The following is a 72089-nucleotide window of genomic DNA, read 5'->3' on the forward strand; positions in this document are numbered from 1 at the left end:
ACCCTCATGAAAGGAGGCAGATTCAAAGAATATGACCCTCATAACTGAAAGTGCTGGATATGAACTCAAGACAGAATCAAGTCATCAGAGCCAAGTCACAGAAGAAAGCTAAACATAAAAGGATTGTGTGAGGACTATACAAGAAAGGAGTTACCCTTTACCACATACATATCTTAAAATGTATCTCACTATCATAGTACTCTAAATTTAAACCCTCCTATATATTTGTCAGTACTAATCGAACATTGTGCCCTAAGGTGTTGGTTTTTGAGAGAGGGGAGGAAAAAATGTTTTGTACCAATTGTTCTTACTATATCCCATCTTAGCTTTTTTTCCCCCTAAAAGCTAATCATCTACTGGCTAATTCTTAATAGGAGGCACACCTGTGGGGGCTTGTGAGTTACACTGACAGTCATAGCCACCTACACAGTTAGTTATCTCTATATCTAGAATCCAAGAACAGCAACCACCCCCTTAGGTATCTCACATATAAGTATCACTTCAGATTTGGGAAAGTAGCCCAGAGAGAGTGCTTGTGTATTTATATATCAGAGGCAGCACTTAAATCCTTATCAGTTTTCTTAGTCAGCTTTAAATCTTTCTATAAAATGCAGTCTCTAATCTCTTTAGGTCATACAAAGAATTTTCTTTGAACTATAACAAATTTCAAAAAGGCATAGAAAATTATTTCCAATTATGTAGTTACTATTTATAATCACATCATTAGCAGGAGTCCTCAAATTGATAGGGGTTAAGGGAGGAGGGAAACAGATCCATCAGAGGATAAAAGCATATATCTTCAAATATTGGGTTTAGCTATGCCATGTTTGTAATGTAGTAGTGTTGTATATTTAACACATGCTGCTAACACTCTGTAGTATGACTACAAAATAGTAAAAACATTTTATTTAAAAAATATCCCAAGACAGCTAGAAGGCACAATGGATACAGCATCAGCTCTGGAGTCAGGAGAACTTGAGTTCAAATTTGGCCTCAGACTCTTAACACTTCCTAGCTATATGACTCTGAGAGAGAAAGAAAAAGGAAGGAAGGAAGGAAGGAAGGAAGGAAGGAAGGAAGGAAGGAAGGAAGGAAGGAAGGAAGGAAGGAAGGAAGGAAGGAAGGAAGGAAGGAAGGAAGGAAGGAAGGAAGGAAGGAAGGAAGGAAGGAAGAGAGGGAGGGAGGGAGGAAGGAAGGAAGGAAGAGAGGGAGAGAGGGAGGGAGGGAGGAAGGAAGGAAGGAAGAGAGGGAGGGAGGGAGGGAGGAAGGAAGGAAGGGAGGGAGGGAGGGAGGGAGGGAAAGAAGAAAACCCCAGAACTTTTCCATAGATAGGAATTACTAATGGCTTAGCCATGGCCTAACTCCAAGGCCATAGGTCTCTCTACTACCATACTCTGCCTCCTCTTGTAATCATAGGCATCAGTGTGTTTATTCACATGTATAATTACTACATATAGATTATTTATAGGACTCTTTTTATAGGACTTTTAATTTCTGGTTGCTCAGTGTTCCATTTAGGATAATAGGAAATGAGGCTATGGTGGATTATTGAGCAAAGTTGGGGCAATTTCTGATTTTTAAAGATAGAAACATACTATAGTAGAAAAAAATAAAATAAAACCAGAAATTATTCAAACCTTGAAAGACAGACTTTGGTCCTAATGCCTGCTCTGTTATCATTTATGAAACCTTGAATAAATCACCCCTCTAAACCTTGTCTATGAAATGATATTGGATCAGATATACTCAATATAAAGCAAAAATGAGATGTGACACCTTAACAAAGTCCATAGAGTCTCAAGCTTAATTAATAGAAGAAGCATAATGTTCCAAATGACAATGCAGATAGCGAGGTTGTTCTCTGCTTTGACCTGAATATACCTAGTCTTGAGTTTAATTCTAGTCATCTTCTATTAATAAAGATAATAAGCTACAGCAGAGGTGTCAAACATGGGGCCAGGGCCACGGGTAGCCCACAACACTCCCTGAATAGAACCCAAACCAGATTGAAATGAGATAGATAGATAGATAGATAGATAGATAGATAGATAGAATAAATAAAAATACAATAAACATAGATGACACTGCGTTTTAAAAATCAGTTCACATATAGTCATCAGAGATCTTTAGGGATAGAAGAGTGGCTCTTTTCTGAGTTGAACCATTGAGCTATACTCTATTGAGGATGAGAATTAGAACCTACTATATGGAGAAAGCTAGAAGAAAGGAGGGATCTGTATCCTGGAGAAGGAAGAAGCCTCATGTGGGAGACGAAAGCTCTCTGTAAGTTCTGGAAGGACTTTCATGTGAAAGATAAATTAGCTTTGCTTTGCTTGGCTCATAGCAGAACTCAGTGTAGGAGAAGGGAAAACTGAATAAACACTTGCCAAGGATGGTGTAGTAAGAATGCCTCTTCAGGAACATCTGTGTTCGAACTCCCTTCCACATCTGATATTTAAGCATTCTATCATTTTATCTTTTTTAATGTTTTTGACTTAGAGTGGTTAAATGTCTGTTTTTATAACATGCTCCTTGGTCACAATTTTTTTTTGATGTCCATTCTTTAGTCAGGAATTGTTGTTCAGTCATGTTTGATTCTTCATGACCCATTTGTGGTTGTCTTGGCAAAGATATTAGTTTGTAGTTTCCTTCTCCAGCTCATTTTACAGATATGGAAACTGAGGCAAACAGGACTAAATGACTTGCCCAGGGTCACAAAGCTAGTACGTATCTCAGGCAAGATTTGAAATCAAGAGGAGGGGTCTTTTCTGATTTCAGATTCAGCATTTTTATCTGCTTGGCCAACTAGCCATTTCAGCTCAGAAATGCTCCTAATTAAACCATTGTTCCTATGGGGAAATGTAATCTTTTTTACATTTATGGACTTTACAATATATTTTCCAAAAAATGAATTATATTTAAAGATGAGGACTCCCTACATTTAAGTATATTTGAATAGGCAATAGAGCAAAGTAAAAAGATGACATAATTCTTATAAAGCAATAATTCTATTCACTTCCTTCTGAGACTAGGGCTTAATTCCATTCATTCATTTGTTCAACAGCAGGGGGAGATGGAAATATAAACAAGAAACAGTTGTGCCCAGGAGGAACTTTGGAATAGCTTCTGAAAATACAAACATGCTAAGCATTGTGATTTTAAGCCCAGGTTTACATAGCAGAAGGATGTTTGATCTACTTTTGCTCACCAATTGCCCAGACCTAGCTGACAATTAAGGACATTCACATCAGAAGAGAAAAGATTATTTCTGAAATAAATGGTATCCAATATACTGAAGGTAAAACTATTTCTACATGGTTCTCTGTTGCCTCTAAGATATAATATAAACTCTTTGTCTTGGCATTCAAAGCTCTTTTTCTATGGTTCCAGATTTTTTCAAATTTATTGGACACAGTTCCCCTTCATGTAATTATTCCAGCCAAATTTTGTCTGATGTTATTTCTTGATAAAAAAAAATAAGAATCCTAAGTTATGATTTTAAGTTATGATTTCTTCCTGGAAATATATATATATATATATATATATATATATATATATATATATATATATATATATATATATATATATACACAATGTCTATATACACAAAGGTATATGTGTGTATATACATATACATAGATGTATTTACATATAGATATAATCCTACCTTTAAAGTTGAGGAGCTGAGGTTCTTAATCTGGGGTCAATGAACTTTTTTTTTTCAATTCTTAATAATTATATTTCAATGTAAGTGGTTCCCTTTGTAGTCTTCTGCATTTCAATTCATGAATTATAAAACATTATTCTTAGAAGATACCATAGGCTTAACCAGACTGCTACAAGAGTCCAATGCACACAAAAGATTAAGACCTCCATGGTGAAATTAAAACATTTAAAATGAATAGCTATTGAAATTTAACACATACATATACATTATATATATATATATATATATATATATATATATATATATAAAGGTAGTAATATGCATTGCACAGGATTGTCACAGAGAGTGAAGCCTGGAAGTTTTGTCACTTACTTTCCACCTTTCTTTTATTTTCATGAGGGATCAGAAGATCTTAGATTTAAGAAAATCTCCAGAATTGGAAACTTACATGACTCTTGTAGAATTTCCTTGGGAGAGCCCCATCTCCAAATGGATATGAGGAGGATAAGATCTACATAGGATCCCAAATTTAAAACTGGAAAGGACCTTAAAGTATATTAAGCCCAACTCATCCATTTTACAGATGAGAAAACTAAGGAACCCAGCAGTTAAATGACTTATCCAGGAGAACACAGGTAGTAAGGAGTTTTTAATATCTGCCATTGATTTAAACCTCCATGATTTCCAATTTTAGGAGGAATCCAAGCACCCCAATTCCATTTAACCATTTAACAATCACACTAGGTTTTCCAAAGGAATATTTTCCCTCTACCCCTATATTTCCTTAGTCCCTGAGGAGAAAAGAGTATGAGGTTCACAGCTTAACTGAGAGGGGAAAAAATCGAGGAAAGGAGAGGAGAAGAGAGGAGAGGAGAGAAGAGGAGAGGAGGAGGAGAGGAGAAGGAGATAGAGAGAGAGACAGAGAGACAGAAAAAGAGAGAGAGGGAGGGAAGAAAGGAATGAGGGAGGAAGGGATGGAAAGAGAGACAAGAGAGACAGAGACAGACAGAGACATAGAGAGAGGGAAAGGAGGAGAAAAGAAGAGAGAGAGAGAGAGAGAGAGAGAGAGATAGAGAGAGAGAGAGAGAGAGAGAGAGAGAGAGAGAGAGAAAGAAGAGAAGAGAGAGAAGAGAAGAGAAGAGAAGAGAAGAGAAGAGAAGAGAAGAGAAGAGAAGAGAAGAGAAGAGAAGAGAAGAGAGAGGAGAGGAGAGGAGAGGAGAGGAGAGGAGAGGAGAGGAGAGGAGAAGAAGAGAGGAGAGGAGAGGAGAGGAGAGGAGAGGAGAGGAGAGGAGAGGAGAGGAGAGGAGAGGAGAGGAGAAGGAGAAGAGAAGAGAGAGAAGAGAGAGAAGAGAAGAGAAGAGAAAGAAGAGAAGAGAAGAGAAGAGAAGAGAAGAGAAGAGAAGAGAAGAGAAGAGAAGAGAAGAGAGAGAAGAGAAGAGAAGAGAAGAGAAGAGAAGAGAAGAGAAGAGAAGAGAGAGAAGAGGAGAGGAGAGGAGAGGAGAGAGGAGAGGAGAGGAGGAGGAGAGAGGGAGAGGGAGAGGATAGAGGGAGAGAGAGAAAGTAAAAAAGGAGGGATGGAGGGAAGGAAGGAGGGAGGGAGCAATGGAGGGAAGGAGGGAAGGAGGGAGAAAGAGATTTTACTTCTGATTTTCCTTCACAGAAGAATGAAGAGTGAGAAGTAAAAAGAGGTTGGATGATATGTATGTATTTAAACAAACAAGTAAAAAGATTTGGGATCAGAATGCATAGTGCTGTGTAAGAAATTCTTAAGTTAGGAGACCTGGGTAATAGTTCTCTCAACTCTATAAAGATTCTGAGATTTTGGTTTAACTCTTTTTCCTGGCCAAGGAAAAAAACTAAGGTTTTTGGAAACCACAAAGTTTGAGAGAATCAATAAAGAGAATAGACAGCAAAGGCTACCTCTACTCTCCTCAGAGGGTAGCAGCTAAGCCTGGAGAGAAGCAATTGAGACCAAAATAGCATCAACACAGCCTTTCCCTACTCAGGTCCTTGGGGAAAAGAAAGGATAGTGGTTGTTATCAGAAGTATAAAGAGATTATTCTATTCCTGTCAGCTCATGTGTGTGGCTGATGTACTGCTGAGGTTTCAGGTGGCTTGTCAGGGAATATGGAGGAACTATCTTCCCTCCTTGCTCCACAAGTTTATTCAACAATGGGTGCCTTTTGTGATTTGTTTCCATGTTACGAGCTAAGATATTTCCTTTACACTGATTTTTTGCTTTTGCTCTATTAAAACTTGCGTCAACCCAGATGTGTGTTTGTGTATATCCCTGTTGCTGGGATATGTGTGGGGCAGATGTGTTTGGCTAAAAATCTCATAGTATAGAAGACGGGAATTTAAACGGGGGATATGGGAGAGAAAGTTAAAAATGATGCTACGTTCCCTGTGCTTATCAAGCTATTGTTTAGTTTTATGAATGATCTATAAGTCTCCCTTACAAGAAGAACCTTAGACCAGAAATGGCCTTCCATTTTCTTTTTCTTTTGTCCAGTGAGCTTGATGAAAGCAACCTTCCCTTGACCAATGAACTTCATAAAACTTGACTTCCATTTCCCTCCTTTGCCTAACTTCCAGACCTTTGCTAATATAGTGATACAGTGCCACCTAGTGATTACAATAACTCCTTGAGTTTCAATTTTTTCATCTATAAAATGATAGGGTTGGACTGACTAGGTTCTGAGATTTCAGTTCTAGTTCTGTGATTCTTTGATCCCGTATCTGTCATCATTATTTATTTGTAAGAATAGATAGCATTTATATAGTGCCCACTATGTGTCAGGTATTGTGCTAAGCCTTTTACAAATATTAGCTCATTTGTTCCTCACAATAACACTGGGAGGTGGATACTATTATTACCTCCATTTTACAGTTGAAGAAACAAGTTAAGTGACTCACCCAAAGTCATAGAACTAGTGAGTGTATGAAACTGAATTTAAATTCAGGTCTTCTTTAATCCAGGTCCAGAATGCAATTCACTGTACCATCTATGTTCCTCTAGGTGTCCCAGGTATCTCCAGGAGGACAGAAAACTCCAACTGAAGTACCACTCCCAGAGAGCTAGGAGAAACAATTCCATATTACTGAATACATGGCCTATGATGAAACTTTGATAAGCGATGGAAACATCATGATACATGTTATAAAGGATATTAAAAGTGACCTGTCATCACCAACCCTCAACATACATTTTCATCAGGTAGACAAGCCACATGAGCTCATTATAAACAATTATAAAGACAATATAATCAACTGTTAACATATATGGCAAGACAAGAAGTGATATGGGAGGTCCAAAAAGGGAGAGATAAACATGTAAGAATAGTTGAGGAAGACACCATGGGTAATAAAGACAGCTCCAAAGTCCTCCTTTGTCTTGTTTCTAATGTGAACTCAAGTGATCATTTCTAGCACTAATGAAAGGAAAAAGAGATTAGAGCTTATGATTTCATTGATGTAGGGAATTCCCAGGTGAGGAAATTCTCTCTGCCAATGCAGGTCAGCACTATTTATGCAACTTATAAGTTTTAGATAGTTTTATACTGTTTTATATAGACATAAATTTAAATAATTTGAAGATCACAAAGCCAATATGTCAGAGACAGGGCTTGATGCTATATCCTCCTGGCTCCTAGGAAGAAATACACTGATAAATGTTTAACAACTAGCTCTCGGGGAAGGGAGGCAGGGACAGGAGGGACATAGTCACAACATATTTTTTGTTTAATCAACATATTAATATTTTCTCCATCACATTCTTAAATCTAAATGATTAACAAAACAGTCATTCAATCCCTGATCTGTAGTTTGCTTATTTCCAAGGTATAAATGCTCACATTGAAAATTTAACAATTTCAATGTATCAATGAGTTGTGATTTATTTTTTCTCTTTAAAAATTATTAGTTATATGAGATGGCTCTCTGGGACAGGGAAAGGAAGAGATACTGGGGATACGTGGGCAACTAGGTAGTGAAGTGGAAGTGACCTGGAGTCAAAAAGATCTGAATTCAAATCCAGTCTCAGAGAATTATGTGATCCAAGACAAGTCAATTAATCCTATTTGCCTCAATTCCTCACTTGTAAAATGGGAACTTGTAAAATGAAGAAATAAATGGCAAACTACTTTAATGTCTGTGCGAAGAAAACTCCATGGACAAGTCCCTGGGATCACAAAAAATCAGACATGATTGAATAAAAACAACCATTAAGATAAGGGATTAAACATTTTCTCTGATTTCACAACCTCTTAAACCCCACCAGAACAGAAATGATAAATAAAACAATTTCATCTGTTTTCCACATCTGGGACAGTGTCTTGAGAGAGAATAGAGGAACAGAGAGAATATGACAGGATATTATGTACAGAATGAGTATTCCACTAAAAGTAGCATTCCACTAACCTGAAGAGCTAAGCATCTGGGTGGGGCCAGTTCTGTCCACCCACAAAGTCACTTGGGACAGAGACCTAGGCTGGTGAACCATAAATTGCTCAACATGGAAAGAAACTGAGACATTCTGAGATCTGGCCCCCACAAAAACCACCATAAGAGAGGAAGAAGTCAGGAAGTAAGCAAAAGGGAAAAATAAAAGGGGTGGGAGAAAGAGAACTAAAATTTACCAAAGCTCTCAGGAAGAAGAAAACTCAGACTTTGAACACATGCAAGGATGATACTAATAATAAAAAGAAGTATGGTCTCCAGATCTAAAAGGTCCAGGTATCTACGAATGAATACTGAAAAAACAAAGTAAAATGATCCAACATTAGACAGAGGATCTTGTGAAAATTGAAGAAAATGTGGAACCACAACATACTGTTCCTGGGTGATTTGTAAGAGAAATGAGAATTATGAGAACAGAATGTATATCTTCACAGCAAAAATAACGGGCAGAATAAAAAAATCTGAATTTGATGGCAATTTTACCAAAGAAACAAAAGAAAGAAAAATGGGATTGCAAATACTCAGAAATGAATGACAATCTAGAAAAAGGGAAATAAGAAAGATAACATTTAATGAAATTACATTCACTGTCCAAGTAAAACATCTTGATCTTGAAGACAGGATACACAGAAACAACCTAAGGATCATAGATCTCCCAGATAAACATAACAAAACAAAAAGCCTTAACACTATAATGCTATAACTATACTATAATACTATACTTTATAACACTATAAACACTATAATTTAAAAAAAAAAGAACTTGCCCAAAACTCCTGAAAAAAAAAGTAAATTAAACACCAATTGAAAGAATGCAAAGATTGCCTCTAGAGAGAAAAAAAATCCAGTTCTATAAACAAGATGATACATAGCATTTAAATTTAACAATTAAAACCAGAAAAATAAAAGTTCTTTAAACAGGAGGAAGACATTCAATTATAAAAAAAAACATTTTAAAAAATTAAATTAAAATTTTTAAAAGTATTTGAATAATTTGAGATTATTCTGCATCCTCCAGAAAAAAAAAGGAGAATGAAATTATGGCTCATTGATGTCCCACTCTTCATGACCCCATGAACCACAGCATCCCAAGCTATTTTATCTTCCTAAAATCTGTACAAGCTCATATTTATTGCTTTCAACACATTATCTTTTCATTTCATCCTCTGCCATCTCCTTTTCCTTTTTCTTTCAGTCTTTCCCAACATCAAATTGAGTCCCAATATTGAATCCTGTCTTCTCATTATGTGGCCAAAGTTTCTAAGTTTCAGCTTCAGTATTTGACCTTCCAGTGAATCATCTGACCTAATTTCATTAAGTATTGATTGATCCCTTTGATCCAGCAGTGCTACTACTGGTCTTATATCCCAAAGAAATACTAAGGAATGGAAAGGGATCTGTGTGTGCCAAAATGTTTGTGGCAGCCCTTTTTGTAGTGGCTAGAAACTGGAAAGTGAATGGATGCCCATCAATTGGAGAATGGTTGGGTAAATTATGGTATATGGGTGGTATGGAATAGTATTGCTCTGTAAGAAATGACCAGCAGGAGGAATACAGAGAGGCTTGGAGAGATTTACATGAACTGATGCTGAGTGAAATGAGCAGAATCAGGAGATCATTATACACTTCAAAACAATACTGTATGAGGATGTATTCTGATGGAAGTGGCTATCTTTGAAAAAGAGAAGATCTAATTCAGTTTCAATTGATCAATGATGGACAGAATCAGCTACACCCAGAGAAGGAACACTGGGAAATGAGTGTAAACTGTTTGCATTTTAGTTTTTCTTCCCAGGTTATTTTTACATTCTGAATCCAATTCTCCCTGTGCAACAAGAGAACTGTTCAGTTCTGCACACATATATATATTGCATCTAGGATATAATATGTTTAGCATGTATAAGACTGCCTGCCACCTAGGGGAGGGAGTGGAGGGAGAGAAGGGAAAAGTTGGAACAGAAGTGAGTGAAAGGGATCATGTTGTAAAAAAAATTACCCAGGCATATGTTCTGTCAATAAAAAGTCATTTAAAAATGTATTGATTGATCTAACCTCCTTGTTGTCCTAAGGACTCTCAAAAGTGTTGACTGATCTGACCTCCTTGTTGTCCCAGGGACTTTCAAAAGTTTTCTCTAGCACCACAATTTGGAAAGCATTGATTCTGCAGTGTTCAGCTTTCTTTATAATCCAACTCTCATAGCAATGCATTGCTACTGGAAAAATCATAGCTTTAACTACATGAATCTTTGCCACAAGGTGATGTGTCTGCTTTTTAGTATGCTGGAGAGATTTGCCATAGCTTTTCTTCCAAGAAGCATCTTTTAATTTCAGTGATCTTTGATCCCAAGAATATAAAATCTGACACTAACATTTCTTCTCCCTCTATTTGCCAGAAAGTAATGTGACTAGTTGCCAAAATCTTAGGTTTTTTTGTTTTGTTGTTGTTGTTGTTGTTTGTTAAGTTTTTTAATGTAAAACTTCAAGCCAGCTTTTACATTCTCCTCTTTCACCTTCATCAAGGGACTTGACCCTTCTTCACTGAATTTCTGCCATCAGACGACGGATATCATTTACCTGAGATTATTGATATTTCTCCTGACAATATTAATTCCAGCTTTTGAATGAGATAATGTGTTCCAAAGAGAAATGGAGCTCAAAATGCAGCCCAACGTGACCACTCTGCAAATCTGGGCTTAACTATAAATTTTTAAAAGATGAACAATTTTAAAAAACCTGAAGAGATCATTTGCTTCTGAAACACCCCAGACAACAGATGTGCAAGAGGGGTGAACAAATACAAGAGCCTAGGATAGCAACAGAGTGACAACAGAAAGAATAATAAGAGACTAAGTGTACACAATGAGACTTCAGAAATTACAATGGGTAAAAATCCAACAATATAGAGGGCAGGTGTAGAGTATTATGGACAGAATTTGGCAACACTTGCCTATAGATTACGTTATTTATTTATTTATTTTTTGTGGAACCATATTACAAAATGGGAGAGTGCATGAAAAGGGGGGAGGGGAATAAGAGGGTTCCATGTAATATGCATGGGTCAAATCAAGGGCTAGCAATGAGGGGAAGGTGACCCCTTGTAGTCTCAGGAAGAGAAGAGCTTGTAGGGAAGTGGATTAGAAAGGTAATAAAGATAGGTCAAGCATGATTTGAATGAAAAAATATGAGAGGACACTCCCAACTCATCTCTTCACAGAAGTGGAAGATCCACAAAGGTTATACACATGCTTTCAGAATATTTCAATGTATCAGTAAGTTGTGATTTATTTTTTCTCTTTAAAAAAATTATTAGTTATATTGGATATAATATATATAGGTGTGTGTATATATATATATATATATATATATATATATATGTGTGTGTGTGTGTATATATATATATGTGTGTGTGTGTGTATATATATATGTATATATATATATAAAATTATATTTTTAAAAGACATAGATAAAATAAAATAAAAAGTTTAACAATTGGTTCTCCCAAGCCAGTCTGGGCTGGCTCTAGCACATCCCTCTTCCAAGGCCATCTATACCATATCATAACTACCATTCAGTGCTAATGATAAAATAAGAAAGAAAAAATAAAGGAAACATTTGTTTTAAAACAAAAATAGTTTTTGTTTTAATATAAATACATGATCCGATGCCAGAAAGAGACTGTCTTAAAATTGCAGTTTTATGAAAGTAAACAGATGTTTTCAAGAGAGAGATGAAGCACATATAAATCGCTTTCAGTCCTTACACATTTCAAATAATCTCCATAAAAACAAATGGTGACAGCTGAGCAGTTTTTCTTTTTTAGCAACTAGATATATGTCAAAGTTAGCAAAATGATCAATCCTCCTGTTTGATGAATAAAATAAAAACTGAAATGTGTATCCTGCTGTGCTATTTAAGGCTTATTCCAAGGTACCAAGAAATCCCTGGAGGACACAACTACTTTCTACATTTGTCACATATATTCTAGACATGGAAACCTTCAGAAGGAATAATTTTGCATGAAAATTACTTTTCAAATCAAACTTCCCAAGTATTCAGTAGGGGTCAAATGTCTTGTTGCTCTCTCTGGCTCAGAAAATACAGGAGGTAGAATAAGGAAAAGCAAACAGTAGATATAAGTAGTACTTGATTTTTTTCACCTGTCTAGATTACAACAGCAGCTAAAAAAAAAGCCTATTGGGAATCCTCAAACTTATTATTTACAAGTTTGGGGAACTGAGTTATAAGCTCCTAATAAATATTTTAAAATCTTATTCAACAATTTTCAGGGGGGAAAAAAAGACTTGACCAGAAAAAACTTTCTTTGTGGACACAAATTCAGGTGAGTGTTATAATATGGATATTTTATGTCCTAGAGTACTCTTCAAATAATAACCAATATGCAATCAAATATCCAAATTAAATATAAATGATATATTAAGAAAGATGCTCTCTGCATCCAGAGAAAGATATAACAGATATATAGGATAATTTTACATATAGTTTTATGTGTGTGCACGCGCACATGCACCTTTTTGTTTCAAATGGTATACATCTCTAAGTGCAGAGATGGGAAGAGAGAGAGGGAAAAGGGGGGAAAAATTTACATGATAATTTTATTGTATATTTGAAAGGAATAGCAAATTGCATATAGTAAATTTGCAGTTGCATGTGCAATCTTTTGTATTGTACTGTTATAGAAATGCTTATTTTATCCCATAAATTTAATTTTTTTAAAAAAAGAAAATTAATGCCTAGCTATTAGCTACATATGTAGCAAACAATTCAGACCCTAATGTTGACAATGGAAATAGGAAATCTTCCTTTTGGGCAAGGAATAGCTTAGAGACAAAATGCAAGGAATTTCATACTAGGTTTCAGAACACAGACATGGACTGCTGTTACAGCAGTTCTAGGGTACTTCTCTGTATAGTTAATCATCCACATTCCACTGAAATGTACCTGGAATTAAAATCAACTGCCAAGAACACCTGGTGCTCCTGGCATATGGATAATCTTAGTTGGCACACAGGAAACTCCCTTAGGCTCATTTCTGAGGAGATGCTGGATGTAATGGAAAGAAAGAATCATTTTCCAATCCCATCTGTTAATGTCTCCATTTGCCTTCTATCTATACTATATATATCTTATATGTATCTAGTTATTTATACATCATCTCTCCATTGGAATGCAAGCTCTTTGAGGATAAGAAGGGGATTTTGCCCCTTTTATTGTATCCCTAGAGCTTAATAATAGTGCCTGGTCATTGATTAACCAAGTGAATGACTAGTATTAGCCTGTTATAGAGATCCAGCTCTGCCATTTATTATATCCGTTCCTTTGGGTGAATAATTTCACTTCTATAAAACAGAAATGATGACAATTATATTACCAAATTAACAAGGTAGTTGTGATGAAAGCACTAAGAAACCTTGGAGAACTATTGGAGAAAAAAAACACTATTGTTTCCTCACTCAAACTATGCAAGAAGAGAGGAGTAACAGTAATGAAACTGAATGAAAGAGAAATTATTCAACTCCCGAAAATAACCGTGAAGTGGAATTTGAGATTTCAAAGGATGTTCTCACTGAACCCTCCATCATAAAGCAAATTTGTTCATACTGGTGATTTCCTTTCCAAATTTAGTAATGAGAATTAAAATGAGCTATTGATATAATAACATCTACATATAAAACCAAAAAGATAAGCAGTGAAATGAACATAATTTCATTACTCTTCCAATACATTAGAATAAGAAATGGAGGTATTCTCATACTTTGACAACTCTCCCCTTGTTTTTATTTTGCTTAAAGAAAAAGAACTCTATTTGCTTAGTTACTATCAACTAGCTTAAGTGAACTGGTTGTTTGGTTGCAAAAAATATTCAAAATTTATTTTTTAAAATGTAAATCCCTGCTGGTAAATTGTTTAAGGCATTTCAATACAAAAGATAACATAAATATGTTTAGCTGACAAAAAAGTTAATATTTGAAAACTTTACTCTTGATAATAAGTTTCTCTTCGATTGTGTTTCAAGTTAATTGAACAACTGTTTTAAATGTGGTATCAGGAGCCAAGAGGACAGTAATTGGAAAGGCAAGTAGAACTCTGTGAATATCAAATGTTTTAACATTAAAAAAAAACTTAACAAAAATGTGATTTCATCTTTAAATTTTCAGATGTATAAAATTAAGATAAGATGCTTGACATGCTCTTTAATGTTTCTCCCAGTGAGGCCATGATACATCTCTTCTCAAAGATCTTTGGTGACTTTAAATGATGACAGACATACAAATATTATCGTGCTTTCATAAAATCAGGCTCCAGCCAAGAGTTCACCCTTCACTTTGAGGCTATTCCCAAGCTTTCCTTCATTTTCTCATAAACAACATAGCTAATGCTCACTGCAGGGAGCACTTTCATGAAGTTAGGTGTAATTCCACTGTAAAGTCCAAGGATTCCTTGTTGGGTAATTATTCTCTTAAAGAGGCCAATCATACTCAACTGGGGTCCTCCTTCCACCATGGCTAGAAAGGAAAGAAAAAAATAAAAGGTGAATTGATGTTCATGCTAGGAGTCCCTGTGATGAAATCTAATGACATACTGAGTACCACAAAAGAAACAAAAAAATTTTTTATAAGAGGCATATATACCCTTATAACTCACAATAACACCTAAGCATTAGACATCTATGTGAAATGGCAAGAGAGTGGAGAGTAGCAAATAAAGAAGTATCATTTTGCTTCTGCCCTTTAGGGAGCCTCCTTATTATACCAGCCCTCTCAAAAGGTCAACTCTTATTAGAGGAGAAGCAAGACTTTTGAGCAGTTCCCCAAAGAAGAAACCAAATGGGATGATTTTAAAACTATAAAACTGTCATTTCTTACCATGGTTATTCTTTTAGCAAAAACTCACCTTGAGCCTGCATGCGAGTCCTGACTAGAGCCAGGGGATAGCTGGCCAACTGGCCACATGTACTGGACAAGGTACCACATCCCAACAGCACAAATACCCCAGGGTTTACAGAGTCTTCTGCATGATGCTCGAGCCAATAATTCTTCAATAGCTGCCAAAAAACACAAAAGTAATACACTGTCACTCCCACAAGAATCAAGGCACAGTAAAAGGGGTCCCCATCTTTTTCCCCCACTATTATGTATCTCACACACACACACACACACACACACACACACATACCAGCATAACCAACAATTCTCTTCTACTTGTCCCATTCAATTGCTGAAAAAGGCATGAGAAAATTCTTTGGAGATGCAGGCAAAGTAGATACTTAGCTATGAAGTTATAAATCAAAGTATTGTAAAATATGCTTATATTGTTCACCGGCTGCCCATTTGCTTCTAAGTATAATTCAGGAACCAAATACAATTGGCCTAAATTATATTATAGATCTCTCCATTTTTCATGCTCATAATTAACATTAATCAGGATTCTCCATCTCTAGATCACAAGAGTTTTATAGTTAAAGGGCATTTATTATGCACTGAAGACTAAAGTTTCCTGAATTTCAGGAAACTTTCAAAGTTTTCTTCCCTCAAGAGAAGAATCAGAGGGTTTCAAATGCTGGGTTTAAAAACAATGTTTTAATATGTAAGGATTTTTTTCCAATAATTTTCTAGGTAATAATTGCAAAAGCTATAGTTTGACAGAATTGAAATAATATGTAATTAAGTTTCAAAAGTAGGCTTTTATTCAATGATTACTTGTTGCCATGGTACAACAAAGACAGATACTAAGGTCTGTGTCAGTGATGTCTTTGAACTATAGAGATAAAAAGGTAAAAACAACTCAAAGCAAATAGCCATTGACCCATTTACACTAGATCAAAAAAGAAATTAAGGGAAAAAGACAATTTTAAAATCACTTATCAGATCACAATTCCTTTTTTAATAATAGCTTTTATTTTCAAAATATATGCAAAGATATTTTCCAACATTCATCCTTGTAAAACCTTGTGTTCCAAATTTTTTTCTTCCTCCTTTCCCCCACCTCCTTCTCCTAGACAGCAAATAATCTAATATATGCTAAACATGTGGAATTCTTCTATACATATATCTACAATTCCACAAATGCTACACAAGAAAAAAATCAGATCAAAAAGGGGGAAAAATGAGAAAGAAAACAAAAAACAAACAAACAACAAAAAAAGAGTGAAAATTCTATGTTGTGATCCACATTCAGTTCCCATAATACTCTCTCTGCAGATGGCTCTCTCTCTCTCCATCACAAGTCTATTGGAATTTGCCTGAATCACCCCATTGTTGAAAAGAGCCACATCCATCAGAGTTGATCATCACATAATTTTGTTGTTGCCATGTACAATGTTCTCTTAGTTCTACTCACTTCACTTAGCATCTGAGTCTCTCCAGGTCTTTCTGAAATCATCCTGCAAATCATTTCTTACAGAACAATAATATTCCATAACATTCATATGCTATAACTTATTCAGCCACTCTCAGCTGATGGGCATCTACTCAGTTTCCAATTTTTGCCACTACAAAAAGGCTGCTCAAACATCTTTGCATATGTTGGTCCTTTTCCCTTTTTTATGATTTCTTTGGGATACAGGCCTAGTAGAGATATTGCTGGATCGAAGGATATGCACACTTTGATAACCTTTTGGGCATAGTTCCAAATTGCTTTCCAGACCACATCACAATTCTATAGAAATCTGAAATTCTACAGAATCTAAATTAACTTCAAAAATCCATAACCCAGATGTGCTTTTGCTCACAGAAAAGATGGAGACTGGCAAAGCTGGGACAATATGCTCCTGGCAATGGCTATTAAGTTGTGCTAATCCAATTATACTCTTTTACCTATTCACCTCCTGACCACTACTATGCTGTTTTTAACTTAAATGGCTTCTTGGGGGTAGAGACACATTTTAATAGTAGAATGTAATAAAAGAGTCCTGGCTCCAGCATCACAGACCCTGGGTTCAAATTCTGGTTCTAGGACTTACTGTGTGACCTCATAAGTCACTTAACCTGTGTTTGTTTTTTCATCTATAAAATGAGAAATTTGGTCTAGATCAGTAATTTTCAAATTGTTGTCTCAGTATCTTTTCAATATTTAATATTTCTATATTCAGTACCAATTCAGTATTTATACAATTAAAAATTATTGAGTATCTGCCCAAATAGCTTTTGTTTATATGCATTATATTTACAGGTATTTGTCATGTAAGAAATAAAAACTAATTTTGAATTTGTAAATCCTCTGAAGGGGGTTAGGAGAGCACCCAAGATGCTCTGGACCACCCTTTGGTCTAGATGATCTCTGAACTGACATTATATATAATGAATTATTGCAAATAGATATTGAATCAGAGATCTTATCCTCAATGATACTCCCTCCTAATTAGCCATAGGAAATAGCCTCTACAATTTATCACTCCATTGTCTTCCTGTTCTCTTCTCTATCTTCAAGATTAAAACCTCTAATATTTTTCCTTCTTAAAAAGTAATTAAATTAAAAAGTAATACAACTAGCTGTATGGCTCAGTGCAAGTCATTTAATCCCAAATGCCTCAAGGGAAAAAACATAAGGAGCCACTATATGGTGCAACGGGTAGTTGCATCTGGAGTTAGAAGGACCTAAATTCAAATCTGGCCTCAGATACGTACTAACTGTATGACCCTTTAAATCACTTAACCCCAATAGCCTCACGAAAGAAAAAGGTAATATAAGATTAGGTTTATTCTTCCTTTGCAACAATAACAACAACAACAACAAAATTCGGTTCTGCACATATATATCTAGGATATCCTATAACATATTTAATATGTATGAGAATGCCTGTCATGTAGGGGAGGGAGTGGAGGGAAGGAGGGGAAAATTCGGAACAGAAGGGAGTACAAGGGATAATGTTGTAAAAAATACCTATGCATATGTACTGTCAAAAATGTTATTATTATAAAATTAATTTAAATTTTTTTAAAAGATTAGATTTAATGCATAAAAATGGCTATACAGCCCACATATTTATCAGATTCACTTTGGGGACAAACTTACCTCATAAACAGTCAAATCTATTCCTGCATAGGGGATGATACCGAGGAAGTTTGGGATGTAGCCTTTGTAAAAGGCTTTCATACCCTCATACTTCAAGATTTTCTTGGCACAGTCATACATTCCCGAGTACTGCCCGGTTTTGCCTACAGCCAACCTAGTCTTTAGAACCTGAAGGTAAAAAACAGAGATATATTTAATTGGTCAGAAATGTCCTAAACTAGTCAGTATTCTCATTAATTCAATGATGTCACTGACCTTGCTAATGCCCAAATTTAAAGGTGAAGGCTGTCTTACACTCAAAAAGAAAAAAAAAGTCATTGCTCTTAAGTTCTAATGGTTTATACCTGAGAATAACAAATAGGTAAGAAGAATATAAGAAGGACCTGCCAGGGAAAGAAAGCCTGGGCTCAGGCAGCAAGAAGTAGACTACAACTGAATTCAGTGCAAGAAACGATCATTTCAGTAAAAAAGTGAACAGAATCAGAATGGATAAACTCTTCCACTTAGCTGTGGGTGGCTCTCTTTTTTGCTTATTTTTAACTTTAACCTATTTGTAAAAAAAAAAAAAAAAAAAAAGAAAAGAAAAGAAAAAAAAATCATACCTTGTCTTTGTATCCCCTTTGTACCTAGCAAAATTCCTTGCACCAGTATGTTTGTCAGATTGATTTTCTTTGAATCTGTGAACTAATATATGATTGGGCTAAAGCTATATAATCTGAATTTGAATTTTAGCTCTGTCATTTAATATCCATTTGACTTCAGGAAAGTCATAACTCTTCTGAGCTTTAGTCCCTTCATCTTTAAAATAAAAAGCTTGGCCCAGATACTTCAAAGTACCCCCTCTAGCTCCAGATCTCTGACCCTAGATGACCCTGAGATTCTCTACCATACTAAATCTCATTAGCCTATCGATTCCCCTCATGTCAGAAGTCAGTATAAGGGCAATATGTTTGAAATAGTCAAAGTCCTTAAGCATTAAGGCAATGGGACAGCCAGACTCCAAATCAGAGACTCCAGCAGATCACAGAAATACAAATTCTGAATTTTCATTCCACCCTCCCCAAATTCAACTAATTTAAGACTACTGGTGTCATCTTCTCCTCCTCTGCCTGCTGAATTTCCATTGACTGTAAAAAGAATTCTCTTCCTGTCTTGAGAATTAGTGCAATTCTTCCAAAGAGAAAAGGACTAAGAGAGTAGCTCCCAACATCGTATCTTGGCCTATGCTTTTTAGATACACTGCAATCTTTTCTAGCAACAAAACTGACAATTCAGGTGAAATGTTTGGGAATAGCTACAAAATGGTTTTTGTCTTAAAGGAAAAGTCTCTGTCTCAGAGCCAATTAGCACCTGATAATAGAAGCAGTTAGGCAGCACTATGGATAGGGGCTAGGTCTAATATCACAAAGACCCGAGTTCAAATCTAGCCTCATACATTTACCAGCTCTGCAATTCTGAGCAAGTCACAAATCTCTGCCTCAGTTTTCCAATCTGTAAAATTAGCATCTACCTCCCAGAATTGGTGAGGAGCAAAAAAAATGATATTTGTAAAGTGCTTACTACACTATTATTATTATTATAAAATAGTTTACTTCTAATGTTACATTGCTACTACTAAAACTAAGATAGGTTTCATATGAAAGAAACATGAGAAAGAACATCAGATTTCTCACAGTAGCACTTACCTCCATGGGGTAGATGAATGTCTGGGCTGTAGCGCCTGCCATGGAACCAGAAATAAATCTCTCAGTGTTTCCTAATTTGGTACCATCTCTGGTCAGCCACTTCTTATACTGTGTGAATAAAAATGTTTTGAAAGCATATGAACATGAGATTACAAGAGTGACAAATTGAAGACACTGGCTAGAAATCTGAAAAGGGCTCACTTATCTCAACACATCTGAATCCCATTTCTGTTAAATATCCCAGTCCCTCTCTCACAACTGAAAACCCTGCCTTCAATACCACCTACTGCCTATCAGCTATTTCCCATGGGATGCCCCATGGCAATCAAACTTAAAAATTCAAAACACAATTTGATACCTTTCCTTTCTTTCCTTCCCCTCCCTGTTTCCTAACTTCCTGGTTTCTGTTGAGGATACCATCAAATTACTAAAGCACCAATTATGGTCCAAGCATCGTGCTAAGCTCCAGCAGCCACATGATGACTGCTTAGCCATTGAAGGAATAGTCTCAAAAAACAAACTAAATATCTCTCTCTCTCTCTCTCTCTCTCTCTCTCTCTCTCTCTCTCTCTCTCTCTCTCTCTCTCTCTCTCTCTCTCTCTCTCTCTCACACACACACACACACACACACACACACACACACACACACACACACACACACACACACCCCAGAAGAGCATGCAGGATGTGAATGTTTATACGGCTAATTCACTAGGATATTAAGCAAAGCTAAACCACAGAATCTTAGCATCTCAGAACAAGAAAGACTCTCTAGGGCTATCTGCTAAGTGACAACCCATGCTTGACCAACAATCATCCAGCCTTTACTTATCCAATGGGGGGGTACCCACCAACTCTAGAAGCTGTTTTGGGATCTAATTGTTTGGAAGGTTTTCTCCCCATCCAGATTAAACAGACCTCTTTGCAACTTTTATTATGAGTTCTGCCCTCAGAGGACAAAGAAAATAACTGTAGTCTCTCCTCTACATGACAGACTTTCAAATATTTGAAGGCAGCTATTCAATGTCCTCTTCTTACACCCCATCATTCCCAGGAGTTGGCCCTGGGAACTCAGAGATACAGGAGGCAAGTACGCAGCACAGTGCATAGAATCCTGGGTCTGGAGTCAGGAAGACCTGAGTTCAAATACGACCTCAGATGCTTACTAGCTATGTGATTCTAGGCAAGTCACTCAAACTTGTTTGACTCAGATTCCTCATCTGTAAAAGTTAGCTGAAGAAGGACCAATACAGTACTTTTACCAAGAAAATCCCAAATGGGGTCATGAAGGGTCAGACATGACCCAAAATAATTGAACAACAAACAATAATTCAAAAATGCAAAGAACTTCTGGCAGGTCTTCCCAAGTTGGGAAGACTTTTACTACCAGATCAGGAGATAATGGAATGTGTCTGTCTGAAGGAGCAGCCTCACCCAGAAGAAGCTTACCAACCAGAATACTGACCATGTCATGATAGGGTAATCTTTTTGACCATTTTGTTTTTCAGGCATGTCTATCTACTCTTTTTGACCCCATTTCAGAATTTTCTTAGAGACACTGGAGTGGTTTGCTATTTCTTCTCCACCATTTTACAGATGAGGAGACTGAGGCACACAAGGTTTTGCAACTTGCCCAGTTCATACAACTAGAAAGTGTCTGAGGCCAGATTTGAATTTGGGAAGATAAACCTTCCTGATTCCAGGCTTGGCACTCTATGCATCCTGGTACCACCCAGTTGCCCTTCTTAACCACAGGAACTCACAAAAATCATCTAGGACACAAAGCGGTCATGATTTCTTTTGGTCAAAGAAATGCTCATACTAATGCATACACAGGTGAAACTGAGAAGGTGGGAGAATATCATGGTACAGTGGATTCAATGCTGGATTTGGAGACCTGAAGGAAATCCTTCATGTTCTAATCCTACTAGCTACTAGTTTGGGTATAACCTGAGTATATCACTTAAGAACTCTGTGCCTCTATTTTCTCATTTGTAAAATGGAATAACAATAGCATGTAGCTTTTAGTGCTGTTTGTTGTGAAGATACATGAGAGGTGGGACAGCTAGGTGGTACAATGAATAGAGCATCAGCCCTGAAGTCAGGAGGACCTGAGTTCAAATCTGATTTCAGACACTTAACACTTCCTAGTTGTGTGATACTGGGCAAGTCACTTAACCCCAGTTGCCTCAGGATGAAAAAAAAAGATACATGAGAGGGATTTTGCAAAGCTTAAAATGCTACATAAGTAGAAGCTATTGTTTTTATAAAAGCATAAAACATAACACTTGGTTTGGTCTTTTTTTTTTTTTTAATGCAAATCAGAGGTTATCAACAGCACAAAAATCACCATGGCTTCTTGGAACAGGTAAGTTGTGAGCTGATCCTTGGTGAATGAGTAGAATTCACAAGGAAAAAGAATGGCTATATATCATGAAATGATTGTCCTCAACAAAATAAAGGAAGATAATGCTCTCAACCCAGTTATTATTTAATTAACAAATACAGCATTATTCATCTATAAACTATTACTGTAAATGAATAAATTAACGAAAAATAAGAAAAAAACTTCCTAAACACTATTGGAAGATACTCTTTGTCCACTCATCTAGATTTTCAATACTCTTGAGGCTCCTTAGTGTCAAATCCATATTTCAGGGTTGAAGTAATCAAACTAAAACTCAAGTTCAAATAGAAACAGATCTCATCCCTTCAGGTTACATACTGAGAAAAAACACAAAATAACATTATTCTACATTGTGTTTATTGTTCTTTATTCCTATTAAAAATTTCCTGGGAGCAGCAAGATGGTACAATGGGTAGAACACTGGCCCTGAAATCAGGAGGATTTGATCTCAGACATTTAATAAATACTTCCTAGCTATGTGATCCTAGACAAGTCATTTAACCCCAATTGTCCACACACACACACACACATACATTGCCCAATTCCGTTTTAATCTGGTTTGGCAGAACTTTTGCAGGGCCACTTGCTGTGTTTGACACCTCTGACCTAAAATATGTCCAAAAAATGCTACACAATTACACAAATTCTCAAACATTCGAGTGAAGACAAGATAATGGATCTAGCTAACTGGCTGGCTATCATCCCAGCTTTTCTTTGCTTTTCAGTTTATTAAACTGATCAAAGGAATTCATCACATTCATCCCAAAAGCATTTTGTTACTTGTGAAAAGTCACTGAACCACTTAATTATACTTCAGGAGATAAAAATATGAAAAGGGAATTGCACTTCAAGTAATGGATGTCCTGAGATGAAAAATGAAGATCAAAAATATATTAAAAAAATCAGTAAAGAACAATGTCCTGAATTTGTGGTGAACTAGCCTGAAAAGCCTCTCCTCTTCAGTGTCATCAAACTGAGACCTTACAAATGATTTAATCAATAGATCCAAAGAAAATGTATGACTTATCACATCAAAACTTTGTGTTTTCTTTATCTATTCAGGTTCACAATCTTAACTCTATCATTTCTATCAATGCAATAAAAACTTTACATTATACAGTAAAGCTGATTAAAAATAAGCTGAACCCTAAAATTTAGATGGGTAGATCTGTAAGAAGAAGCTGCAACTTAAATCAGTGAAAAATACAACCACATCAATTAAATCAAAGGTCCACTGAATAGTTCAGCTCTGTTTTAATGTGGTTCTTTCTAATTGGAATATTCCTAGAATCTCTTTAGCTCTCCCCTCCTCATATATTTTACTCACCATTAATGTCCTGAAATAATGATTCTGATCTCTTTTCACATAAATAGCTGTCATTCAATTTGTAAAAAACCTTGAAAGACTTCACAATGCTAACTGAACAAAGTCCAGATTCCCCACAATTCATCAAGGACCTCCACGATTTTGGTTCCTACCTATCTGTGTTTCTAGTTTTATTTCCTACTACTTTCCTTTACATTTATCTGTACTCTTAACTGACCCGACCATGAACCATGCAATTTTTTGCTTTTAATTGTATCCCCTCTTCCTAAAATATCCTCTCCTTTCATTCCCTATAACCTCCTTTATGAAATTTTATCCATTCTTCAAGGCTCAGCTCAAATATATCACCTTTTCTGAGAAATCTTCATAGATTTCTCCCACCAGAATTTTGTTGTTCATTCTGTGACTTCTGAGAGAACCACATTTATACTTCTCTTATACACTTCTCATATTCCACTTTGTAGTATATTTACTTGACTATAAATTTTATTACCTCTGTGGCTGTTGTTTGATCATTTTTTCATTTATTCCTGATGTTTCATAACCTCATCTGGGATTTTCTTGTAAAAGATATTGGAGTGGTTTTCCATTTCCATCTCCAATTTATTTTACACATGAGGAAACTGAGGCAAACAGGGTCACATAACTAATAAGTGTCTGAGGTGAGAGTTGAACTCAGGAGGATGAATCTTCCTGACTCCAGGACCAGCATCCTATCCACTTTCCACCTTGATGTCCTAAACAGATGTATGACTCTTCATGATCCCATGTAGGGCTTTCTTGGCAAAGATACTACTAAATTTCAGGACAAAAATGTACCTCTCTCCTTTTTCCATTAGGAGGCAGAATGGATAATTAGCTATAACACTGGATCTGAGTGAGGAAGACTTGGATTTGAAGCTTGCCTAGGACACTTGCAGAGTAAGGTATTTAACCTTACTCAGTTTCCTCACTTGTAAAGTGAGGATAATAATAGTACCAGCCTTACAGAGTTTTGTGAGAATAAAATAAAATATGTAAATCCCTTTGCAAATCTTAAAGTGCTACATAAATGTTAGCTATTAATTACTTAGCACAATAACCTTAAACAGACTGGATGCTCAATAACTGTTCATTAATTTTTTAACCAGTTATTAAAAACTAGAATTAAATGGTATAAAGGGACTTGGACATCTGCTAGTCCAACCTCCCACAGAGCACAAGTTCTTTCTACATCTAGAAAAAAATAGTCAAATAAGGCAATAATAAAGGTTTTGGGGGGGATTTAAAAACCAGTTAAGAAAAATTAAATTAGTGTTCATATTTAAAAACTTGCATAAAAAGTTGGCAATAATCTTTAAGATACAGAAATTAAGTTCAAGAACTATTAATAATTTTTAAAGAAAATAATATTTTACCTGTTCATATGCCCAGAATTTAACAGCTGTCTCAGGAGCAATTTTAATGACATTCACACCATTTCCTCTCCAAAGGGACCGGATGCCTCCTTCTTTTACCATCTGCTTAAATCCACCGAGTAAGCTCATTTTGCTTGACTTTGAACCATAAACCTAAAATTAAAAAGAAAAGATTTTCATTTAAAGTATTCACGCTGATTACTTTTTTGAAGTACTTAGATATGAAATCCTCTACTTTCACTGTGGTTTATAATCTCAAGACAGTAATGGGAGGTCCAGAGATGAGGGATTATATGAATCAAAGAATTTAAGAAAGATGAAAAAGGCAAAAGCTGAGAGATTACATACTTTAAATCTATAAAACAATTTAAAGAACAGACTTGTCCACTAATCCTTGAAATATTAGAGCAAAGGAACAACCTTCAAATTTTGAGCCACTTAAGTTTAGGAAAATAAAAGCTATATGAGTGAGATACTGATACTACTTGACATATGCCCAAATACTGAGCCAAAATATACTTTTCCATAACTTCCACCCAGACTTAAAATATCTGAGGACAACTAACCTGTTTCTCCTAAGCTCTACTCATCACCTTCCTGATATCATAGTTGTCTTTGAGAACAAAAGACAAACAACAACAAAATAAGCAGTCTCTGCCACTCTGTCACTTTAAAATAAAGCAAAGAAATACGTGATTCACAAGGTATTAGACTGTTACTTTCTGTGAATAAATTAAAACTGACAGAGTTTTATTGCTTCTAGATTATAAACTTTTAAGGGCAAGAAGAATTTCCTACAAAAACATATGAATTTTCACAAATAGGTCAAATGAACACGAGTATTAAGTTATGTTGCTAACAATTTTTAAAAGTGTCTCAAAAAGAAATGAAGAATTTTGAATGAAACACATCTGCCTATCCTCATGATACACTCACCTGCATCATGACCTTCATTCGATCTAAAGGCGCTGTACTTGTTCGTGAGACAGCCCCAGCAATCCCCCCTGCCAAAAGCTGTCTCCACCACTGACCAGTTTTCTTTTCTTCTTCTGTGAAATCATCTGGAATAGATAAGCTATCTCCTATGTCGATGCCCTGTTTAAAATGGATAGAAAGGTTTTATTATAATAAAATTTTAAATACATCATTTGAGATCAAGTTTTTTATGTAAGAACCAAGCATTATTTCACCTATTTCATCTATACAATTAAAAGCAATTTCTTTTTCTAGATAAGGAAGAAAAGAGCACACATTTTTTAAAAAAAATCTATTTACAAGTATAGTTCCAGTTTCACTTGAAATCATTAAAAGCAATAATTATAAATGCTATTCAGCAAAAAGCTATTGGAATTTCAAAAGCACATGAATATTATTGTTTTTAAATGAATTGTTCTCTATGACCATTCTTCATATAAAAATAGACCAAAATATTATACTATGTTAAGAAAGATGCTGGATACAACTGTACTGTATCAATCTTAATAGATTAAACTGAAGCAATTTTCATAATGCAAGAATTATACAAAACATCTGACAAGAGTCACCAGCTTCCACTGGAAAACCGCAAATAAGAAAAAAACCAACAATTCTCAAGTAGGCTAATATAATTAAAAATTATAGTAGAAAGTAAATCTTTAATTTTGCTATCTGGTAAAGTGGTCATGTGGGGGTTTTCTGAGACAATCATTTTAAGTGATTTACCCAGGGTCACACAGCTAGTAAATGGCTAGGGTGGAATTTGAACTAAGGTCCTTCTGACTCCCAGCCCTTTGCTCTATATACTGCATCTTCATCCCTATGTACCTCAGGCACCTTCCTTCAGCTTAACCAAGTCACAGATGGGCTGCAATCTTTATTAATGAAAGGAGTTTCTATGCTGAAAACAGCCTGTATAAATGAAATCACAGAACATTCTGATAACTTACTTAAGGTAACTAATATGAGAGTTTCCATACATATGCATAAATTAAAAATTCATGCTTGTAACTCAGCCTTCTAGTAATTTGAATAATTCTTAAATATATGAATAAATTCATTATTTCACTAATGTGGGTATTTCTCCATTAAATGCAGATCACAGTTCTTCTAATACCTTGGGATATGGTCTTCCTGAGTGGCTGGGGCTGAAAAATCTATCAATTTTTTAGCCAATTTAATGATGCACCTCACAGAACTTAGCTAGGTAGTCCTTGGATGGCAATTAGAGGGGTCATGAAGTCTTTTGAGATTCCATTACTTTACTCCACTAACAAAGCCTGGCATCCTCTCTGCCACAATAGGACAGCAAAAAAAGGACTCTACTGAAGAAATATTCAGAGTAATTCATAAAAATGACTAAAATTTCTCTAGGGATTAGTGATTTACCAAAAGATTTCTTTACAAATCTTAAGGCCTGCAAGGTAGTCAGAAATTTGGGGTCTGAGTACCAGATCTCAAAACCACTCAACAATTGTATACAATTTGATAAATCACTTAATATCTCTGGGCCTCCACTTTCTCATCTGCAAAATAGGGATACTAATACCTGCACTATAGAGTGCACTATCACAGAATTATTGAAAACATGGGCCACATTTAAATAATATTTTATAGTTTATAGTTTATACTTTTCTCCCAACAAGTCAAAAGGATAATAATAATCCTATGTATGTATGTATGTATATATTTGTGCATGTATGTGTCTGTGCATCATTTGACCCTCAAAACAACCCCAAAGTAGGCAATACAGATCCGTTTCATCACTTTATAGAGATGAGAGGAATTGTAATGAATACAGAACTAGCCTCAGAAGCCTTGGGTTCAAATCCTTCCTCTGCCACATAATGATTTATGTGGCCCTGATTAAACCACTTAAGTTAGTTTCTAATATTCTCAGTGGTAAAACAATTGCAGATTTACATTTTGTTGTTTTTCACTTGTGTCTGATTCCATATTCCGTTCACTATGACTCCATGACCAATGTAAGGATATACCCACTTTGCCTGGATAAAGGAGATGCCAATTGTTAGAGTAGTCTCATCTGTAGCCTGTAGGTAGTAACTGAGTTTTAGAGAGGTGTGATGAGATCCCTGCTCTACAGGATGTTCAAGAGATCAGGCAAGATAAGTAAAGCATGGTTTCCTAAAGCTTTCTGTGACCAGTCAGTTATTTTCAGTTGTCTCCAATTATTTGTGACCCCATTTGGGGTTTTCTTGACAAAGATACCGGAATGGTCTTGCCATTTCCTTCTCCAGTTCGTTCCACAGATGAGGAAATTGAGGTAAATAGGGTACCCAGGGTATTAAGGGGGGGTCTTGAGCTTGTCTTCTTGAATTATCACATTTTCCCAAACACACTAGACCCCTGAAGGTGTCAAGGAAGAAACCTCACCTTATCCTGACCTGAGTTGATGTGATTTGTTTGTATTCCAAACTGGATTCCTCATGTGTCCTTACTGTTTTTTGGTTAAAAATATTGTGAGTCGCTGAGGTTGGACTGAACTCACCGAAATAAATCTTCCTGACTTCACCTTACTGCCCACCAAATTTACATTAGTGGTGAAGTTAGGTTTCAAATTCAGGTCTCTTGATTCCTCAAGTCCAGCACTCTTTTTACTGTGCTACACTATCTCTTAATTTGTAATATTTTTAGAATCATTTAAAATAGATTAAAAAAAATTCTGAAGCTCCTCGCATAGTTGCAGCCCTTGACATATACACATAATGGACTCTGTGAAGTGTGATCCTCTTTCAGTAGAAGAGGAACCTTTTTTCAGCCTAATTTCATTGACATCTGTTAATAATTATAGAAAACTGACTCATTTGAGTTCTTGCCAATCTCCCTTTTGTTTCAAACTGTGAGTCAAACTTCAGGACTATAGAAGTCTTCAAGACATTGCTAGGTGGCCATCCATGTGAATGTCAAACTCACACAGAAATGAGGGCTACTAACTCATCCATAAGAACCTTGCCTATGGATGACATACTGATATTATGTATGTTCCATTATATTTATATTTATTTTGTTTATTACTTCCCAATTATATTTTAATCTGGTTCTGGCCATACTCAGGTAGTTACATTGTTTGATACTCCTCTTATAGTTTCTTTGCAGATAGAGGTTGGACTAAGTGGCCACTCAAGTACATTGAAACTCTGAAATTCTCTGATTCTAGATTATCTTTAGATCAGTTAGTCATGTACCATATTTGATCAATTTTGATCAATTCTTTTTAAAAAAAATTACTACACAATAAAGAGACAGCTCAATGTGAAATGCCAAGTGGATGAACTGGAAAAATAAATTTAAAATTGATAAATTATTCTGGCAAGTGGTTTTTTTACCAGTTCAAGTAAAACAATGTGCTTAAGACCTCAAGCAAAATTTCAGAAAATATTAATTACCTTGTATTAAGTACAAAACCAAAAAATCTCTATATCTTCTATGATAAATATATACTATATACTTCTAAACTTGGGTGACACTCTACCTATGGATGTATCATCCTGTATTTCCTAGGACAGTCCAGAGTACAAAGGATAAGCTTTAATAAACTGAATATTTGAATCTCCTGTCCCACCTGGCTGTCTAAAAGAGTAGTCATAGGCAGAGCCTGTTAGATGAGAAACAAATAATTCACCATAGTGAAAGAGGTCAACTTCTAGGTGTGGAGTAAGAAACAGGAAATGAAAAAGAAAATGACTCATTAGTATGTGGTACCATAGGTTAAAAAAAAAAAAAAAAGATTGATTCATTCTTTCAAATGAGTAGGAAAGACCTGTCCATCAAGCACAGCAGAATACAGTTTGGAGGCCTTATAAATACAAGAGAATAATATAGGTAAAATCTGTTTCCAGATGCTAAATAGTAGATCAATGATGAGACCAAAAGTGGCAGGATCAAAGGGCAGAATTTACAGAGTCTCCAGATTTAGGATACCATGCTTTACATATTTTGCCTGATCTCATACACTTCCTGAAGAGCAAAGAACTTCCCACAGTTCCAATAGCCCTGCAAGCCACAGTTGTAAACTTCTGGCTGCAGATGAGACTACTCTTCAGCAATTGGACACCTCTTGCAACTTCTGAGGGTTTATTCAACCAAAGTGGATATTGTACTTACATTGGTCATGAAGCCTTAGAAACCTATGAGAACACACTGCACAAATTACAGAATCATAAAATTACAAGGGATCATAGAAGTTCACAGAATCATTCAATTTTAACTACCCAAATCCCTTAGGTAATATAAGAAGGCTCTCTACAATATTCTTGACAAATGATACTCCAACCTAAGCCTGCAGTTTCACAGCTGTACATAGGACCAAGTCATTAAAAAAAAACACAGTAAGAGGCAAGTATTACTTACAGAATGTTTCCAGAAGTGAATTATTTCCTCAATATTTTCAGCAGGATTAAATAAAAAGTAGTCTCTCCATTCATTCCAGTCAACTGACATTGTCCCATCGGCATCAATGCTGAAAATAAAAAAGAATGGGGACCAATATAAGCCAAGAGTCACAAATCAAATTTGTATAATTGATCAATCCAGAATAATGAAATGGTTTGCTCTTATGTATTTTCAATAGCCACTTCTATGAATCTTTGCCCTCAGTCTGTTGCAGTCTTCCAACACTTCTGGATATTTTCTTTCTCCTTTGTATTGATCTCACCAAATTCAAAATGATTTCATACACTTTACCCTTTTTAATAATGGACATGAAAAGGACTTTTGATATGAACAGAATTCAGTGTCAACTTCAAAAAGAATCACTATGAATGACAGAAAAGCAATAGTGGACTGGAGCCAGCTTGAATCAACTTGAGAGCCAGTTGTTAAATTTTCAGTGTGAGCATTTACACCACACAAATCAGTAAGTGCTCCAAATTAGTGCTTTATATATCATTTTATTGGTTGCCTAGACTTAAGAAAATGATGGAAGAAAAGTTAACATTGCAGATTAAATGAAAAAGTATATTGTAAGAGCATTTTATTTCCAAAGAGTCAGTTGTTAAACATTACCAGCACACCCCTAACTAGATGAATCCTTTGAAATCATCAAGATTCATAACTCTACGTGTGCCACTGATACCTTTGGCAGTCTGGTGTGAAATCTATTCACCTCTTCTCAGAATAATATTCTTCAATGCATAAAATAAAATCATCAGGATTACCAAGGAAATAGATCATACTGAAAATCAGTTAAAAAAATTTTTTAAACAAGTTCATGGACCCCAGGTTAAGAACTCCTGATAAAGTTAGTATAATCCTCTCATTTCACAGTAATGGTAACTGAGACTTAAAGAGGTTAAATAACTTGCCCAGCCCTCTTTGTAGTGGCCAGAATCTGGAAACTAAGTGGATGCCCATCAATTGGAGAATGGCTAAATAAATTGTGGTATATGAATGTTATGGAATATTATTGTTCTATAAGAAATGACCAACAGGATGATTTCAGAAAGGCCTGGAGAGACTTACATGAACTGATGCTGAATGAAATGAGCAGGACCAGGAGATCATTATGTACTTCAACAACAATACTATATGATCAATTCTGATGGACGTGGTCCTCCTTCCAACAGTGAGATGAACCAAATCAGTTCCAATAGAGCAGTAATAAACTGAACCAGCTACACCCAGCGAAAGAACTCTGGGAAATGAGTATGAACCACTACATAGAATTCCCAATTACTTTATTTTTGTTCGCCTGCATTTTGGATTTCCTTCACAGGCTAATAGGACATTATCTCAGTCCTATTCTTTTTGTACAGCAAAACAAGTGTTTGGACAAGTATACATATATTGTACTTAATTTATACTTTAATATATTTAACATGTATTAGTCAACCTGCCATCTGGGGTGGGGGGAAGGAGGGGAAAATTTGAACAAAAGGTTTGGCAATTGTCAATGCTGTAAAAAAAAAATATATATATATATATATATATATATATATATATATAATTAAATCTAAATAAATAAATAAATAACTTGTCCAGAGTCATAAAGAAAAATGAGCACAGTAAAGATTTAAATCTATATCCCAAGATTATAAATCCAAATACAATCAGACCATTTCTCCAATTCTTGGATATGACCAATGAAAAGTAAGCAGACAAATCACAGTACCTTTGAAAAAGAGATTTTCAATTTCCTAATATCAAAATCTACCATACTAGTAAAATGGCTACTTGAGAAATTAACATTACAAAACTCCTTCACTAACAGTCACAGCGATCTTCAATGTCATACTCAGGTCCTTATTAACTAGCCCTCTAGTGGAGTCTTATATTAAGATTGGGCACATGTCGAGAAAACCACATTCTGGTCCTGGCAGAGCTATCTGCTAAAAGCAGCAGTGATTTCTGCTTGCCATATCTGGGTGGGTAGCAGTTAATCAACCATAGATTTGGGAGAACAACCAACTCTCTGCTTTCACTCTAACATATAGCTTTCTGACTGAACTCCACTAAGAAAATATTCTAATAACTGATCAGAGAATAGAACTGACCTTGGCTGTGCAATCACAGCATGGCAGGACCAACAAGTAAAGGTCATGTATACAGATCTAGTGACACTGTTGGCCAAGGAGCAATCGATACACAGAATGGCTCATCAATAGAAGACTGGTTAGAGGAAGGGCTCAATTTTTTTCTTAATATTTTGATAGCTGTACTTCAACATAATTGATTTCCTTTATAATCTTAGGTATTTTACTTTATGTGTTTGAAAATAGTAGAAAGTGCCAAAGGCTTCACTAGATAGGCAAAAGGATCTGTGACCAAAAAAAAAAAAAAAAAAAAAAAAAGAAAGAAAGAAAGAAAGAAAGAAAACTGATGGGCTCAAGGCAGATCTTTTCTCTGGGGATTCTTTGTTTTGTTTTTATAATGATGGTGAAAAATCTTACTTCTCATACCTTCAAATAGGATTTTCAGTTTCTCCATTTATTCTTGGTGCAAAGGGGTAATAGCTATTACTTAATTTAATAGAGCTATAATAGCTTTAATTTAGAGGGCATGGTGAAGTGAATGAAGGTAGGAACAACTGGATTCTTGTCTCAGTTCAGACTGTATGCTCCTGGGTATGTCATTTAATTTCTCAGAGCTCTATGCATCTAAGAACTACACCATCAAGGGGGATTCCTTACCTACGAGCTCCCTAAACCATTGAAACCATAGATCTGGTCCTTCTAGCTATGCTTTAATAATTTAGTTAATTGTTTCAAACACAGCAATTCATCTTCCTAAAGAATGCACATGTAGACAGTAATCTATATTGGCAGAGGAAGTACCCACACACACACCACAGACATTTGGAAGTATCACAGTATCATTCACCATAGAATTGCATTATAAGCAGTCATATTCCTCTTCTAAAGAAGAGAGGGGAATCTAAGCTAAACAGCACCATCTTCTAACCACCTTTGGATTCTGGTCCTACACTCCTACAAAAAATACAAAAGATAGAGAATTTCTTTTCAATCCAACCTCAATCAATATTTTAAACACTTTTTTTTTTTAGGAATCATGAGTCAATTGACCAAAAGCAATTATTGAACACCATCTATAAACTGGTGCCTGATAATCAGTATGACCACCATTCATATTATATGTTACAAACTGGGAAAGCCAGTAAGATAAAAGTTACAAAAAGGAGCAAAAGACATGATACCCACCTTTGAGAAATTGATTACCCAAGAGACAGGAAGACAGAGACAAATTAAAACACCTGGGAGCAAAAAGTATGGCAATTTAGTATAGTAGAAAGAGTATTAGGACTGGAAATAGAAAACCTGGATTTAAATATTGTCTTTGACTCTTACTACCTCAGTGACCTTAGTCAGTCACTTCTGTATATCAGTTTCCTTATTTCTAAAATTATAGAGTGGACAAGATGGCCTCTGAGGCCGTTTGCAGCTCTAAATCTATGCTCCCTGAAAAAATACATAAGCCAAAGGAGGAAGAAAAAGTAAAAGAATAGAGATACAGACAAAGGAACAGTTGGTTCAAGGATTCATTATTCAGAATCCCCATTTGCAGCTTTTGGCTTCTAGAATGTAAGAGTGAGGTGATACAGCCCTCAGGAATGATGCAGTAGAAACTCCAATATTAGTAGAGATCTCAAAGTCAATCCACATCCAGAGGGAGAACTATGGAGGCTGAATACGGATCAAAGCCAAATATTTTCACCTATTTGTTGTTTTTTGTTATTTGTTTGCTTGGGGTTCTTTTCCTCTCATGTTTTTCCCCCTTTTGATCTGACGTTTTTGGACAGTATGACGAATATGGAAATAGGTTTAGAAGAACTTTACATGTTTAACTTATATCAGATTGGCTGTTCTCTTGGTAAGGGGGGGAGGGCAGGGAGAGGGAGAAAACATTAGGACACAAGGTTTTGCAAAGGTGAATGTGGAAAAACTATCTTTGCATGTATTTGGAAAAATAAAATACTGTTTAAAAAAAGAATGACTAAAAGAAACCACAGACTACCTAACCTTGGGAATGATATAGTCACATTAGGGATATAACTATTAGGACTGATGTCACACAATCTTGGAGAATGTGTATGAAAGACATCACCAAACTTCCCACCAATCATGTTGACCCCAATTCCATGATGTCATTTGCTTTACTTTATTTTTGTTCTGTACTCCTTCAATACCTATAAATTTATTTACTTGCTCCTTGTTTTTTGCTATCTTCCTCTCTTGGAATTTATCCCACTTTCATTACACTTATAATAAAACTTTGCCTCTAGACTTAGAAATTATTTAAGCTTCCAAATTATTTTTAGAATACCCAGGACACCAGTCCAGAACCCCAATATATTTTAGAGGACTCACTATGCCCTCTGAACCCCAACAATACATAATGAAGAATAAGGGCTAACCTTTGAAGAATCTTCTCTGCTTGTTGTTCAGAAATATCTATGCCTAGAATCTTCAGAGACTGGACAACTTCTAAAGCATCAATTATACCTTTAAAAAAGAAGTATTCATCAATTGAAATATACTAAAGCAAAAAAAATTATAAAATATTGCAATATTCCAGAAAACTACCACTTCAATAATAGGTCCTTCACTGATCCTATATACAAAGGACAGAGACTAAAATTCCTACGTGAAGTAAGAGAAGTAAGATCTCCAACTAAACAGTTAGAAAAAATAAACAGCAATACCTCTGTTCATAGCCATATCCTCCAAAAAGTCAACTAATATTCAGTTCAACCTAACAAGTATTTATTAGTAGTATTTACTAGTACACTATTAGTATTTTTACATACATACCTAACTGGCATTGTGGTGGACACAATAAGGAACACAAAATAATTATATTCTTCAATATTTTTCAACAGATATGACTGGAATTCCAATCTTTCCCTTATATGACTCTAGTCCACCTTTCTACCTTTAGCTTATACTATTCCTGAAGTATTTTTTGATACTCATCATTCCTCAATTGTAAGCCACATTTTCCCATTTCCACATCTTCATTCACCATACTACTTATGTTCCTATCACATTCTGTTAATACAATGCACTTCTTCCATGTATTCCTGATTCTACAAATTGGTGTTGATTTAATCCTTTAATTTTACTTTAAAGGATTAATTTAATTTAAAGGATTTTCATCCTTTAATTCTAATTTTGAAGCATGTTAAATTGTTTTTATGTCCTTTGATTCCAACATAATAGTAATGATAATAACTAATATCTCTACGTTTACTAAGCATCTTACGTATATCATTTAATCCTCAGAACACCCCATTGAGATAAATGTTATTATTATTCCCATTTTGTGTGTGAAAGAGATCAAATGACATGGCTGGTGTCACACCTAGTAGTGGCTGGGATAGGATTCCAACTCCAGTTTCCCCGATTTCTAGTTTCTAGATGCCTTACAAATAGGTAGATCTATTTTGTAAGAATATTTATTTGTATATATGTCATATCTACCTCTACCAGAACTTAAGTCGTTAAAGTTAACGTGTCTTCATCTTTTTTTCTCTCTCCAACCCTGGATAGTACCTTGCAAATTGTTGCAAACAACAAAATTGTCCATTTTTAACTTAAATTTTGTCCAGAGAAAGAATGGATAAATAGATGTATAGAATAATTTGACATATATATGTGTGTGTGTGTGTGTGTGTGTGTATTCTATGTATATAAAGCATAAAATACATGTGCTTTTTATATATACATATTTTATACACATGTATACGCACAGATTATATATACTTATTTGTGTCTAATGGTAGCTATTAGTACAGAAGTGGGAGAGGGAAGAAAAAAGGAATAAAAACAAATTTACATAAAGCTTTGTTATATATTCATAAGGAATAGCAAGCTGTACATAAATGATTCAGTTTCACATGCAATCATCTTTTTATTATGTTATAGAAATACTTGTTTTATTCCATAAATTAAAATTTTTTAAAAAATTAATTATCCTATACTAGGTTAGTGGGAGTCGGGAAAATCTAAATTCAAATTTGACCCCAGACAATTATTAGCTGTGTGACCCTGGACAAGTCACTTAATCTCTATTTGCCTTAATTAATTCCCTGGAGAAAGAAATGGCAAACCACTTCAGTATCTCTGCCAAGAAACCCCAAAGACAGCATAGTCCATGGGGTCACAAAGAAACAGACTCTATTGAATGACCAAACTACAACAAATTTAATGAGGCAAGTACCAGAACTGCAATGTAGCATAATGAGGTAGAATGCAGGAAAACCTGAGTTCTAATCCTCCGTCAGGTACTTAGTAGATGTGTGATTGTGTGCAAATCACTTAAATTTTCAGTCTCAGTTGGATGGCTAAATCAAAATTATACTTCTAAGAAATACTCCCCACTGATAAAGCAATAGCTACACTAATCCAAGCAACAGAATTAAACATACATTACTGTACGTAATTTGATAAATAGGAACCAGGTGGATCACAGATCCATATTAGGGACATTAGAAATAAATTGTCTAATCTCTTCACTTTACAGATGAGAAAACAAAGACATTAAATGATCTGCTGATACTGATAGATACTCTACCTTCACAACCTGTGCATTCTTGTCATTACTACACACTTTCTCTTAATCTTTAAGGGACAGGAAGAAGCTAAAGAGACATTTTCTAAGAGATATTATGTAATATATCTTTCATTCATATAGTATATAGTAAGTGGAAAAATTAAGCACACCATCATTATTTTTGTCCAAACTCTTAAATGCCAACTTCATCTTTTTCTCATGATCTTTAAGGTACTTCATAAATTCTTCAAAGTCCAGTCGCCCATCACGGTTGACATCACCAATATTGAAAATTTTCTGCAAGCAAAAAAAAAAAAAAAAAAAAAAAAAAAAAAAAAAAGAGATAGAAAAAGAGAGAATTTTAGAGCATAGGAATGTTGTTTTTACTGCTGGGTGATATCTAACATTTCTTTAATAACCTTAAGCTCATGGCAAAATCCTAAGTAAAAGCTTAATTTTCCATGTTACAGCTTCACTACTCAAGCAATCCCCATCACACATACAGTTTTTAATTTTGGAACAACAGTAGAACATTAACCATCACTCCATTGTTAAAAATTTTGAATCCTGAAATTCAAATAGTTCAGTTTCACCATTTTAGGTCAAAAAGTCAAGCAGCGTTTCCCACAATACTGAAAAAAAAACCTAGCTGGGATGAAAGGAATGTCAATGGTTTTTGAGAATGAATATAGGACAGAAAAGCTCAGGACCTTAAAGACAAGAGCTAGAGAAAGACAATGGTTATCTGTGATAAGCAGATCCCACTGCAAAAGTGGGGACATTTGTAGTGAGCTAAAATTAGTGTCATATCTATCACATAGAGTGGCTATTAGGAAAATGCTCACTATGTAAACAGGAGTTGTTATCACTATTGCTTGTTATTGCTTGGAGAGAGAAAGAAGTCACTGTGCAGAAAGCAGTTTTGCTAGGGTTGATTGGCCACTCATTTGTGTGTTGTAGTATAGTCTCCACTACCTGAGGCTCAACGATATTAATGACCTTGCCTACCATCAGATACCTTGTAGGTGTCAGAGATGAGGAATTCAGACTAGGTCTTCTGCCAAGTCTGGCCCTTTGCCAGAATGGCACTAAACCAAGCAGTCTCCCATGTGATATGCCAGTGAAAGTTTAATTGCATCTCAGATTGTGAAAAGCTCAGGGAAGACAAAGACAAAAGTAGTCCCTGAACCCAAGGAAGTTTCGTTCTGCAGGTTCCTCTAAAGATCCATTCTTCCACAAAGTAATATGGGCAAGGTCCCCAGATGTAATGGGCCAGAACTCTGAAGAAATATACTTATGCAAGAATTCTTACAAGGTGTTACCTCAGTGGAATTGAATAAGACAATGGTTATCTAGTTTAGCATATGAGTTTTCTAGTTCAGTATGATTGAGGTGTTAACTCAGTGGAATTCTCTACATGTACTTAGTACTTGATATGGTTCTATATGATTGACACCTATTCTACAAGATTCACACCTACAATGATGTAGTTATAATAGAATATATATAAACTGGGACAAACTCAGCCAGAGACATTCACTTCACCTCACACCATAGTGGTGGCTGGCCTGTCCTCCTGCATTTCCTCCACTGAGACCAAGGCCTTTCTGAAGGGCCTCCAGAAAGCTGGCGGAGCCCCAGGTGAAGGAGACAGACTGTGAAGGAGATAAAGAATTTGGCCTTTATCTCTGGCCATTCTCTCAGTGATTACTCTGCTGAAGCGAAGATTAACAAAAAGCACTTGTACCGGACAGTGTGAAGAAGGAACTTTTACAAGAGATAACTCTGAAAGAAAGCACTTGTACCGGACAGTGTGAAGAAGAATTTTTACAAAGAATAAGAACTTTCCTTACTTTGCATGCCAGCCTTTAAGATATGCTAAACATCACCACCATGTACTTTGAATTCTTTGATCCATTAAAAAAAGATATTCCATAACATTTGGAGTGCAATTTTTAAATTATTCCTTTTTTGTATGATGAATTTTATGTTTTGGTAATAATCTGTGTGTTGTATTGATGTTTCTCTTGAAAATTATTTTAATAATAAAAACAAAATGTAAATGTCCAAAAATTACATATTTCTACTGTAACACTGACTATAAATATTATCATCTTTCTCCAGAATTCTGGCCCATTACACCCAGACTCTCTCCCCAGTTCTTATAAAGCACATTACTGAGTTCCAAGAATCCCAGGTGGTTCCCACCAATAGCAGTGATGACAGTATCAAGGAGCTTGCCACCAATACATCAACATCCCAAAATGAAGACAGTTCAATACCTCTAGACTCCCAGAACCAATGAAAAAAATTATAAAGGTGTTGGCCACACTATCTCATGAAGCTTCACTTAACTGTATCATATGCTGCGTATTTATGAAAACCAGGGGAAGGAGAGATCCAAAACTTTTTTTCACAACTCCATAAATAGGAGTGAAAAGGACTAGTGAAATGCAGAAGAATGCATGTGCCTTGCTAAAGAGATTCGCCAGGCAAAGGAGATATGAAGATATCAGCTGTTAGTTCTTACTTGTAGAGTCATAAATTGAAACCGATAAATGTGTATTTGGGTAATTCCAAGTCAGAAAGACTCTCTCCTTTCTATGAAGGGCTCAGCATTCTGTGCCATTCATGCATTTATCACATTGTATTTTGTAGTATGTTTGTTTATGCACAAGTTTTATGAGACTGGAAATTCCCTGAGTTTAGAGATAGTATCTTTATATATCTTTAGTTCTTAGAGTTGTACCTTGTAATGAATACAAATTTGATAAACATAAAAGGAAAGCTTATCACATTTACAGATGGAACCAGGATAGAAAAAACAGAAATTAGAGGCAGGATGCCAATAAATCTTGACAGGCTACTGTCAGGCCAAATCTATTAAGCTGAGATTAATAAGGATGAATGCAATCTCTATTACTTCACAAGTATTACATGAGGGAGATTTGTTATCTGGGGGGGAAAAAGATCTAAAAAAGGGGGGGGTTAAAAAATGAAAGCTCAGCTCAAGTCAACTGTATATAATATGGCAGCCAAAAATGACAATGTGAACTCTGGCTGATTTGGTAAGTCAAGGGACTAGGAATTAAGCATTCTGCTATCTGCACTATGTCCAGGCCTGAGTGTGAAATACTGGGTTCATTTGAAATGCCTTTAGGAAAGCCTCTGCAAATAAACTGCAAAGTGTTCAGAGAAAGACCTGGATCCTAAAAAGTTTGGATTTGTGTCACATTAGAACTGTTTCAACTGGAGATTCTTTAGCCTGGAAAAGAGTAACTTTAGGAAAGTTACATTATAGATGTCTTCAAGTATCTGAAGGTTTATCCAGGTGAAGACTCCATTTGGTCCCAAAAGGCAAAACCCACAGAGAAAGCCACAGAGGGGGCAAGTTTAAACTTACTAGAAGGAAAGCATCCTGTCAATTAAAGCTAACCAAAATGAAATGCTTCTGGAAGAATGGGTTCCTTATCACTGGAGGTCTTCAGTAAAGACTATATAACATCTGTCAAGTATGGCAGAAAACAGTCTTGTTGAGGTACATAGTTAAATGGCCTATAAACTTCCTTTCAACTCTGAAATTTGAGGATTCTGAAATGTTTTTGAATGATGGATGGATAGAAAAATGAATATACTGGAAAGGATTTTTTTTTTTAAGACTAGATCTTGTTATCTCATCCAGACTAGAAATGAAGTGCCATTTATTGACTTGATCCCATGGCTGCTTGACAGAACTTTTACTTGTTCTTTCTTCTTTCTACCTTAAGATGATTCATGCCATTTTATGTAGCCTGATGGCATGACAGGGGTCACCATATTTGTGCCAGACAGTGTGGATATTCCATTGGTTTTAGCCCCAGATTTTTTTCACTGCAGATTAGGATTCCTGAACTTAAACAATCCACTAGCTTCAACCACCCTCACTCAGCATCAGAAATTCTAGGTGTGGGCCTCCATAGCCAGTCCAAGGAAATATTCTAACTAAGTAGTAAAGTAATGGCCAAGTATTAAAATTCATTGAGCATTAAAATTTTACTGTCGAAATAAGTAATCTGATTTCTTGCTCCTGGATTTAACAGAAGAGATAAGAAAATATTAATGACTTCTAAGACTTGGAATTGCTATAATTTTCAGGTTATTTTTATCATTAAAAAAAAAGCAGTAAAAACATCCAAAAAGAATTATGACAAAAGAACAAGATTAAAAAAAAAAAAACTATACCCCATTATCTCCACAAGAGAATTGTGTCACAGGTCTAATTGGATAATAAATACTGTCAAATATACTAGGCCAAAGCTAATATATGATTACCAAACTTAACAGTTCCTACAGTTCACTATCATGATTTACCTAATTTGGCACTGTGTGCCTTGACTATTGGATAATGAGCTATAAATGCTTTTCATTTGAGATACTATAAAAACCCAATCCGTAGTTTGGAACTTAGAAATGCAGCCTAACAAACTGATGAATGGAGTTATGGTGTTATAAAATTCTACTGTAATTACAATGTTTTGCTCATTCTCTCATAAGTGAAAATCTGACATAAGAAATAAATATTTTCATATTCTGTTCCTAAAATGGAATTTAGTCTCCAGATCAATGGTCTCTTCCAGTAAGCCCACATTCTATCTTTACTTTCTGGAAATTTTATTTTATTTTGAAACTAGGTTTCCTCTATTTCACCCAGGCTAGAAGTATAACAAGTCATTCACAGGCCTAATTCCCGTATCCATCAAAGCTCAGGAGGTAAAGGAGGCTATGAGGAAAGATAACGAACTTGGTTATGTACATGTAGCGTTTGAATTATCCGATGGATATTCAGGTAGGGATATACTGAGGCAGGTAAGAGTGGTGTCTCTGAATCTCCTAAGTGGGATGGGTCAACATTGTCAGACTGTTGCAGAGATCAAGACTAGTAAACTTGGCAATCCTGACGCCCACTGGTGATAAAAAAAATATTTAAGTAGAAATCTGTTTGAAAGGAGGTGAAGATAAAGTTAGTAGTGAATAGGTTAAACCTCAATTTTGAATAAATAAATATTTGTTCTAGAGAAGTTAACAATGAAGGGAAAGAAAAAGAGGCACCTAGGTGGCACAATGGATAGAGCCTGGGCCTGGACTCGGAAGACCAAAATTCAAATTTGACTTCAAATACCTACTAGCTTTGTGAGCTCTTAATAAATCTCTTAATCTCTGATTGCCTTGGCTTCCTTAAATCTAAAATGAGGATAATAATAAAAGCACCTGCCTTCCAGGGTTGTTATAAGAATCTAAGGAAATAATATTTGTTGATGAAAGTGCAGAGCCTGGAAGCAGAGTAGGCATACTATAAATTATAGATATAATTATCACTGCTATCATTATCAGCATTTAATATTATTATTAGAGGGGATAGTGGTTAGTTATAGTTGAAGGATAAATGGAGGTGAGGGTTTGGATTTGTTTGTTTTCTTAAGTAGGTATGGCTCTTTCTTTGTAGGCAAATTGCCTGGCATATCCTTAATAAATATCAGTTGATTTTTGATTCAAGGATCCATTGCCAAGGTAGAAATTAAAAATTAATGACAAATTAGAAATCACTGTTAAAACAAAGATACCAGAGGATGTAGAAAGAAATAAGTTGACAGGAACTAAAGCCTAAGTGATCAGTAAGGATACTTTAGTAGCTGGAGTGAATATTTTAAAACAAAATAAGGAAACAGCAAAAGCAGTGTGATAATGGTGGATGGAGACTTTATCAGAAAACTTAGGTTCCAAACCCACTCTCAGATATTTATCAGCTGTACAGATCTAGGCAAAGTCACTCAATTTTCTGATCTGTAAAGTGGGGGTAATAAAAATCCTTCATAGGGTTGTTCTAAGAATCAAATGAGATAAATGCCTCTAAAGTGCTTTGCAAACCTTAAAGTGTCAGATAAATGTGTTATTAGGTAAAATAACACACACACACCCATAATATAAAAGAGTGCACAATTAGATTTACAGGAAGAATTGAAGCTTTTGGGACCAGAACCACACAGTTTGACATTTGTTTCATGTAATGGTAATTTAATTTCCATAGAGAATGTAGAGGAATGATCTCTATAGGGACAAGGACCAACTCAAATACATCTACTGCCTTCTCAAAGCAAGTAGAGGCAGGCAGAAGACTTCAAAAATATAGGGTACTTTCTTGATTGACTAGCATAGAAAAAAGGCAGATCATTTTCTACAAAGGTGCAGCCCAATGAAGGAGAAATGAGGGAGCCTGTGAGCCAAGCAGGCTGGTGCCAGATCATCTGTGGAATCCCAGTGACCTTTTGTAATTTACTCAAGCTGAGTGGTCAGGTGTGATAAGAGTCCACTTCTATCCACTTGTGCTCAGCTGTCTCTTTGAAATGCAATGATAGGGCTTGTTTTGATGTGGGGTGATATGAATGACTTGGAAGCTACAGATGTAGCCACTTCTATTTGAAAGAAAACTACATAGTGAATTCTCATTACCTGGGATTTCTTTGTGAAGAAAGGCTGGACTGGATTATTAGAAAGTTTGAAATACGAAAGGATATTTTAAAAGAAATTCTTTCCCTTCCCAAGGGAAACCCTTATATGAGAGGAGAGGAGGAGCAAAGAATGAATACAACACAGTTTCAGCATTCAGGACTTTTAGAATAGAGAAGTGGCAGGGGACAGGGCAGGGGAGGGAGAAAAAGGGGAGGGGAAGCAGTAATGGGAAGAAAGGGAAGAGGGGAGAGGAAAAGAAGATGGGAGGAAGGGAAGAGAAAGACCATCCTCTCAGTCAGCTGTGCAATTATCTACATTTCACAGATGGAAAAACTGTGGCACAGAGAAATGAATATGCAAAATATCACAACTAACTAGCAGTGCTGGAATGCCAATTCACATTTCCTGAGACCTCCAGATGCTGCACATTTACAACCTTATTGCAAGTTCCTTCAATGTTTCTTTTATGGAAACAAATACAGCAGAAACTGAAAGGAAAAAGAAGAAGGGGGGGTAAGGGGAGGCCCAGCAAGGCCCAGCAGATATATATATATATACCATATCTTTTCCATCAGAGGGGATCCTTGGATCAATGATTTAGAGCTGAACGGGATCTTAGAAATTATCTAATAAAATCTCATTTTTCAGATGTGAAAACTGAGGCTTAGAGAGAAAAAGTAATCTCCTCAAAATTATATAGGTCACAAAGTATCAGAACAAAAATTTGAACACAAGTCCACAGAATCCAATTATAGGTTTGGGGTTTGGTTTTGTTTTTCCCCCTCCATTCCAGCACCTTGCTAGACAAATCCAAGATATTCCCTTATTTCTTTTCTCCTGATCTCCTTAACTGGATGAAGTTATTTTCATTTGTACAAAATCACTTTTAAAGCTATCATCACGCACAGAATCAAAAACAAGGCCTACTTGAAAGAGCTTAGACTGACAAAATAAAGAATACGACCTATATGTATGTATATGTGTGTATATATATGTTTTCTTTAACATGTTCTTTCAAAGTTAAGAAACTTTATTAATCAGATAAACAAAATGGTTTACAAACCTAGGTTCAGCTTTTTCTAATTTCTAGAATCAGGAAGACTCAATGTCAAATCCCCTAAGTCACTTAGCCTCTATCTACCTCAGTTTCATCTCTAAAATGGAATGATTTTAGCACATACCTTCCAGGAAAACCATTAGGATCAAAAGAGATAATACTTGTAAAGGCTCTGCAAACCTGAATGAGGAACACTATTGCTATTAAACCCTGACCCTAGGCCCTAGGCCCTGAGGAAATAAAGCTAAAAACAACAAAAGTTTCTATCCACAAGGAGCTGATCTCCATGGGAAGGAAGAGGATTTTAGCTGGATAGACCCAAGAGATGGCCTGATCCAAATCCCTTTCAAAAAGGAGGAAACTGAGGCTCTGAGAGTAAAAAAGATTTTCCTAAGGTCCCAACATAGTGAATAAGCAGATTCAAACCTACTTCTAACCAGTGATCCACAAATCTTGATTTTCTGGTTTTGCATTTTTAGTGCTGAACTTTGACCTGCTGTTCCTTTCTAATACCTGTCATAATATCTGGTAAGAAAGAGCTCACATCTTCCCCCCCCCCCCAACTTCCCCAAGGACCTGACCATAAGTAAGTTCCTAAACAGTCCAAGGAATAATGGAATTATGAGTAATGTATAATTACTCATAATGAATGAATTTACTGAAATAAAATTAGGAAGAATTCAATAATGCAATAAAATTGGTGAAAGTAAATTGGTGAATTGCATAGTTCTTTCGCAAGATGTTTTTAATACAATTTATTTAATTATTCTACTGTTGTGACTTACTTATTCAACTTCATGAAATATAAACATGAAGAATTCCTACAAAGATAGTGGATCACAAATGATTTCATTCAATTAAAAATACATGCATTAAGTGCATACTATGCACCAGACATTGTAATGCCAGTTTGAAATAAAATGGTCCTTCCTTCCTCTACTTCTCCCTAACCTCAAATCAATGTTATTTTAGGATAAGTACAATGTGACCTTGTAGGATAGTTCAGGGAAGCTTACACTGACTGCACTAGAGAAAAACTTACTAAATTGGGGATCAGCAAAGCCATGACACACAGGGCAGTAGCTACATGAAGGACATGTATCAAAGGTCTACCTTCATTGAATGTATCCCTGGTTATTATTGAGGTAATTCAGTGGCAGTTCTACAATGGGTAGAAAATTGCCTTTGGAGCCAGAAAATCCCTCTAGCACTGGTTCTATGATCCTCAGAAAAACACTTAGCCTCTATGTGCACTAGGCCAGTCTGTACTGTTCCAGTCAGCTGATAAGCATTTATTAAATGCCTACTATGTGTCAGGTTCAGTAGTTGAGTACACTAAGGAAGCAAAAGGCAGCCCTCAAGGAGCTTACAATCTAATGGGGCAGAGAGCAAGCAGAAATATAAAAATAATCTATATATAAGATAAATGGTTAAGAATTAATGGAAGGATATGTGCAAAAATGCTTGTGGCAGCCCTTTTGGTACTGGAAAGGAACTGGAAACTGAGTGGATGACCATCAATTGGAGAATGGCTGAATAAGTTATGGTATATGAATGTTATAGACTATTACAGTTCTATAAGAAATGGTCATCAGGATACAAAATAAATCCACATAAATCATCAGCATTTTTATACATCACTAACAAAACCCAACAGCAAGAGATACAAAGAGAAACTCCATTTAAAATAACTGTTGATAGTATAAAATATTTGGGAATGTATCTGCCAAGGGAAAGTCAGGAACTATATGAGCAAAACTACAAAACACTTTCCACACAAATAATGTCAAATCTAAACAATTGGGGAAGCATTTTTTACATTACAGCCTCATTTCCAAAATATATAGAGAATTGACTCAAATTTATAAGAAATCAAGCCATTCTTCAATTGATAGTCAAAAGATACGAACAGACAATTTTCAGAAGAAACTGAAACTATTTCTAGTCATATTAAAAGGTGCTCCAAATCACTATTGATCAGAGAAATGCAAATTAAGACAAATCTGACCTCTCAGATCGGCTAAGTTGACAGGAAAAGATAATGATGAATGTTGGAGGAGATGTGGGAAAACTAGGACACTTACACATTCTTGGTGGAACTATGAACAAATCCAACCATTCTGAAGAGAAATTTGGAACTATGCTCAAAGAGTTATCAAACTGTGCATACTCTTTAACCCAGCAGTGTTACTACTAGGCTTATATACCAAAGAGATGGGAAAGGGACCCACATGTGCAAAAATGTTTGTGGCAGCCTGTTAGGCTCTTACTAAGTGCTAATGAGATAATGAGATATTAGGTTGTTACTAAGTGCTAAGTCGTTCTGGTCTAGTTCTGGTCTAGTTCTGGTCTTTACTAGGAGTTTAACCCTTTTGAACTCCTGGGGAGGAGCTTGCATGCTTAGGAGGAGCAAGTTCATTGGTTGAAGTAATTTTTCCTAGAAGCCCTTGCGTTATCTCACACCCATTCTCTGGGAGGATAAAAGAGAGCGGCACTCGAGAGATAGAGAGTCATGTCTGGGCCAGACTTGAGGCATATCTCCAGAGGAAGAAGTCTCTACACTGGACCAGAGTTGGCGGCAACTGTCTGGAGACAAGGGCTCTCTACAGGAAGACCATATATATATATATAACATATATATGTTCATTAGCACTTAGTAAGAACCTAACAGCAGCCCTTTTTGCAATGGCAAGAAATTGGAACCTGAGTGGATGCCCATCAGTTGGAGAATGGCTGAATAAATTATGGTATATGAATATTATGGAATATTATTGTTTTGTAAGAAATGACCAACAGTGGATGTCCATCAGTTGGAGAATGGTTGGGTAAATTGTGGTATATGAAGGTTATGGAATATTATTGCTCGGTAAGAAATGACCAGCAGGAGGAATATAGAGAGGCCTGGAGAGACTTAAATCAACTGATGCTGAGTGAAATGAGCAGAACCAGAAGATCACTGTACACTTCAACAACAATACTGTATGAGGATGTATTCTGATGGAAGTGGAAATCTTCAACATAAAGAAGATCCAACTCACTTCCAGTTGATCAATGATGGACAGAGGTAGCTGCACCCAGAGAAGAAACACTGGGAGGGGAATGAAAATTGTTAGCACTAATATCTGTCTGCCCAGGTTGCATGTACCTTCGGATTCTAATGTTTATTGTGCAACAAGAAAATGATATTCGCACACATGTATTGTACCTAGACTATATTGTAACACATGTAGAATGTATGGTATTGCCTGTCGTCGGGGGGAGGGAATAGAGGGAGGGGGGGTAAATTGGAAAAATGAATACAAGGGATAATATTATAAAATATATATATATATATAATAAAAAAAAAAAAAAAAAAAAAGAAATGACCAACAGGATGATTTCAGAGAGACCTGGAGAGACTTACATGAACTGCAAGCAGAACCAAGAGATCATTGTACATGGCAACAATAAGACTATGTAATGATCAATTCTGATGGACATGGCTCTCTTCAACAATGAATTGATTCATATCAGTTCCAATTGTTCAGTAATGAATAGAATTATCTACACCCAGGGAGAGGACTATGGAAACTAAGTGTGCACCACAACATAGCATTTTCACTCTTTCTGTTGTTGTTTGCTTGCATTTTTATTTTCCTTCTCAGATTTTTTTTTTCTTTCTAGATCCAATTTTTCTTGTGCAGCAATATAACTGTATGCATATGTATACATATATTGGATTTAACATATATTTTAACATGTACTGGAATACCTGCCATCTAGGGGAGGAGATGGGAGGAAGGAGAGGAAAATTTGGAACAGAAGGTTTTGCAAGAGTCAATGATGAAAAATTACCCATGCATATGTTTTGTAAATAAAAAGCTATAATTTAAGAAAAAAAGAAAGAAATCTCAGCCAAAATCAGCTAAGTGGTTTAGTGACTTGAAGTGAGGAAGACTTAAGTTTGAATCTGTCTCAGACACTAACTGGGAGGCTGCCTGTGACCCTCGGCCTCAATTTCTTCATTTACATAATTTTCTTAAGGTGATGAAGATCTGTGGAAATCTGTTTTAACTGTGTTATACCAAGATACTGCAAATATGTCAAAGTAATACAACATTAATCCAAAGAAGAAATTATGTGGTAATCCAGAAAGTTCAATTTTTAGTTTGTCACAGTAGGTCTTAAAAATCCAAAAGCCTGATAAAGAATTGGAATTTGAAGAATAGATGAATCCCTTATGGTATATGATTGTGATGGAATACTATTGTGTATAAGAAACAATGAGCAGTATGGTTTCAGAAAAACCTAGGAAGACTTACACAAATACAAAGTGAAGTGGGTAGAAGCAGGAGAATATTGTATACAATGTAATAACAATACTCTACCACAATCAACTATAAATGGCTTGGATATTCTCAGCAATACAGTGATTTAAGACATTTCTGAAGAACTCATGATTAAAAACTGCTTTCAACCTCAAGAGAAAGAACTGATGTAATCTAAATGCAGATTAAGGCATATTTTTTGGACTTACTTTATTTGGGATTTTTTTTTTGGTCTTATATAACATGAACAATATGTAAATGTTCAACATAATAGCATATGTATAGTCTATATATCAATTGCTTGTCTTCATAATATGGGAGGGGAAGGAGAGAGAGAGAGAGACAGAGACAGGGAGAGACAGAGAGAGAGAAAGAAAATTTGGAACTTAACATTTTTAAAAAACTAACACTAAAAATATTTTACCTGTAGGAAAAAATATTTGAAAAAAAAATTTTAAAGTGCAAAAGCTGAAATTACAAGAGAAATAATACCTACATCCCCCTATCCAGAATGGGTTATGAGATCAAATGAATTAAAATATGCAGATCTCATTGCAAAATTTAAGCACATGTATTTTTAAACAAATCTGGATTTTATATGTGGAACCATGTTTTATTTTATTATTTAAAATATCTTTAGGATGTAAAGAATGTTGATAACAAAGCTATAAAAAACAACATGAAGTAGAAATGTTTAAGTGTTTTCAAGATTCAAAAGAAAAATAATTTTTTGAGTCCATTGACATGCCTGGTCCTTCTAGTGTTAAGCTGGGAGGCATGAACTTTTTTAAATATACTCCATTGAAGGAAAAAGGGAAGTCTGGTAACAATTTGGGGGCAAAATATGGGGTTCAGGGAATGAAGAAAAGGAAAGGAGAAAAGAGATTGGCATTCTCCAGTCTCACCATGCCTTTTTCCTACTCCATAAATTCATACAAACCAGTCTTCATGCCTAATATTGACTCCCTCCCTACTCCCATATCTCCACCTGTTGAATTTTTTTTCTTTCTCTTAAGGGAATTCCCTGTGGTAGCTCCTCCATAAAACTTTCCCTAAAGGGTCTAATTCTAAGTGATCTGTGTTCCTTCTCATATTTCCTGACATCCTTTTTGACCTCTCCTACTTTGTGATCATATTCCCACTTTTATTACAGTTACACACACACACACACACACACACACACACACATACACATACACACACACACACACAGTTGCCAAAAAGTAGCTTTGGGAAAGCTACCCATCTATACTATGGTGTAATAATAATAAATGACATTTACAAAACAATTTAAACTTTCCAAAGCACTTCACATAATTCTGTTAGTATCTGAGATGTCATTAGTGTCAGGAAGTGTGGAAATTCATTTCACTAATGCAAAATAGAAAGTCATCTATAATTTGTAATCTCAGCAAGTAGCTTGGAGCTCTGGGGATTTATGGTTAAATTGCAAAAACTTGAAAATTTGCTAAGAGCTTTATTTGCAAAGAATTGTTACCTTCTTTGAGCTTCACAACAATAGTACTATAGATATTATTATACTGGATGATGAAATTGGAACTTAGGAAAGTTAAGCAATTTGCCACATCTACACTGTGCATGGCACAATTCTAAGCACTGATAATACAAAGAAAGGCAAAAGATTATCCTTGCTCTCATGAAAAAGGGGTGACAATATGCAAATCTCTGTTTACAAACTAGATATATACAGGATAAATTGGAGATAATCAATGAAGGGAAGGCACTAAAATGAAGAAATATTGGGAAAAGCTCATTCTAGAATAGGGATGGGGAACTTTTTTTCTACCAACCATTCAAATATTTATATGATCATTCGAGTGCCATCAAAATTATCAATTTAAAGAGTTCAAGCAGTGGGAGGTTATTGCCTGTGATTGCCTTAGCAAATGATTTTGCAAGTGTCATATGGCCAGCATGCTGTAATCCCACCCTTCTTCTAGAAAATGAAGTTTTAGTTGGGATTCAAAAGCAGGAGGTGGAGATGAAGAGGCAGAATATTCCAGATATGGAGTACACTCAATGAAAATCTTGTTTAAGAAACAGCAATTAGGCTAGTATTATTTGATTGAAGAGTTTATGGATTTGAGCCCTAGACACCCAAAATCCAGTACTCTACCTTTTCTTTAAAGGCAGAGTTAAATAACTTGTCCAGGGCCACACAGGTAATAAATGCCTGAGGTCAGATAAGAACTTTCTAGTGTTCCTATCCAGAACCAGTATTCTATCCATTGCACAAATTGGCTGACCCCAGATCACTTCTTATTGGAAATAGGAAATAAAATGGGGAAAAAATAGAGTGGAAATCAAGAGATCAGCATCCTGATTGTCTCAACATTCATCAGCTATGTGAGATTGGGGAGATTACAATCTTTCAAGGGCTCTAGTTTCCTCGATGTAGATAGAGTAAGAGATTATTGATCTATAGAGAGATGGGACCTTTGAGGTCAATAAGTCCAAAGGGGAAAAAAGGACCTGCCTAGAGTAACACCACTGAATTAAATGTCTGAGGTGAAATTTGAACCGAGGTCTTTCTTCCTCTAAATACAAAACTTTTATCACTTTAATGCCACACTGTTTAGGGTTAGATTTGGATAATCTCTAAAATCCCTTTCACCTCCAAAAATAAAATCAATCATTTTCCCTTACTGGACATATCTATTCATTGCCAAATTTACTTCCACAACCTCATTCATCTCCATCCCCTTTTCTTCATTCACACAGCCAACTTTGAGTCTTCTCACCAGGATTCCTACAATAACCTTCCAATAGAGCTTTCATACTCAAGTCTATCCCCTCTCCAATCCCATCATACATATAGATACTGAAGAGATTTCCCTTAAACATCTTAAACATAAGCCTGATCCTATTATTCTTCTGCTAAAAATAAAATAAAAACAAAAACCTTGCTGTTCCCCAGTACTTCCAGTATTCAACAGTCAATTGCACTGTTTGATGTTGAAAGCCCTTTACCACCTAATCCAACCTAACTTTCCTTCCTTCTTCATTACTCTTTCTCACAGGCCAAGAAAACTGATCTTATTATTATTTCATGGTACTTCATCTCTGACTATTAGTCTTTGCACTAGCTGTTCCACTTTTGGTGGCAATGTCTTCCTCCTCACTTACACTCTTTAAACACCTTTTTCTCTTCAAAGTTCAAACCTTTACATAATAGTCACTATCAGTCCTTCCCTCCTTTCCTCTCACCATGTGTTTATTTTATATGTACATATATGTGTCTATACACATTTCAACTATTAACACATTATTAAATAGGAATTTTTTTCATTATTGTATACATGGCTGCTATCACAGTACTCACCACACACTAGTTGCTTAATAAATGCTTGCCAATTGAAGTCTGATTTCTCTTATCACTGAAAACTGTTTTGAAAAGAACCCCACTATGTTCCCAATTACAATGAAGCTTGTTCATGAATCTTCAATGAACCAACATTAGTAGCCATTGCCCAACACACACATACACATACACACACACACACACACACACAAATTGTCATATAATTTTCAAGTTTTGTTTTGATTCTTATCTGTGGTTTCATCTATTTGGGAAACTCCCAGGGCGAAAATTCTCTCCATTTATGCAAACTGACATAACTATACAACTATAACTCTTTTCTCATTTAAGTGACTTGTCTATGGTCACCTAAGTCATTTGTGTCAAAACCAGAAATGACACTTGTTTTCCTGACTCCAAAATCAACCTCTAAGCATTATGGCACTGCTGCATATTTTGGCCTTTTGTTTGTTTGTTTACAATAACAAGTACTGTACAAATGTAAATTTTAAAGAGTTATTCCTAATAAAGACACTTACTATAAGTCATCAGAGCATAATTACTCTTGGTACAATGGAATAATGTTTTGATTTGGAATTTGAGGATTTGAGTTTGAATTCTGACTCTTCCATTTAATGCCTACAGGACCTTGGGAAATTGAAATTCACTTCCTTTTTCTGGCCCTCAGTGTCCTCACTCATAAAATCAGGGATTTGCTCAAGGTGTTCTGTAAAATCCCCTTCTACCTTTAAATTTATGAGCCTATCCTAGACTGGAATTTGAAAGTGACTTTATCCATTATTTCTTGTTAACAGTTTTCTGAGTTATTGTTGGGGGGTTTTGTTTCTTTTTTGCTTCTTTGGTGTACTTGTGCCATTTATATTGACATGTTAATAAGGATAAATAGTGAACATTTAAGATCTAGGCAATGGAAACAAAGTTTTCAATCTAATTTTTAAGACCCTAAATAAAAGACTATTAAGATAAAATATAAACATGTGAGTAAATTAAAATGTAAAAGATACGATTAAAGTAAAAAAGAAACACAAGTTAAAACCCAAGGCATTTGACCCCCTTACTTACCAAATTTATAACTTTCCTTCTGAATGGCCATATAAAGAACAAGCCCAGTACAGAGGGTGGGGTGTATTAAGGGTAAGAAGTTTCAAAGTATCTTCTCAGCTAAAAGAGAGCTGAACTTGTGGACATAATAAATATGACTCAGAGAATGCACATTCAGAAATAACCCTTGCCATTAATATATGTACTGAAGATACTATCTCCCAACATTTTAGGCAAAGGAATTTATTCTATGTTGAGAAACAGGAAGTAGAGGAAAAGGTAGAATTACTTTGTAAGAAAACCCCGCCTCTAAGCAGCAGCTACAACTAATCAGCAAGGAATTCTTTTCTACTCTTGATAAAGCCGCACGTATTAAAACGTATCCAAAAGTAACCAACTAATCCCAGAAGGATACTGTTTCACAGAAATTGGAAAGGGTTTTACAAAACCAAAGTAAGTGTCTACAAAGAAACAAAGGAAATCGATTAGGAGAGAAGAGGAAGACCTCAGTTATCTTCAGATTTTCCAAGTCCAGGGCTCAGCTCTATTGAGAGCATCCCTAACTAATCAAGTTTGACCAGAAAGCTAACCTCTCTTTGGAAGCCACAAATTTCGTGTCACTGTGTGGCTATTTATCCTCACCACACACTCTACTCCCAGTTAATAAACCCGTCCCCTTTCCCACTCCAAAGCCTAGAAGAGGAGTCCCCGCTTTTGCATGCAGTCCCCTCCGCCCTCTTCCTCTAAACTAGGGCTCTGCCCCCGCCCAGTCCTAGGCCAGTTAGGAAAAGACTCCACCTCTCCAGCATCGCCACTCTCGGACCCTCAGGCCCAGAAACCCACCTCTTCCGCGTCTCGGCCTAGAGGGATGCCCAGGTTTTTCAGGCCCTCCTGCAGTTCGCTGATGTCCACTTTTCCATCCCCGTTGCGGTCCAATTTTTGGAAGAGGTTTTCAAAGCGGTTGGGGATATCGGTTTCCTGGCAGACCACCTCGGGCAGTACGAAGCCCCTCACCCAACGAAGCATGGTACTCCGAGAACAGGGACAGACCTGGGCAATGAGAAAAGTTTCTAGTGTCACCACCCTCCCCCTCCTCGTAGGAGTTAATGCCTTTTTTCTTCTCCCGGTCGGGCCTCGGACAGCGGCGGCGGCGGCAGCTCGGCTGAGGACCGAGGCGGAATCCGTACCAAGCTTTGCAGCTGCACAGCCCGAGTCCAGGCGCCGCCTAGGAGTCCGCTCCGAGGCACGAGAACCGGGAGACAAGGAAACCGAGCGAGCCGCTCGCCAGGAGATCCCCGCCCATCAAGTTCCTGGTCACGGGCTGGGAGGGGCCCCACGGCGGCCACGAGCCTTTTGGGCGCCCCTAGGAGGAAGACTCGGCCGCGGAGAGAGCCCGTGCCTGGAATGGATGTTTCCTGCAGCTGCCCAGGGTGGGGCAGGCCAGAGGGTGCGGCCCGCGCTGAGCTCTGACGATCCTAACTGCCATAGGGGTACAGCGCTCCCCGAACCCCGAGTCGGAGCGAGCCTGAGATTGGCCCACTTAAAATCGTAGGGGAGCTTTAGGAGGCCGGAAAACAAAAGAAATCACGAAGTTCTCTGATCTACCTGAGCTAAGGAGCCTGCGAAGAAAAAGAAGCAATTTGCCCACATCCTACTATCTCATCTCCTCGCAGAACAATCTGACAAACATTTCTGTACTCTGCAAGTACCAGTGGGTTACAGAGAAAAATTAAAAGTTTCTATGGTCGTGGAACTAGAGCTGGAAGGGACGTCTAGATTATGGAGGGGGGGCAGAGGAGATAGGAGAGAAGAGAAAGAATAAGCATTTCTATAGCGACTACTACAGGGCCAAAAATTGTGCTAAGTGCTTTTTACACATACTTCATTAAGATCCTCACACGTGTGGGATGTAGGTGCTATTATTATTCCCATTTTAAAGTTGAGAAACAAGGAGGGTGTCTCTGATCATATTTGGATTCGTCTTCTAACTGCAATCTAAACTCCTGATGTTACTGAGAAGGAAACTAGGGGCCAGAGAAGCGAAATGATTTCAAGTGTGAGTGTCTGAGAGTTTAGACTGAGATTCCCTAACTCCAGAGATAGTTCTCTTTCCACTGAACCACTTTGCCTCAATAGATACATAACCCATCAATTGACTGTACTTTATAATACTGATTTTTTTTAATATAGTAACGTAAAGTTTGCAAAATCAAGCCTCACATTAAGCCTAAAAGACAGTCTCCTTTGGAACAATAAGTACTGTGCTAAAGGTAAAAACAGTATGGTCTCTTCACTTAAGGAGGTAAAAAAGGAAGGTAAGACAGGAACCACAAGTAAACTTGCTATAAAGAAGGATTTAATGGGAGTGTAGACGTATGAAAACTACCCTTAAAAAATTTGAGAGAGATAACCCCTTTTCTGCTGTGGCTCAGGGAAGCCTTGTTGAAGGAGGATGCTTGTGAATCTGATGCTTTTGATCAGAAACTTCAGCTACTTAGACTTTTAAGAATATCTGATCCAAACATTGAGCATGAGAATTTTACTTTTAAAAGTGGACTCAAAAGAAAAGCATTGTGGGATAGTGTCGAGGTTAAGCATAAAGGTAGTGAAAAAAATCAAATACTGAACCTGGAGTCAAAAAGACCGAATTCATATCCCACCTCGGACACTTACCTGGAAAAGTCATAGCCTTTATCTGCCTCTATTGCCACAATTGTAAAATAGAGATATTAAGAGCACCTATCTTACAAGATCCTTTTAAATGCTCAAACCTCAAAATATTATGTATCATTATACTTATTGTTATTATTAAAAAATCTATGAATCTTTTGTCCTTTAAGAAGCTGATTGAACCTTTCAGCAAAAAATCATGCAAAACTCCCACCAGACATTTTATCATGAATCCAGTCTTCCCCCTCTCTCCCATCCACCAACCAAGAAACTAGAGTTAGGTGGAAAAAACCTTTTAGCTAATTTAGGCCAATGCTTTGGTTTGATAAGGAAACTGAAGTGTGTGGGGAAAAAAGTCTGGGATTTTAACTAAGTACCTTCAAAGTTTCAGCACTTTTTCCATCTTGCTATGATGCATTTCATTCTCCCTTCCCTATATTGTCTTTGGCTCACATGTTGTTCAAACTAGGAGCTAATGTCATAATGTTAAAGGTACATAATTTAGTGAGAACAAAACTAGATTTCTGATTAGAACTAGTCAGTTCCAGTTCTGGCATTTACTAGATCTGTGATGTGGAAGAACTTAACTAACCCCTAAAATCTTAAATTTCTTTATGTGTAAAACAATCATTCTGTAATTAGTTTTCTGGGTTTACATTTTGGCATTATTGAATGATTTATTCAATCACTTCAAAAACATTAAATTCTGTCTGGCCTTGTGGAATGGTTTATTGTTGTTCAGTGGTTTTCAGTCATGTCTAACTCTTTGTGACCCATTTGGGTTTTTTTTGGCAAAGATACTAGAGTGATTTGTCATTTTCTTCTCATTTTACAGATGAAGAAACTGAGTCAAACAGGGAGTTAGATGACTTGCTCAGGGTCACACAGCTAATAAGTGTGAGGCCATATTTGAATTTAGTAAGGTGAATTTTCCTGATTCTAAACCAGACACTTTATACACTATAACATCTAGTTGCCCCTCAAGGAATGGTACAGAAATACAAATTCCTACAGATAAAAAACTATTAACAGCCCTTCTCTTTTTTCCCCCTGAGGCAATTGTGGTTGAGTGACTTGCCCAAGGTCACCCAGCTAGGAAATGTCAAGTGTCCAAGATGGGGTTTGAACTGAGGTCCTCCTAACTTCAGGGTTGATGCTCTATCCACTGCACCACCTAGCTGCCCAAGCCTTTCCCTTTTTATGATCATAAAATATCAGTCACTCAGTCTTCCTTTGTAGAAGCTATTAGCCTGGAAGAACTGAAGAAGAGGTGCAAACTGGGGTTTTAATCTCTTCATTTAGCACCTCTACTACAAATCAAGTAATAAACCCTAGGAGGGGGTAAGAGACTGAAAGAGCTGGATAAATGACCTGGGGCAGCTAATAGCAAGTGCAGAAGAGATGAAAACAGGGAAGGGAATGATGAGCCTCAGCAGCTAGGAGGAAGGGGACCACACAGATATCAGGCAATCGGAGCAGTTCAGAGAAGCTCAAACATTTGTGGACTTTTGAAAGTTTGTTATGCAAAAGGAGAGATTTCCTGTGATTCTTTGTATTATTGCATGGTGTCTTGAGCCTAGAATAATATATTTTTAAGTGAATAATAAATTATTTAATTATGTTAAAATCTAAGCCTAAAACCTTAATCATAAAATGATTACTCATGGGATTTATAACTGAATCATGAGGCACACCCAAACCATCCTTGCTCTACAGAATGAAATCTGAACTTCCTCTAAAATGTACCATCTTTTACTCCCTATCTTGACCTTCACACCCAACCATCCACATCATCTTCCTGCTGCTTCTCATCTTCCTTCTTGAGTTATGAATTGTCTTTCCCCTTTAGAAGGTAAGCTCCTTGAGAACAGGTCTGTTTTTCTTTTTGTTTTTATTTGCATTCTTGGCATGAGGCTTGGCACATAGGAAACATTTAATAAATGCTTGATAAACACTTAATAAATGACTGACACAGTGGGGGAAATACTGAATATAAACTTGAGGATCTGAGTTCGAATTCTAGCTTGGCCACTACTACTTGTGTGCTTTTCAACAAGTGTCATCTTTCTAGGACTGTTTCCTCTTTGTCAAATTTAAATCTGAATATTAGTTTGCTCATCAGTCAAATAAGAGCATTGGACTAGATAACCTAAAAGCAGAAGAGAGAACCTTTGATGTCATCAAGTGCAGCCTTTTCAAATTTAACACAAGGCACAACTTTCGCAGAGATAAACTGATAGACAAGATTGGAACTGAAATCCTTTGACTTTCAACCTAGACTTTGTTTCAAGAAGGTCCAAAGAGTCAAACTCTGTGGATACTTCCAAGTATGACTCAGTTTTACAAAAACATTATTAAGAAAATTATTAAGGAAAATAAGGTATTTCTTTGTTAGAAACTAGCTTGAAATTTCAGTGTGACCTCTGAGATTTGCTAAGATGACAGGAAAAGATAATGACAAATATTGGAGGGGATGTGGGAATACTAGGACACTAATATATTATTGGTGGAACTGTGAATGAATCTGACCATTCTGGAGAGCAATCTGTAAGTATGGGCAAAAAATTATCAAACTGTGCATACCCTTTGATCCAACAGTGTTTCTACTGTACTTGTATCCCAAAAAGATGTTAAAGGAAGGAAAGGGACCCCCATGCGCAAAAAATGTTTGTGGCAGTCCTTTTTGTAGTGGGTGGCAAGAACCTAGAAACTGAATGAATGCCTGCCCATCAGTTGGAGAATGGCTGAATAAGTTATAGTATATGAATTCATGGAATATTATTGTTTTATTTTATAAGAAATGATCAAGAGGATGATTTTAGAAAGGCCTGGAGAGACTTACAGAAACTGATGCTAAGTGAAATGAGAATGAGATCATTGTACACAGCAACATTAATATTATACAACGAAAAATTCTGATGAATGTTACTCTTTCCAACAATTAGATGACTGATGCCAGTTCCAATGATCTTGTGATGAAAAGAGCCATATACACCTAGAGAGAGGATTGTAGGAACTGAATATGAATCACAACATAACTTTCTCACTCTTTTTGTTGTTGTTCACTTGCATTTTGATTTCTTACTCATTTTCTTTCCTTTTTGAACTGATTTTTCTTGTGCAACAAGAGAATTGTTTAAATATATTTACACATATTGGATTTAACATATCTTTTAACACATATATATTGGATTGCTTGCTTTCTAGGGGAGGGGATGGGGGGAAGGAGGGAAAAATATGAAACAAAAGGTTATGCAAGGGTCAATGTTGAAAAATTATCCATGTATATGTTTTGAAAATAAAAAGCTTATAAAGAAAGACACTCAGAAAGAAAGAAGGAAAAAGTAAAAGAAAGGGAAGGGAAGGGAAGGGAAGGGAAGGGAGAGAAGGGAGGGGAGGAGGGAGAAGAGGAGAAGGAGGGAAAGAAGAAAGGGAAGGAAGGGAGGGAGGGAGTAACTTACCTCAGTAGTCCAGTGTAACAGTCTTGATACAGCCTAATCTTTTCAACTACCTTACTTTGTTATTGACTTATATTAAACTTGCAATAGCCTAACCCCTCAGGTCTTTTTCACATGAACTACTAACTATACCTACTCCTTCCCCATGTTAATGTGAGAATTTGACTTTTTTTAATTCAAGAAAAGAAACATTTTGCTGTTTAAATCTCTTGGTATCCTGAATCCATCAAACATTTAGCAATTTGCTTTCCCTCCCAGCTTTTGGAAATAGAAAGGACAAGAAAAAGAAAACTATTTGAGGCTTTTTTTTTAATTAGCTAAGCAGGGAAGCCTAAGGGAATCTGGTTTTCTGGGCAAGCCTCCTTCCTAGTGTGTCTATCCCAGTTTTGTGTGCATCCCCAGGGGAGAAAAGCTCTTGTTTACTGGGCTAAGCAGAGAGCTGTTTGCTTTACTAGTCATTAAGTACACTAAATGTTTGGGCAATAGTAACTCCTGTGTCACAGGGTGTGTGATGGCTCTGTCCTTGACTACACCTTCTGAGTCTTTCCCAATTCTCATTAGGCATACCTGTGTCAGAAATAGAAGAATACTGACACACTGTCCCAGTCTCTGTGTGCAGAGATTTTAAAAAGTCAGCTGCAAGAAGGATGAAAGATCAGTCCAATTTTCCAGTTCCCAAACTATCCCCTGGTCATGCTAGATGTTTATGAAATAGCTAAGATTTCATGAGACTTGAAGAACATAATTGAATAAGTATGAATACAGTAATTTCTTCAATTAAACTATGATTTTATCAGTGTAAGTACTCCTTCCATCAAGAGAAGTCACAACCCACAATGTTCCCTATATTTAAGCCTGCACTTATCCTGAATTGCTGTGACTAAAGTTTGTTTTTTTGTTTTTCATCTGGACTGAAGCATAGGAAACAAAATTCCAGATCTGTAGTCAAAGGAACTAGAAAAAAAAACCTTGCCTTTGAATCCTACTATAATATCAAAGAAACTGAGGCAGACAGAGAATGGTTTTTAATCTTTAATGTGGACAGTTTAGACTAATTGACCTCATGGGACTTTTGTCCAAAGCAGTCAGTCCAGATAAACTGAGGCAGGGAATTTATATAGGGTTTTAGCTAACTAGGGTTTAACAAAGGAAGATAAGAGGAGCAAGGATGCTTGGAGGATGGATAAGCCATAATTCCAGGAAAGGATCATAACTTAATCCTGACAGGATAGGAGTCAATATAAGGTCATGGACAGGAGACATGGAGGGACAATGCTCAAAAGGAGGGAGAATTATCCTAGCAAGGATTGAGATAAAACATCTGGAGTTTATGACTCAATGGTATGTAAAGGTGGACAGAGCTTAAAGATTTTTCCTGAGCTCTTTTTTTAAACCCAATTTCCAATCCTAATGGCAAGGAAAGGGTGGTGGCTATGACCTCAACTTATCCAGTGCCCAATACTAATAGTCTGTGACTTGACCTCTAGGACTCAGTTTCTGTATCTATGAAATGGGATTTCATAAATTCCACAAATACGATTGATAAAGATTATAATTTTCTGTATCAGCTAGCCAGGTCCTGGGATGACATACAGGAAATAGCATTGGAGCCATATTCAAAGTCTTTACAACTTGATAAGATTTAACATAATTTGCATTCTACTAGCATAACTTCAGAAATCCATGATCACCTCCAAGACACATTGACATATTGGAGATTTTATTTTATTTTTAATAATATTTTATTTTTCCCAATGCATGCAAAGATAGTTTTCAACATTTACATTTGCAAAACTTTGTGTTCCATTTTTTTCTCCCTCTCTCCTTCCCATCTTCTTCCCCAAGACAGCAAACAGTCCAATATAGATTAAATATGCACAATTTCTCTAAACATATTTCCATATTCATTATGCTGCACAAAAAAAAAATCAGGCCAAAAGGGGAGGGGGACTGAGAAAGAAAAAAAATAAGCAACAACAACAAAAAATAAAGGTAAAAATATTATGCTTTGATCTGCATTCAGTCTTCATACTTCTCTGTCTGGATGTGAATGGCACCTTCCATCACAAGCCTATTGGAATTGCCTTGAATCACCTCATTTTTGAAAAGAACCAAGTCTGTCACAGTTCATCATCACATTATCTTGCTGATACTGTGTACAATGTTCTCTTAGTTCTGCGCATTTCACACAGCATCAATTCATATAATTCTTGCCAAGCCTTTCTGAAATTAGCTTGCTCATCAGGACTCACCAGAACAACAATATTTCATTGCATTCATATACACGTAATTAGATTAATTTTAGAAGAGTAATACAATAGCTGGCAACTACTTTAGAGATTTATTGTCTGCAATGTATTTCAAATTAAATTTTCAACAAGCATTGTTGATAAGCATCTACCAATAATTATACTTGGGATTGTACTTGGTACTTGGATACTGAAAAAAGCAAAAAAACAAAACAAAACAAAAAAAAACCACTCCCTGCTCTCAAGGAGCTTACAGTCTAATAGAGACAAACACATGCAAATGATTATGTACAAACCAGATATATACAAGGTAAATTGGAAATAATCTCCGATAATATATGCATTATTTAATTTGGTTTCCCCTCTATTCCTATGAGGTAAGAGCTGTTGTCCCCATTTTGCAGATAATGAAACTGAGATTCAGAGATCTTAAGTGATTGACGGTTACAAACAGTTAATGAATGGGTGCCTAATACCGGATTTGAATTCTTCCTGATACCATGTCCAGAACTTTAGCTCTTGCACAGTTCTGATGCTTAAGGTTCATTATTAACTGAAGTGATTTCATACCAAAATATTCTCTACAGAAAGTATTCAAATAAGTCCAAAAAGATAAGATTACTAAATAGAAGTTAATTAGGCAGGATAGTGTAGTGGAAAGAAATTTGAACCTGCAATTGGAAGGCCTGGGCTAAAATCTTGCTTCTGATAATTCCTAGCTAAGGGACCACAATATGTCACTTTCTTCCTCACTTATTCATATAATATAAACCTCAGTTATTCTCTCTATTACAATAGTCCAGGCATGAAGTGAGAAATAGCAGCACCAAGATAGTAGAAGTATTGGAAATGAGAACAGGGCATATGTGAGAAATACTACAAAGGAAGAATTAACAGGATTTGGCAACTGATATGTGGGAATGGAAAAGTGAGTAAAGAGCCAAGAATGATACCTAGATTTTGAGCCTAAATGAATGAGGAAGGGGAGCTTTGGAAGGAAAGATAATTTCATTTATGGACATACTGAGTGTAAATTGCAGGAATAGAAATAAAGGGTTAAGGGCAATTGACTATGACCTTTTGGAGTTTGTGATAAAGGAGAGGCAATCTGGGCATTCTGAGACCTGTATCCTAGATTTTAGGAAAGCAACTTTCAAAGGGTTAAGAGGAAAAATAGTTATGAATCCAAGAACTAAAGTGCTTCAGGTGAATTCCATCCAAAAGGGATGGGAGATGTTTCCATCCAGAATCTGGCAAGATCTATTTGTATACAATGGAACCCACAAACCAAAATAAAATTTTAAATAAACAGAACATGGAAGCAAGGTCTGAAGATGACTATAAGAATGTAGCATGATCCTGCAAACATAGCATAAAGAGGGCTAAAAGTGAGAATTAATTGTGACTGGCAAAGGAATTCAAGAATAATAGGACATTTGGAGATTTTATTTGCCCTATGAGGAGAAAAAGGATTAAAGGAAGAGTGGGCCTTTTGCTTGGGTGAATAAATGACAACCGAAAGAAGAGGTAACTGATTTTGTGTGTATATATATTTTTTTCTTTTGTTATCTCATTACCTTTGACCTTGAAATGACATAATAAAAATTATAATGGAGTTGATACTCAGGTTAAGTAAGGAGCTATTTATAGACTACCTAGTCATCCTTAAAGAATTCAAGTCCCCTGGTCAAGATAACCTGAATGTTTAAGCATTAAAAGAATTGGCAAATGTAATTATTAAGCCATTCAATATTTGAATGACTATGGAAAACAGGAGAGGTATTACAAGACTAGAGTAGGGTGAATGTCCAATTCTCAAAAATAAGAGATGACCAGATAAAAACCATAGGCCAGTGAGCTTGACTCCGAATTTAGGCAAAATTCTAGTCTAGATCATTTGAAGAGAGTTCTCAAACAACTAGAAAAAAAAATAGGGTTACAAAGAGCCAGCATTGATTCATCAAAAGCAGATCATGCTACCAAGCATTTCAGTTTTCATGAGGATTATGAAATTGGCAGGTAATAGGAATAATGTGATATGATTTACCTAAAAATGAACAAAATTTTTGATATAGTTATGTCATACTATTTTTACGGAGAATATGGAGAGTTGTGAACTAGACAATAGTATAATCAGATGGATTAAGAATTGATTTAGTGACTATGTATTAATAGACTATTGTTAACACAAGAGGAGGATCCAGTAGAGAACAGATGTGTCATACTCAAATAGAAGCTGGGGCCATTACCCAATACAGAAGGATCCCTTCAGGCTACATCCACAAATTAAATTTATCTGTATTTTGTTGTATTTTTATTCATTAAATATTTCTCAATTTATTTTAATCTGATTGGTGCTAGGGAATGTTATAGGCCTATGGATTTGCCATCTCTGAAATAGAGTATCCCAGAGATCTATGATGGACTCTGCATTACTTACTATTTTAGCATTCACTTGGATAAAAGTATACATGACATGATCAATATCTTTAAAGATGATATAAAGTTGGGAGAGATAACTAACAAAGCATCTGGATGGTGTGAATAGAGCTCCAAATCTAGAGTCAGAAAAACCCTACTTCAAGTCCAGCTGCAGACACTTAGTGGCTATACAACACTGGACTTAACTGGACACATTTCTTAATCATGCTTATTCTCTTCCTTTAAAAAAAGTTAGCTATTATTTTTGTTGACACACTGGACAATAGAATCAAGATTAAAAAAAATCTTGAAAAGGTTAAAGAATTGGACTGAATTTTATAAAATTAAACAGCCACACAAGCACAAGATAGGAGAAGCATGACTAAACAGCAGTTATTCTCCAAAAGATACATTGGATGATAGACATGGTTAATGGACTGAAATTGTAATCTCACTGTGTGATACGATGTCACAATTAAAAGAAATAATGTGATTTTGTTAAGTGTAAAGTCAATCAGTAATAAGAGAAGCCTAGTTTAGAGAGTAGCTGGTTGACATAACAGAATACCAATCCTTGCAGATTTATAGACTTATAAATTCTCTTTTTGTCAAGAGAACCTAAGTTCAAATCCAGCCTCAGGCACTATCAGCTATATGACCTGAGGTTTTCTAGTCAGATGTGACTGAAACCATTCATCCAAAACTTTATGACAAAGGAAATGACTATGCCACTGTACTTTGCCCTCAGCAGAACTCATATGATGTATCATTGTCCATCACAGAGAATTAAAGTACTACCTCATTTACTCATTCAGTTCTTGATACCAGTTTTAAAGGGAGATTGTTAGTTTGGAGAGTATCCAACCAAAGGAGGGGAAGCATGATGATGCAGAAATTGAGTATGTTTAGGGAACAATTAAACTTATTTTGGTTGCCCCTGGAAAGCAGAACCAGGATCTATGGGTGGAAGTTGCAAAGAAAGGAATAAATATTTATATAGTACCTACTATGTACCAGTCACTATGCTAAGCATTAAAAAAAAACAAATATCTCATTTGATCCTCACAACCACCCTATGAGGTAGCTATTAGTACCCCATTTTTTGACTGTGGAAATTGAAGAAGAGGTGATTTGCTTAAGGTCACACAATTAGAGTCAGCTCTCCTGACTCCAGACCCAACATTCTCATCTACTTACTGAATCACCTGCTGAACCATTTGTTATAGATTAGGGGAAAGGTAAGTATGGAAAGTATGGAAAGAAGAAGTGAAGAATTTAATTTAATAGATAATTACTTTTATTTGGAATTGCACCAAAATTTTTGGTTCCTAAGACCAACGGATGGCTATTATCCTTTAAAAGTGTAAGAAAGCCATGGGTTTAGGCATAGATTCAAGAATTAGCAGTTCTTGTAACTTTCTCGGGCATATAAGGGGGTTTGAACTCCAGTCTTATCTGATTCCTTATGACCCCATTTGGGGTTTTCTTGGTAAAAAAAATACTAGAGTGGTCTGAAATTTTCTTCTCTATCTTATTTTACATGAAGAATTAAGGCAAACAGGGTTGAGTGACTTGCCCAGCATCACACAGTTAGTAACCAAACTTGAACTCATAAAAATGAGTCTTCCTGATTCCAGCACACTATTAACTGGTACCACCCAGCTGCTGAACTATTAGAGATGTCCAATATTGAAATAGCCTGCCTTGAAAGATAGTGATTACTTCCTCTGAAGTATTCACACAAAGGCCAGATGGCCACTTACTGGGTAAGTATATTCCTTTTATGTATGGTTTGGACATGACTACTAAAGTGGAGGGGCTCACTCCATTCTGCATCGGTTGCTTTGTCTGTTTTAACTCCATGAAAGAAGATGTCCCTTTGGCAAGATACCCTTGGTTGTACCTCCCTTTTATGCTTCCTTTTATATGTTCTCCCTTTAGAATGTGTTCCTTGAAAAAGAGACAGTCTTTTAATTCAGTATATTCCCTGCACTTAGAACTTAGTATTTATTCTCTGTACCTACCAGGTGCTTTAAAAAATGTTTATTAGATTGGATTCAAAGCTGTTAATTACAGTTCTGTAATACTGTGTCACTATCATCCAATGAATTAGCTATTCCTCCCAAATTTATGCTATCTGCGATTTTGATCAGCATACCACCTATGCCTTTTTTCCCAAATGTTTATAAAACCATTGAATAACACAGTAACAAGGAGAGATTTCTGAGCTATTTCAGTAGAGATCTGCAGGTTGACATTGAATTATGAATGAATACTCTTCCAATCTAGTTATTTAACCTGTTCTAAATCTACTTTAACTTCTAGTCTATGTCTTCATCTTATCCCCAGGATAACAACAACAACAATAACAACAACAACAAAACTATCAAAACACTTTGTTGAAATCTCAGTGAAGATAACTATAAATGTATGTTTAAAAAAAAGTGAGATTAGTCTGGCATGGACAGTTCTCAATAAAACTTTCTAATCACTGCCTCCCTTTCTTTCTATATGTTCACTGATCATCCCTTTAATAGTACATTTCATATTTTTTCCCAGTTTCAAAATCAAGGTTAATGGTCTAGAGTTTTCAGATCCCTTTTCAGTCTTGCAGCACCTCTTCCATTCTCCAAGATGCTGATAATGATTCAGTAACCACTTCTGGCAAATATTTCACAGCCTTGTCAAGTGCAGCTGAGTGCTTATTATCTCAGTAATGATCGTAGGTTTCAGCCCACATTAGCTGTTTCTATTCCATCCTTCTCAACCATTTTCCTTGGTAGAGAAAAAAGTAACAAAATCAAAGTTGAATCATCCTGCTTCCTATCAATCATCCTGCATTACTCCCAAACTATCCCTTCATGAATCTTCCTCTTTTTCTCCATTATAATTTAAAATAATCTATTTGTTATTCTTAGAGCTTCCCTTGCCAGTAAGATCTTTGTGAGATATTAATACTCCTGCAATAATTGTTACAGTATTTCTTCATGCCTTTATATTCCTCTTCTGTTATTAGCCTTATGTCATGGACCCCTTTGACAATCTTTGGAAGCCTATGAACCTCTTCAAAATACTGTTTTTAAATGTATAAAATCAAATAGATTCTTACAAAGAAAACCAATTATATTGAAGTGCAATCATCAAAATACTTATAGATGAGCTGTTAAAGTGTTTCTTTGTGAACATATTAAACAATAGGACATTACATTTCAAGTTAAAAACATTTTTAAAGACATATATCAAAGTGAAGGCTGTTGTGGCTAAGAACATTAAATTGTGAAGGGATCTTAGACAAGGTAATATGCATATCAGGTCGGACAGATATGGAATCAATTTTTATTTTTTGTTTTAATGACTGTAAGCAAAGACTGACAAATGTTTAACAACTAGTTCTCAAAAATGTATGTATGACACACTTTTAAGTTTGGGCTGTCTTATTAACATCTTCTCTATTACTTTCTTAAGTCTAGATAATAAACAAAAGAAAATCAGGCCCTGATCTGTAGCATCTACTGCTTTTCAACTATAAATGCTCTCAAGTATTTGAGTGCCTAATATGTGCTAGATAAATAGTAAGAGCTTTGCAATTGTCTCATTTGATCCTAACAATCTGGGAATTAGGTACTATTATTATCCCCATTTTACAATTAAGGAAATGTAGGCAAACAGAGGTTAAGTGATTTATCCAGAAGCTAACATCAGAACTATTTGATAATGATTTTAAAATATGAAATAGATGAATGGTAGGTAGACAATAAAGAACCAGAAACTACAGAGCTCAGTAATCCAGTATTCAATAAATATGAAAACATAAATCTCTTGGGAAAGAATTTCCTTTTGATTGGGGAAAAAAAAAGCTGAAAAAACTAGAAAGCCATCTGGCCAAAATTAGGTTTAGACTAACACTTTGTACCATATTCCACAAAGCATTCTAACTGGATATATGACCTTAATATTAAAGGTGAAACTATAAAAATATAAGAAAAACAGATCATATAAGTTCCACAGCTATGAATAGATTGTTGTATTTCTAATTAAATCAGGGATAAAGATTATTACATAAAATAAATATTTTTAATTAATGAAATTGAAAGGTTTACATATAAACAAATTAAAACATAGGAAAAGAAGAGAAGTGCTTATTTGGGAATTAGCTTTTATATCAAATTTCTTAGATAAGGATTTATATCTAAGACATACAGACAACTCATAGATATAAATATGGATATAAATATAGAAATATGTATATACATATATATTCTCTATTTTTCAATAGTATATACAGATATCTATATATACATGTAATTCAAAAATCATTCCCCATTAGATAAATGGCAAAAGGATATGAAGAAACAGTTTTTAAAAAAATTTAACTACTAATAACCATGTGAAAGAATGCTCCAAATCACTAATAACAGAAATATAAATCACAGCAACTTTTTTCACTTTAAACCCAGAAAATTTCCAATATGAAACAAGCTGGAAATAGTCGATTTTGGAGAGAGTATGGGAAGAAAAGTACACTAATATACTGTTGGTGTAGCTAGAAATCTGAACTTTTGGAAAGCAATCTAGAATCATTCAAATGAAGTAAATAAAACAGCCATATTATTTGATCTAGAGATTCCACTACTAGGCATAAACTCCAATGAGTTCATTGAAAAGAAAGCTCCATTTATTGCAGCATTTTTATAATAGTAAAGAAATGGAAACAAACAGATGGCCACTGACTGGGAAATGACTAAACAAATTATGTTACATGAAGATAATAGAATATTACATTGTTATAAGAACTGATGAATATGATGAATTCAGAGAACCATGGAAAGACTTATATGGACAAATACAGAATGAAATAAGCAGAATCAAGAAAACAATATGCCCAATGACTGTAACGGGAACAATTGTAGCTACTAAACAAATGAAAGTGAATGTTGCATAATTACAAAGAAATAAGCATGGCCCCAAAGAAGAAACAAGAGGAAATAATATCCCCCAACTTCTCTATTGAGGTGGGAGGTCCATAGATATTGAACATCATATATTTTCAGATTTTTTTGATATAGTAATCAATTTTGCTGGAGAGGGGAGTGTTTATTATTGATCTTTCTCTCTTTTTTTCATTTAAAAAATGAAATAGCCCTGTAGGAGGGATATAAAAAGAAATTTGTGATATATATATATAAACATGAGATATCAATAATATATCACCTTTTAAAAAAATTACTATCCAACACTAAACTAATTCTCCCTGTTTTTTAATGTAATCTATTTCATTTTTTGTGATATCATTTTATATTCACTATATACAGTACTTAATCACAGCACTGCTTTGGAAAAATCCAAGGTCACTGGTGTTTTCCTGATCTCTCCCAAAGTGAGGGTAATACTTAGCTTATACTCATCAACTTTGCAATCTCCCATCAAACATTGGTTACACAAAAGACCATCACAAATAGCTAGCAATCCTCTTATCCAAGTAAGCATGATACAGAAATCTTTGAAATTATACAGATTAGAGTCCATAATAGAATACATCAGAATTAATGAGCTTTTTGGAGAGCAAGTACAAACTCAGTTTAATTTAGAATACATAGAAAAGGGAGGAAAACATGTATATAGCATCTACTACATGCCAGATAAGTGCTTTATAAGTATTATCTCATTTGATCCTCCCAAAAATCCTATAAAACAGGTGCTGTTATTATATATTGTTTTACAGTTGAAAAAACTGAAACAGAGATAATATGATTTGTCCAGCATCACAAAGCTATTCAATGTCTTAAACTGTATTTGAATAAAGGTCTTCATGATTCTGGGCCCAGACTACATCCACTTTAAGAATAATCTCTCTGGGAGAGTCTGCTTTTACAAACCATAGAAATTGAGGAACGTTCCAGGAATCAGCTTTCCATATATGTCCACATCGCTGGGACTCCAGTTCACTACTAAAAAATATGTACCTCACCTCTCTGACTTCCTCTTGAATGACTTCTTTGAAATGCCCCCAATCAGAATAAATCCATTATCCATTCATACTGGTATACGGAATTGCCATTCAAAATTCTTCCAAAAAATCAGGAGTCTCATCTTCTTCATCCAAGCAGCAGGAGTTGGTATTACACATATTATCTCACTTGACCTTTACAACAATCTCGTGATATAGGTGTTATTATTTCCATTTCATAATTGACTAAACTAGAGCCCAAAGAGATTCAGTTTATATGTCTAATTGATGTCTGAAATCTAGGTTGTTCTGACTCTATTTCAGGAGTCTATGTACCACACCAAGCTGCCTCTCAAGCAGACATCCTAAAGAAACTTAAGAAGAGGTCATCTATACTGATGTTCCATTTTGCAGCTGGGAATCCAAGCTGGGAGCCCAAGTAGGAAGTAAATAGACTGAGATCATATAAGTAGTAGGTAGAAGAGCCAGGATAGCAGCTAGGTGGCACAATGGTCAGAGTGCCATATCTGGAGTCAGAAAGACCTGAATTCAAATCACTAGCTATGTGATCTTGGACAAGTCAGTTAACCCTAATTTCCTCAGTTTATCTATAAAGTGATCTGGAAAAGGTAATAGCAAACCACTCCAGTATATTTGCCCAAGAAGACCTCCAGTGGTATCACAAAGAATCAGAATTAGAAACTAAATAAAAAGAAAAGCCAGGATTCAAACAAGTCATTCTAATATCCTGTCTCTATCTCCTATGTCTTTTTGCTGCCCAAAAGTATAAAGGCTTCAAAATTGAGAATTTATTTACCCTTAAATTTGCTTTTTACATCATAACACATTGAAAGTTGTTCCTATAACTTGTTTAATACAAAAAAAAGTTTTAAAAAACTAATTATATAACTATAAATTGACAAAAAGCTATTTTCAGGGTGGGAAGAATGACCATGCTGTAATATGGCTCAACAGAAGGTATCATAATTTCAGAATGCTGGGTAAATGCTGCCCTGAGGACTGATGAAGTACTATTTTTGTTTAAAACTGGAAGTTAAATGCATCTTTATTTCATTGAATCCATCAACATATTTAGCTATATATCCCTAAGGTGCCCTAAGGACTTCTGAGCAAAAAAAATTTGTGATTTAAATCACAAATCAGCAGAAGCGTAATGGAAAAAAATTCAATTTCCCAGCTGGAACATTATTATTCCTTCCTGTTATTTGGAACCATTCCCTCCTGTTTTCTTTCACTATACACCTTTTAATTATATTTAGTACAATCAAAATAAATTAACTGAGGAAACACAATACATTTTAGAATTGTAAAACTGTTTGGTTTTTGTATGTATTACACAAGTGTATGCATTGGATCAATCTCATTGCCCTTCTTCCTCCATCTGTGTCTGATCTAATGAAACCTAAGGGATGAACTAAGTCAGTCCAGCATGTTGATGATAAAGGAGTTAATGCCCTTTCTAATCTCTATGGATTGCATCTTGCTGCAGGATGAAATTTATTCACACTCATTATGTCAGCAAACTAAGATGCAAAAGATGCTAATAATACTTATAAAATTCTATCTTTTCAAAATATAGAAAATCATTCATTATACAAATTAGGCTTATTGATAAATGCTTATTTATTGCTTGTACTTTTTTTATTCTTTCATCTTCCGTAGAACTGAATTGTGAATTTGTGCCAAGAAAATTTTCCTTCAAAATATGTAACTTTTGGAGCAACTAAGTGGCACAGTAGATAAATATCTATCTCTGAAGTCAGAAGGACCTGAGTTCAAATGTGGTCTCAGACATTTGACACTAGCAGTGAATTGTGTTTCCTCAATTAACTTATTTTGGTTATATTAAATATAATTAAAAAGTATATAGTGAAAATGGGATGGAATGGTTCCGAATAACAGGAAGGAATAATAGTGTTCCAGCTGGGAAATTGAATTTTTGTCCTATTATGCTTCTACTGATTTGTGATTTAAATAACAAATATTTTTTTACTCATAAATTCTCAAGGCACCTTACTAACCTGGGCAAGTCATTTAACCTTCTATAAGAAATGATGAAATCAATGATTTTAGAAAAGCACAGGAGAGATTTATATGAAATAATGAAGAGCGAAAT

General features: G+C 35.7%; 1 protein-coding gene across 1 annotated transcript; it reads right to left on the reverse strand.

Moving 5' to 3' along the window:
• Positions 1 to 11736: 11736 nt before the first annotated feature.
• Positions 11737 to 54613, reverse strand: LOC141539719 (mitochondrial adenyl nucleotide antiporter SLC25A24-like). The gene is made up of 11 exons (XM_074262846.1): positions 54395 to 54613; positions 54051 to 54257; positions 37147 to 37273; positions 34839 to 34926; positions 30320 to 30428; positions 25910 to 26068; positions 24974 to 25126; positions 19843 to 19950; positions 18158 to 18325; positions 15038 to 15188; positions 11737 to 14649 (listed from the first exon to the last, which is right to left on the reverse strand). The coding sequence occupies exons 2-11, from the start codon at positions 54231 to 54233 to the stop codon at positions 14465 to 14467; spliced, it is 1431 nt and encodes a 476-aa protein (XP_074118947.1). The 5' UTR covers positions 54234 to 54257; positions 54395 to 54613; the 3' UTR covers positions 11737 to 14464.
• Between the last annotated feature and the right edge of the window lie 17476 nt (positions 54614 to 72089).

Source organism: Sminthopsis crassicaudata, chromosome 4 (genome assembly GCF_048593235.1).
Source record: "Sminthopsis crassicaudata isolate SCR6 chromosome 4, ASM4859323v1, whole genome shotgun sequence".
NCBI lineage: Eukaryota > Metazoa > Chordata > Mammalia > Dasyuromorphia > Dasyuridae > Sminthopsis > Sminthopsis crassicaudata.

Excerpts from the sequence above, each read along its gene's own strand:
- LOC141539719 (XM_074262846.1), bottom strand. The coding sequence starts at position 54,233 with ATGCTTCGTTGGGTGAGGGGCTTCGTACTGCCCGAGGTGGTCTGCCAG. Across the intron at positions 25,127-25,909 it reads GAATGAAGGTCATGATGCAG|GTTTATGGTTCAAAGTCAAG; the intron begins GTGAGTGTATCA and ends TTTTAATTTTAG. Across the intron at positions 14,650-15,037 it reads GACTCGCATGCAGGCTCAAG|CCATGGTGGAAGGAGGACCC; the intron begins GTGAGTTTTTGC and ends TTTCCTTTCTAG.